The following is a 70,124-nucleotide window of genomic DNA, read 5'->3' as shown; positions in this document are numbered from 1 at the left end:
GTTATTTTGATTTAGGTCAGTGTATTAGCAGGTCTCTTGTGTGCAATGGAGATCAGGACTGTGAGGAAGATGGTGCTGATGAAGATCAATGTGAAGAGAAGAGGACTGTATGTGATAGTGACAAAACACCTCCAAATTCAGACCTTACAGGAACAGGGTAATTTCTGCACATTTTTTAGCTCCTACTCAAAAGTTTGCTAGCTAAATGCCTTAGCCTTAAGTGTRTTTCATGGTTTTCTTCTCGTAGCTTTGATGCCATTACTGGTGAGACTAGGGGAAGAGTGATTCACACAAGAAGCTTTGGAGGACAATGCAGAAAGGTGTTCAGTGGCGACAGGAAAGATTACTACAGGCTGAGTGAGAGTGTTCTTGCTTATACATTCCAAGTACGTTTCCATTAACTCCACCTTTAGAGTCTTGATTAAAACAGGTATAGTGAAGTAACACAGGTAAGGTCTCTTGACAAGGAGGTTACTTGAAACATAGATGAATGAAGCCTATACCTTCCATCCAGTCTGTTCATTCCACTTGCAGCCCTTCCACTATGAACTGAGAGAAGGATCCTAAGCCATTGAAGGTAGCCATCTCCTGAATAAATAGCAAACAAATAACAGCAGCAAAAAGTTTCCGTGCAATGAAGTTTTCATATGCCACCACATGCTAAAGTTGTGTCATTCATGTCCAGAGAAGATGGCATTTTATTATTTTAAAATACTAACTTGTCAGTATGTTGATAAAGAAAGGGAAAAGAATATTAATTTTCCAGATGTCATTTTTACTTCTCTCACAGTAAAAGTGAATACCAAGACCCCCTGCTTAGCTTAAGTTGCAACCTGAATCACCTTAAGACTTTTTTGTGCACAAGGCTTTGGGGTGGTTCATGGAGGCCTTGCAGAGACATGTATTTACTTCTGATTTCAAGTCATACGCCTAAGAGATTTTGTTCTTTCTCCCTTATCAAAAGCATGCTAAATAATCCTTAATGCATCATATTACTTTATAAGCACAAGTATATAGATACTTTATACATATATACATACAAGTAATACTCTTTTCAGACAATTGATTCTTGCAGTGTTCACTTGTTTTAGTGTTTATGTATTATTTCAAATGAATATAGCCTGAAGATGTATCCACATTTTTTTTTCGTATTAGAAAGTAGTGGATCTGCTCTATGTTATTCTTTTTAACATCTTCCACAAAGCTATTTATATAGAATTTTATCTTTAATCTTCTAGGTTAAAATTCAGAATGAATTTAGTTATGAGTTTTTCAACAGTAGCTGGTCTTACATGAAGCACACAGAGAGTTATGAACAATCAAACCATGGACACAGATTTTCACAGAATAAAAATCTTCAAAGCAATCAAAAGGTATGTTTAGACTATCGGTGTTACTTAGTATTTTGTATAAATGTTCCGGTTATGATKTTTTGATTGTACTTTCATAGTAACATGTGAATATTTATTTTATCCAGATATTTTTGGTACAAAGTCCGWAAACAAAAAATCCCATTAAACCTTTACAAATGCATTGCTAGTCTAGCTTAACCGGAATTTGTTGCTATTGTTGCTTTTCCATTTTACATCCTTATTACTAATTTATTTATTTGCTAGCTGCTTTTCCTTATTTGAGAAAGTAAAACATTAACATCTCATAACTGATTTTTTTTTCTTTTTTTTTTTCTAACAGTTTAATGCACTTCTTAAGAATACCTTTGCCAGTATCTTGGAGTTCTATACAATAAAATTAGTTATAATCACAGAATTATTTAATTTCCCCCTAGCAGGATATTAAGAAAGATAGCCAGTTTCTTATGCAGTCAGTAACCAGCAGTGCTTATTATACCTTTGCCTTGGCCTTACTGAAAAATAAGGATTAAAAGCAATTTGAGAATAATGTTCAATTAAGAGGTAAATCCTGTATCTTACAGTAAATAAAAGCAAGTAACAAATGCATGTATTTGGTGTTCTCCAAGCTGGCAGAAGGCAAACTTGTGTTACCACATTAACAATGATGTATATTATGTTTTTTTCATAACAAAGTTCCATAGCAATATTGAGAAATTTAGTGGACCATTCCTGTGCAGGTATTATATACGAGTTAAGATTTCCTCTAAACATACTGAAAATGGCTAAAGCACCATAGCAAAAAAAAAAAAAAAAAAAAAAAAAAAAAAAAAAAANAAAAAAAAAAAAAAAAAGGAAAGAAGTCTCTCTTACAGAAATGAGGGTGCAAAGCAAATTTCTTCATTCTTTAGCACTGCTCTGTTGCCAATGCTGGAAACCACCAGTAGTGATTTCATGATATTAGTGAAGAGTGATGATTTTCACTATTCATTTGAATTAGGCTAGTTTTCTGGCACACAGGAAGAAAAGAAAGATGATGCAGCAGCTACAAATGAAAGCCAAAAATGAAATTCACATCTTCAGAATATTTTTTTCACATTCACTTGGTTGCTTAGACACAACTAATAATATAGATACTGATACTAATACTAATACTGTTGGTCAGTAGCTAATAAAACATATATATCTTCTGACTCGCAGTGAAATGGCTGCATGGCTGATTCAAGGCACTTTTATTTTCCTCCCATCAGAGTCAGCAGCTGATGGTCATTGAGAACAGTGTGGAAGTCGCTCAGTTTATTAACAACCGCCCAGACTTTCTCACTCTTGCGGAACCGTTCTGGAAGGAACTTGCCAACCTCCCTGTGGTCTATGATTACAACACCTACCRAAGATTTATTGAACATTTTGGGACTCATTTTTTGCACTCTGGATCCCTAGGAGGACATTACAAAGTTATTTTTAAAATGGATACAGACAAAATGAAGGCCGAAGGTAGAGCTTTCTAGAGCATTTGTTACAGGAAATAAAGTGGAAAAAAAAGAAAAAAAAAACAAAAAAGATACATATCTCTTTGCATGTTCTCCAAGGTAGTATCTAAAATCAAGTAAGAGTTTGATAGTTGTAGTTCAAGACCCCAATCAGGCTGCACTTGAATTCTAACAYTAGCTTGAATGTCAAATAATATTAAAGTTTAAAATTTATTTGGAGATGGAGGTTAAGTAAAACTGTAAAGAGCAGAATAAATCACAAATGAAGCAAACATCAAAGCGAGACATAGGGATACTCAGTGTTAAACAGTGCTGTAGGATTAGGGATTGCTGAGAAAAGGGGTGAGAGGAAGAGAAACTTTTGCCAGATAGAACTTCGGTCTTGGCCTCCATCCACAGGCTTTGGCCTCATGTGGACCTCCCTCAAAGACCTGCTTTTTTAGCTGCCTCCTAATTCTAGCAGAAAARGTGGTAGTTTTCTTTCAAGTCCCTTTCAAGCCCTTTCAAGTCAATGGGAAACTGAGAGATTGATTTAAAATGTACACTAACTGTCAATATACAATATTATTAATGGATCTGTTTTCTGCAGGTCTGAGCCTTACCGACATGTACAAGTGTACCACATCAGGCTGGAACGCACTCATTGTAAAGAAGAAGAAAACAGAATGTTCTAAACTGGATGAAATACTACAGGCTTCCTCGGGTAAACGTTCAGTGGTATCTTGAACAGTTTCCATRCATCCAGCTTTCACCTCTTCTTAAAGAACTGGCAAAATGAGGAGCAGGTGGTGGTAGCTTTGCTGAACTGTATTTTTACAGGTGAAATCCAGACACTGAGCGACCAGTTTAAAAAGCATTCCAAGACCCAACCAGTGCTAATACTTTCCCAACAGCTAATATTTTGCAGACACTTTACAGCTAGAGATGTTAATACAGTTGATAAAATGGATATTGTTTATGTGCTGTACATGTGGGACTTCTTGATGCAARCAAGCAGGCTTGATTTGTCTAGGACTGTAGAACCCATTTTCATCACTGTACCCGGGGCCTCTTAAACAACAGGGCTGGTCTGCAGGTGTATGTGGAGGTGTATGTTATAAGCAAATTTGGCGTTGAGCTGTTTGTGCAGTTATTTTCTGTGACCGAAAGGAATAAATCTTTGCAGATGTTGCAGAATTTTCAGCTGCATTCCACTCTTTTTGTCTTCTCTGCACTGCATTTTTATCTAAGCCAATATTTTTCTTTTTTTAGGAAATAGCGCTGCAAGATTTGACACAATATTACTACTGAGGACAAAGTAATCTCATAATTGCATTCTGCATTGATGTGTTGTCTCACTACTTGCTAGTATAGTTTTTGCTAGTATAGTTTTTGGTTCTATTCCCATTTGTAAGTATACCAAAGCTCCTATTTTCTGTATTTCTCTTCCTGAACCTACAGGAAGTAGTGGCAATAAGATTAAAGGAAACAATTACATAGAAGGAGGAAGCCCAGGTGCTGTTGCTGGCCTTAGCTATCTAGAGCTGAATAATCCTGCTGGGAACAGTCAAAGATATTCTTTTTGGGCTGGATCAGTGACAAACTATCCGAGGGTAATTAAACAAAAGGTAAGGCTATTTTCTTGAAACAGAGATGAGCAGATGGGATTACTCAAGGGGAGAAGTGATTCAATTATAGATGGTGATTAATCAGGCTGTTGTCGGCAATCATTTGATATTTAGATCATTTAATAAAAGCAAAAAGAATTCACAGGAAGAATAYTCTAGGATGTAGCTGGCTGTATTACAAATCTCACCTCTTACTGATAGATACCTGCAGGTCTAACAAACCTTTGGTGACTTAGTGGAGTACTGCTTAAGAACTGAGGATCAGCTTAGCACTGGAAAGAAGTTAGATTTCAAATAGCCCAATTTTGAATTAAATGTTGATAAGTCCTTGTGTCTTCCACACAGACTGTTGACCTCTATGCAGCCCTTTTGTACCTCTCTCTTTTCTAAGTGTGTGCCAGTTTGTCATAACTGGGTATTCTGGCAGCCAGACATCTGAATGCTGGCACAAGAGCATTTGTCCAAGTCCCCTTTGGGAACTGCTGAGATGTTGAAGYATAGCATAAAGGCAGTAGAGTTCCATCAGGGAGTTTTAAATTAAATGTGAGAACGTAAAATATAAAATCTGCCATAGGAATGAAAAATATTTTTGCTTACTGCTGTCTTTAATCACTGCTTAAWGAAATGACATAATAGCTTATGCAAATGTCTAGCTTTTTAGATTGGAAATAACTTGGTAATGACCRTTTATTGCACATTGGTGGACTGTGTAATAGTACATTTAAAGTTCAGCTGTAACCTGCTGTTATCTCAAATGTGTTTAAACACAGTAAGTTGCCAGTAACTTTAAGAGCTGACTTTGCAGAAAAAAAGCTAATGTTGAAAACTAACTTAAGATTTTAGCTAGCTAGCTAACAAACTAGTTAGGGCATCTTTCAAGATGCATGCTCAGGAATATAATTCACAAATTATATTACATGACAAAATGTGTTGATAAACTGTTCAGTCCTTAATATAGCTTTTAATGTAGATTCTTTTTCTTCTGTGTGTAGCTAATGCCATTGTATGAGCTGGTAAAGGAAGTACCCTGCTCCTCAGTCAAAAAGCATTACCTAAAACAAGCCATTGAAGAATACATGGCTGAAAACGATCCCTGCAAATGTCGTCCTTGCCAGAACGGTGGTGAGCCAGCCGTGGAAGGAACTCAGTGCGTGTGTTACTGCAAGCCTTACACCTTCGGAGCAGCTTGTGAGCTGGGAACTCTTGTGCAAGATCAGCCAGGTCAGCCCTTGTTTAAGCTTGTGAGAGTTTAAAAGTAATAAGTGTACTGTCCTGTTTCCAAAGTCTGTTTATTCTCTGCACAGAACGAATGAGCAGCAGACAGCAGTTGTCTCTGCTTAGCCTGTATACAGAGTACTTYACAAAGAACTGTTTTTATCATTATTAAATATAGTGGATAATACCACTCATAGTGTACCCCACCATAAATAAATGCATACTCTGAAAGAACAGGTATTCTTTAGTTCTCACAAATGATTCTGTCCCGATCTACCCACAAGTAGGGGAATTTAATAATGGGTCAAAATCACTGCTGCCATAGTAGGGTGCAAACACGTTCACAATTAATTCTGAGTGCCGTGGACTTGCTGCACAAGTGTAGCATCAGGCAACATCAGATGCCTGCATCAGTTCAGGAGCAAAGTGAGCCAAGTTTTGAGCTGGGAAATTGCCATAAGGAATTGCAGAAGCCAGAAGATTGAGAAAATGTGCAGATTCTTCAAATACGCAAGTCACACATGACTGGTGTCCCCTTAGACACAAAATTTAGGAAAGGGAATTGATTGGTTGAATTGGGGATCAGCTCAACCCTTAATACTATGACTTATACATGTGTCCAGAAGGTAAAGCCTCACTGAAATCAGAAAGACAAACTTAGAGATGTCTTTGTGAGGTTGGGCAGGATGGGAAAGGGAACAGGGATCATTACAATGTGGAAGTCTTTGTAAGGTCATAGTTTTTGACCTCACTTTGAATAGTACTTTCCTTGTTTAGAAGAAAAATCCTTGAAGTGAAATAGTCTCAAATGTTACATAGGTGTTGTTGATGGACACTGGAGCTGCTGGTCTTCCTGGAGTTCTTGTTCAGGGGGGAGGAAATCAAGGAGTCGAGTTTGCAACAACCCCTCACCACGAGGTGGTGGCAAGGCTTGCATAGGAGAACAGCATGAAAGCAGATCCTGTGAAGATGAGGAGCTGCAACATTTTCGGTAAGCAGAGAAGAAGCTTTTGGATCACTTATTACACAAATAATTTGAAAATTTAATTCAAAGCAGTTCATATATTTTAGCAGAAGAATGTTACTGACTGACCTTCTAGTTTTTATATTTAAGTTCAAATAAAATGCAGCTCAGGAACTGAATCTGACACGACAAGAATATAGGATAAAAGTTGGTAAAATTGACACCATTCTCTTTAAAATCTCTTTTTCAAATATTTTGGTGATGCCAGGTTTTAACGCATTTGTGATGTAAATGGGACATGTAATGGTCCCATGAAAATGAACTTCATTGAGAAATATGCTATTTTGGAAGGAAGAGTGACTAAAATTTAAAATTAGTAGTACTTTTGTTTCTTTTATAGCTTGATTGAACCACACTGCTTTGATATATCTATAAGGCCTACAGAATTCTGTTCACCTCCTCCTCTCTTGGAAAATGGATTTGTTCAAGTAAGTTATTTCTATTCTTTTTTATCTGCCCTAATCCTACCTATAGTGTCGCAGCTTAAGTTAATAGAGAGGGTCACATGAAAATGCGTATTTCTTTTTATATATTTAGTATTGGTAAGTTCAGTATCAAAACYTCTGTATAGCATCTTTCTCAGCATTGTCCTCCTCGCTTAAGTTTACAAGAAGTTAGTCAAGATTTTACACATGAAACATGCACACACTAACAAACTAAAATCTTTGCTTTTCTGCACCACAGGACTTATAACAAATCCTGCCCTGACCTGTACACAGAGTCAAAACATTTCTGTGTCACACATATTACAAACTAAAGTATGGAAAAACAGAGAGAAACAGAGCAGAAAGAGTGAACTGTCCAAGGTCATTCAGCAAATCCATAACAAAATTATAAACAGATTTTAGGACCTTTGACTTTTCATCCTATGACTCACCATTGTAATTTCTTGTTCCCTGGTGGAACTATGACGAGGCAACTTATTTTTCTGACTGTGTTATAAATTGGGTCTATTTAGCAAGGGAGACTAAATTTCTCAAAGTATGGATTATGCCTTCTCTATGCTGTAAGGCTATCTAGAGTTGTCCCAGTCAATAAAATAAATATAAGGATTAGTTAAGAATCCACTAGTTATTTCTGCACAACTGAGCTTGAGACATAATCCAAAATTTTCTCATGACTTTTTTAGTCAATGTCTCTCTCCCATGTTCTGGGCTCCCCAGTGCAAGAGTGATGTGGAGCTGCTGGAGAGAGTCCAGCGCAGGGCTACCAGGATGATCAGAGGCCTGGAACATCTGCCCTATGAGCAAAGGCTGAGGGAGCTGGGTCTGTTCAGCCTGGAGAAGAGGAGGCTGAGGGGGGACCTGATCAGCGTGCATAAATACCTCAAGGGAGGCAGTGAGGAGGAGGGGGGCGGCCTCTTTTCAGTGGTGGGCAGGGATAGGACTAGAGGAAATGGCTTCAAACTGAAGCATCGGAAGTTCCACAGGAACTTAAGGAAGCATTTCTTCACTGTGAGGGTGACAAAGCACTGGAACAGGCTGCCCAGAGAGGTTGTGGAGTCTCCTTCTTTGGAGATCTTTAAAACCTGCTTGGACACAGCCCTGTGCCACGTGCTCTAGCTGACCCTGCGTGAGCAGGGGGGTTGGACTAGATGACCTCTGAGGTCCCTTCCAACCTTYGGCATTCTATGATTCTATGATTCTATGTTGATATACTTAGTTCACAAACTGTGGAATATTTGCAATCTGTGGATTTTCTTCTAGCCTTTGAACAGAGAGGGACATAAAATGAGAACAGGTCTGTGTCTTCAAGGTCAACTCTTCTAAGTAATCCTGTCACATTAACCATGCATAAGCGTAGAGCGTGCCATCCTAAGAATTAGCAAAACTGTATATTCTCCAGTATTACCGCTGGAAATTTGTTCAAGAACTTAATTCCACTAATGTTTAATAACAGCCATATTGGCAGTCAGTTTATATGCTGGCATAACAGCACTGATCTATTTACGCTATACATCACTGTCAAACACCTCATTTGCTCAGTTAGCCAGAATCTTCTATATTCTACGAACTTTTTGGGGGGGCATCTTTTCTATTTCGAACACATTGTCCACTATCTTCCAGACACTCCYGCCAGCTCCTTGTAGAATGACACAAATACTTCACACTAAACAGTCCTAAACTATTGCATCAYAAGATCACGCCCCAAGATCAAAAGGAGTTTAACAATGCTGCTTGTTCCGAGATCATATATTCAATTTCCTCCTATAACTTTTATTTCAGAATGCTGAAAATCTATACCCTGTTGGGAAAAGCATCGTTTACACTTGCAAAGATGGATATTCTCTTGTTGGTGATCCTGCTGCCAAGTGTGGCAGTAATTTACAGTGGCAAGCTGGAGACAGATACTGCCAGAGTATGTCTAACTGATGTAATTATGAAATATAACTTAATTCCTGAATTCTAGTGAGACTTTTCTCCATGTCTGATTTCTAACAATAAGGAGGAAAGAAATACACATCTGTATTTTCCCACTTCCTTAGGCTGAATCAGGTTTAAATTGACTTTATTTTCTTTGAATCAGATATTGTTATGTTGAAAGAGAAAAATTTCCATATCTTCTGGATAGAAAGGATATTAGAAGTGAAACAAAAGCCCAGCATGCCTGGTCAAACCTGTATATTATATGTGAAAGAGTTTTATTATATTTAGAACAAGGTTTGTACCCATTGGCATATAAGCCAAAATCGCAAAGACTGATGATCAGTAAATCCTATAATCTCTGTCAGGGGAGCAGCAATTTTCTCATGTTTACATTAGGACTGAGWTTCTCTGTAGTTCTCCATAATCGTTCTAAATGGTAGCAAATTGCAGCATAAACTGTTCTCATACATTATGTTACCCCTGATTAATACTCCATATAAGAAGCACCTTGTTCAAGACCCTGAACCATACCCTGGGGTGTGGGAGAAATTACATTCTGTGGGAACAAATTTTATTTCACAATTCAGTCTTGTGGCTGTGTCCAGGAGCCCCTGGGATGAGCCTGTGTCCCTTGCTGGCCAAACGGAGTGAAAGGTCCAGAGGCAGCTCTTGGCAGCCACAGAGCTCTCGAACAACATTCTCGTCATAGCAGCTTAACTCCAGGAACAAGTTTTACAGCTTGGATATAAACTTCAATCTTTCCCACTACCCTATTAGTAACCATTAGGGTATTTTCTCCTTCAAGTTTTATTTTTAGAACAACTTTGAGTGCAATCAGCAAGACTTGGGAGTTTTCAGGGCTGTTGTTCAACACCCTGCTTTCCCCCATCCAACCAGAATTTATTGTCAACAAATGCTAGCCCAAACACTGGGACTGTGTATCGGTACACAGTCTTCAGGGTCCTGTACGTACGATCTGTCCTTACTAGGATGCTATTTACCAGCACAAACCCTTAACAGAACCACAGGTTTTAAGAAAATAGAATTTCTGTCAAAGCTATGGCCAGATATGCAAGCAATAGGAGAAGATATTGTCACTCTGTCCTTGGCACTGCACATACACTTGACTGGGGTAATGAGTTAATGTTCTTTGCTAACATGATTGCTATATTTCTAGAGGAAAAACAGCTCATATTTCCATTCTTTTTTTTTTTTTTTTCCATTTGAGGCAAGATAAAATATGTAACTTCTGCAATCCATTGCTTCACCATGACTATTTCAAATGCTTCATTCCTTAGAAACCGCTTGTCTCCTGCCTGTGTTGGAGGGAGGGTTGCAAGGAGAGCCATGGAAATCTCTCTATGAGATTGGTGAGAGAATGACTCTGTCCTGTCCACGTGGCATGCACTTAGAAGGGGCAGGCTCCATTTTGTGCGAGCCCAGTCTCAAGTGGTCTCCTGACCTAGCAACTATCCAGTGCAAGACACCAGGTAAGCCATTGCAGCCCCTTGAATGCTGTTCAGAATTTTCTTTCATGTGCCAATTATGGCTGATATGATATAGCCATATCAATAACACAAAGCACAAAAGACATGAATTTGTGCTTCAGCATAGGYCAAGGAAACCGACCATCTTCTGCAACCTATTCAAACAAGATGCCTTAAGACATTTTTCTTGAGTTTGCCTTCYAGCTTGTTGCTTCGCACTGTCATATTTATATTAAGCATTATCACCAACATTATTTTAAGAGATTGTCTAGGATATATGCTGCCTATTCTACTCCCAAATACACTCCACTTCCTACCCCATGTAGTTTAAAACCACCACCATATGAACTGCACACAGAGACATGACTTCTCCAAAAGTCATCTGGAACCAGTTCAGTGCACCGAGACCTCTTAGGGCAGAGAAGAGCTGGGGCTGGATGACTCCTTTTGCTTATTTGGTAGTAACACTGCAGGAGCTGAAAGACATGGGTTATGGATTGTCCAGCTCATGGTAACAGCTATTTAATTCTGGGTTGATAGCAGCAGGCACTATCAGACAGAGAAGCAGGCTATACCATAAAACAGCTTAGTCTCAATTCATATTTTCCAGCTGTGGAGGGCAGACAAGACTTTCWCTTGTGTATTCTTGCAGTGCTGGCTAGTGATGCACAGCATCCAAGGAGCTTGCTGCTTCCAGGCAGCCACATCCTTACCCAATATCCCAGATGTTCTTATATCTCTTCTCAGAACMGTGATTGGAGAAAACTAACAGCTATTGCTCTTCCCCAGTGAACAGAAGGAATAATACACCTGTAAACAAAAAAAAAAAACCAAAAGGATTAATACACCTGCAAATAAAATGGCTTGTAGTTGCTAGCATACAAAAACAGTAGTCCTACAGAACTACTGTTGCTCGTTGCCTTGCTCCTTAGACTTAGGAACTCATTTTCATCAGTTTTAGTTACACCACGTATTCAAACTATAATATAATGACTAGAAGCAGTCTTGAATGCTTCCATCTTTAGAAACAACTTGTTTCTTGCTGTATGGGAACTAGTACAACAGAAAGAACACAATTAAAAATGATGAGAAATATGAAATAAAAATGAATATATATATATAAACACAGAGACACATTGGCACACATCTATTTGGCCTTACTGTAATATCACCATATTTCAGTGAGATGTGTTTACTTAGTAATAGCGTTGATAACAGGCAGATAACAGTTTCAGAGGAGAGGCACAACCAGCAGCCCTAGACCTGRAGACACTGTGGTGTTTTTTGGTGGAAATTTCCCCTTTGCAGGCAGACAATGATATGCYTGCTGTTTGTATTGCAGAGCTCTGCAGTTCTATTTTTTTCTTTCTCTGTCAATCTCTGCCTGTTGCTTGGCAAGTCTTAATCTGTAAGGGAGATTTATTTTTAAAACATAACAATGTTTGGGGATATTCAATTCCAAGTTAAATAGAATACCAGAGACACCTAATCTAACACAYATCAAGATAAACCTTTCTCAGAAAACACATCTGTATGGATTAAGCAAGGTTTTGCTATTACTTGTTAACAAAAACCTCTAGAGTAATATTTAGCAAAGACCTACTTTATTTCAAAGCTTAAAGTATAATGCAGCAGCCAAATAACAAAATATGTGCAATTGTGAAAATTCCCCAAAAGCATTGTTGCTTTTGTTTTTTAAAGTAGCTTAAAGACTATGTGCTGGAAGTTGCAGTTACCATCAGTGATTATGGACATTAAGATTCACTGTTTCTACACCAGGGCTTTGGGCTCTCAGATTTTCTAGTCTCAGCAGTGAAGCCATTAACTCTGAAACCTATTGATAAAGCTGCTGCCAACATTTGCTAGATATGATTCAGCACTGCTAAGTTTGGCAGACGCAGACAGTCACTGCAGAACTGGAATTGAAGTTTAGTCTTGAACACAGCACCTGTCTCCTTCTGCTTGGCTCTGGGCTCAGGGATCAATTACTGCTCAGTAACTCTGAAAATCTTATTATAGTTTTTTAATACTGCAGCTTCCTTCCATGAAAAAAGATGCTTTTAATGAACTTGTAGGACGTGATTCATGTCACAGTCATATAATCCAGTGCCTTTTAAGATCAACTGATAGGATGAATTCAGGGTAGACCTTTAACAGGCTTTGCTTTTCTGACCATTAATAGTGTTGTCTGCATTCTACTTCAGTTCCCCGAGTGGAACCAGAAGTGACAGAGCCTAAATGTCAGCCATGGGAGAAAGTCCAGCAGTCACAATGTGTGTGCAGGCTGCCCTATGAGTGTGGGTAAGTTCAGACTGAATTTGGCAACGACTTTCTCACTTTATTCAAGACAAATTAAATTTCTTAAGTGTTCAATCCATGACAGATTAGAAGGCTTTACTCATATGAGAAGGAGGCAGAGTGCTTTGTTTGCTTTACAACTCAATCAATGTCCTCGTCGTCGCTTACCTGCCTTGTCAGAGCTGTCAGTGGGTATTAGCAGTGATGGAACTTGGTTAGATGACAGAAGGTGAAGGAATAATTTCAGCTCCACCTGATCTGTGAAACTGATGAAAAAAAGATAAAATAGTATTTTTAAGATTTAGAAGATGGAGGAAGAGTTAGAGCAGAGACCCTTGGGACAGAAGCCATCAAAGCTAAACCAAGGAAGCTAGTGAAATAAAGCAGATTTCTTTTCCCTGCTGAAAAACTGGGGAGATATGAAAGGTAAAATAATATAATCTCTTATTTACACAGCAGTCTATAGAGAGCAATTCTCTTCAAACCACTCGTGTCACCTTTTATCACCTCATAACTTGCAGGGCAGTTTATTGTTTTTTATTTACTTAGTGGTCTAAGCCTACCCTCTGTAATAGGTAAAGCAGGACAAACGTGGCATTGATTCACTCACTAGGTTCTTTGCTAACCTTTGAGGGAAAAAATAATGTTCATAATAAATGAAAGTAACAAGAAGACATCCAAGACCTCTTGGTGCTAATAGCCAGATGGTCCAAAGGGCTCAGCAGTCAAATATCTGGGATAACTTTTATAGGACACTAATATAGTAGATGTGAGCTTTAAACATGAAATCTCACCGGATTTACCACAACAGAAGCTGAAAGGTTTAAAACCTCCAAGGTAACAGACAAGGCTTTTCTTTTCCCACTGTGATAGGAGGAAGAAAATTGAAGTCCTTGCAAATGATTTAGTGGTAGCAGAACTTCGCAGTAGAATACATACATGCATCAGACACATAGTTACTCTGGTGCTAAGCCAAAATTAGCCCACCTTAAACATCTTATAATTAATACTGGTGAGTTTAGTTCAGGTTTTGTAGTTTCACTGGACACTTGCCTAGGATTTGAGGCCATAGTCTTGCATTGCTGGTTTAGGAAGATAAAGGCCAGATTGGTAAAAAACCCTCTAATACTCCCTATAACCTTAAACACCTAAATGTTTTAAGTAAGACTTACTCTGCCTCATTAAAATGAGGCAACAACCTCTCCTTTGTATCATAGTTTCTTTGATGTAAGTGACATAGATGTGGAGGCATCACAATATTAAGGAAGCCTCTAACATTGCGGTACCTTTGGAAGTCAAACACATTGTCGTGCATTTAGACTTCAGCCTGCTACCTGTTTCTATTTTTTAATTACTTTCAAAATGGCAGGAAGATAGAGAACAGTCACTGTTGTTGCCTGATGCCATCTTTTCACTCTGTCTTGAAAAATCATGTCTAATAACAGAAGAATAAATCATCAGCTGGCTTATCCACTAGCCTGTGGAGGTTGTAGGACTGAAGCATGTAACCTGATTTCAGTCCTCCCGCTAAGAGTGGTGGAAGTAACCTGTTTTGCCTTGCTGGGATGGTGACTCTCAACAGCAGCCACAGCTCAGAACAGTTCATAGGGAATGCAGAAATGATACTGGTTTCAGACCCACCATTAGTGTTTCCAGTTTTCAAGAAACAAGCATTAGAAACTTCCAGGGATGGCACAAGAACCCCACAAGAGACTGCTGCAGGGTAATGTGTCCCTCATGACATGAAGCCTTAGGCTTTGTCTTTCCTTGTCAATTAGAGACAGAGAACATTTCTGGGCATTGGCACTGCTCAATTGCTAGAGCATTTCCTAGCAGAGTTTTGGCAAGGGCCAACTCGCACATGTTTTCCAGGCACAGTTCAGGAGTTACTGGGGTCAAGGACTGCAGGCAGTTTGATTGGGTCCCTGTGCTCTGGGGGCAAAGAGAGGTTAGCAGTATGGATTCCAGCAGGTTCCTGTGGAAACTTGCCCTTGTGCAAGTAATAGTTCAGAGAACAGTTAGTATATTAGTATAGACGAACCCTTGGCCTCCAGCCGATAAAGACTATCTCAACAATAAGGAATGAGTTTTAATATCTTTTCAAAACTACTCCCTTTCCTCTGACCGTGTTTAATTAATGTGGCATCTATTTTTTTTAGAGTTTTTTGCCTGTGCTATATTAAAATTTATGGTCCAGGGTATAATCTTAAAAAGTTAAAATCATTTCCATTGTGTTGAATTTCCTGCTTTTTAGCTTCAGTGAAAGTTGCCCACCTGGTATGGTAAGTGAAAGAGAGAAAAGATATCTGCTGACGTACGTGCACTATTTAATTCCTCATATTATGTGCTTTTATAAAGGCTTGTTCTCATTCAAACCTCCTTTTTCAGGTATAAGGAGGTTTATTATTTTTTCACAATCCAGCAGCTCTAAGCTACAGATAGTCTAAAATTTCTGTAAATCCAATTCTTAAGAGGCTTCAGAATCATCTTGCACATAATCATTCCCAGAAGATGGAGCCAGCACTTTTCATGAGTGCCTTATTTATAGATGATACCAAAAAACACTTCTTAACTCTCTCTCAGAGCATTGTTTTGATAAAATTTCTATGAAGATTTTATATTTRTATTTCTAGAAATTTCTATCATGTCTGATGTTACGTCATAATTTTTTATTTGGTAAAATCTGAAACTTTTAAAGGAGAGGAGGGAATAAAGATATAGTCTCCTCTCTTACAATTAATAAGTAATTATAATAAAACACATGCCAATGTGGACATAGCATTATATGTATGTAAAACCATTTGTTATATGCACATATAGATGTATACTATATTAGAGAATAATGGAGGTCTGAACTATTAAGTAATGATATCTAGATCTCATTGTCACTGAGGTCAATAGCAAGATATTCAATAATATCCTTGAGCTTCAAAAGGGAACACAGTCTGGTTCTGCTGAGGTGCTGCRTCCTGTGGGAAAGGAAGAAATCTGATTTATTCATGCATCTAAGTCCTGAGTTCCCTTGCTGCCCTTTTAGGAGGTACTTCAATGAACAGGAAAAGCAGAATGGGACCCTGAACATTTTCCAATTCCCCAGCTCTTTTTAAGAGGTACTAAGAAAAAGCACATTTAAATTGTGCTATTCCTCCTTTTGTTTTCAGACCTTCCATGGATGTCTGTGCTACAGACGAAAGAACCAAGCRAAATGTACTTTTAACTGTGTGCAAGATGCATGCATTGGAGTGCATGGGCAGAAAATACTCTCTTACTAATGCAGAAAACTGCAAAATACCTCAGGCAGATGAAAAATCCTGTGGATCATGTCGTCCATGGGAAAAATGTGATGGTAAGACATTCTTCATAACTGTAAGTAACAAGATGAAATCTTTATCCCTACTTACATGTTGACCATATTTCTGCGCTTACAAAGCAGCTCCTGATCCCCCCAGAAGCATCAGACAAACAAACTACCAAGTTGGTTCAAACCATCATCCCAGTATTTGTGTTTGAAAGCTCCAGTCATGGAAAATAAAACTCTGCAGGTTGTAGCAGAATAAACTGTCTATAGGAAAACCTWATTACTGGTCTCTCTTAGGTGGACTACCATATTTGGTATTTATCTGGCAGTTTGGGGTGAAACCCTTCTCCTGCCCCTTTTTTCTTTTTAACTACCTGTTTTAATTTTTTTTTCCACACAATAAATGCGGAAGCCCTCCCTTCCTACAGCAATATAAAATCCTTTCCTGAATCTTGCTGAGCATCTTCCCTAAGGATATTTTGTGGCACAGGATTAAATACCTTGCTCTATACTGTCTAAAAAAGACACTTTGGTCGGTACTTCATTGTGTATCCCCAGTTTCCTCGTATTATGAGCAATGGTGAATAAATATTCCCTCAGAGTAAACAGTCTCAATCTTTTGCAATCTGTCTTCAATGGAAGTTTTTCTATTCCCTGATCTAATTTCCTGAGCCTCCTCCCATACTTTGCCTTTAATGGAGGGTAGCCAGAAATGGAAAGACAAAGGAGTGAATTATGTTTTCAGATGTGCCCCATTTGGAGGCACAATTATCATATTTTGAAAATAAAAAGATTATTTGATAGGAATTTGTGTAACAGGTTGAATACGTAAAAATAATAGCAAAAGGTCATCAAAATTGGTTGAAACTTCAGCAGAGACAAATTCTGGCAAAAGTTAACATGCAATACTGAAACAAGCACATCGTTATGAAAAACTAATCTCAAATAGGTACTTTATTCTTATCTGATTATTTAGCTGTTCCCATTGATACACCTGTGACTATTTATTCACAGGACTGAGGTATTTGATCTTTGCCAAACTGCCAGTATGTAAATAAAAAGACAAGTTTTAAGTGTTTGCATGATAAGAGTTCGATCAGAGTTTGTTGTACTTCCAAGGACAGACCTCTCACGTGTTATCTGGACTCTGGAGCAATAGATACAATAATTGGTACCAGCAGATCTGAAGCAGTAGCATCAGAGATGTATTCAAGACCTATATCTCAAGCATCTTCAGAGAGCTTTTCCCACAAAAGCAAACAACTTATCAAACTTGGAGAAGCCCTTTTGGCTCTGCTGGATTCCTGTGACACCAAAGTACCACTTGGTTGCACTTCTAGTTTTTCCATTGATCCCAAATACCAGTTAATGTTACTTCTGGCTAGGGAGAGTGCTCTCCACAAATCACTCCACTACTCCTATAGTTTTGCAAGAAATACATTAGCCTGTTTTCCATTAAATGAGTCTATAAATGAGCCTCCTTGTGAACAGATCCCATCCTAAGTGATTTTCCCCCTCTGCTTTTCCTTAGCTCCATCCAAGGGCTGTGTTTGCCGCGAGGACGGGCAGTGCGAGGAGGGAGGCATTCAGGTCTGTGCTGAAGTTAGCGGCTCTCCTGGCCATCAGACCATGACTGAATGCGAGGCTGGGCTCCGCAAGTGCCAGGGGGAGACTGTCACCCTTGTCAGCATAAGGCCCTGTGATGTTCACAGCAAATAAGATATGTTACATTTCATTTTGCTTATTACCATGAGATATGTCAAAATGTGTCAACTGTTGGGCAGAATATACTTCACATTTTGCTCTGTCATGTATAAACTGTCATGAAATCCACCATCGATGATGAGATTATGTTCTCTGGCTCTGAATCAGAGCTTTTCATTAGGCAGAGCTACACTCACCACTACCACTCACAAAAGGGCTCTTAGCCTAGACTCTGACTTAGCATTGACAAGTTTGCATCTCCCTCAGAATTAAAAAACATTCCTGACCTGCAAGCACCAAACTACTATTTACAGTGATACAGTACAGCATCTGACACTTGTAAATATATTTTAGAACCACAAAAATATATATGCACTGATCAGATTTACATTTAAAAAAAGCTTTACAAAACAGTCCATATAATTCTTCTCTTTTTAATAGTGAAAATTCTTCCTACTKTATCTTACTCACTTGAGCAAAAAGCATGCACAGCATTGAACCTGTCACTGTGCCTGAAGACTTTAAAGGTCAAAAAGTGCATTAACAGTAAAGTCAGCTCAAAATAATGAAAATAATTCTTAAGTTCATGGCTTCTTATATAGAGAGCTGTGTCATGAAAACCTGTCATTTTATATTTTCATAGCCATCACCTAGAGCTAAACTTGTAAGCAAGGACAGTTCAGTTGCATTTGTCACATGCATTTGTGCTYAAGTCCAAGCACTACTCTGCTTACAGATCATTGTACATGGAAGTCTTCAACCATAAAAAAAACTTTCTAAAAGTGAGTTATTAGGGAAAGTATGTCCCCACAGAAATGGAGGATCTCTGCATACTAACCCCTGGAGATACTGTTGGACAATCTCCTAAGAATGCTCCTAAATAAAGGGGGGGGTCTCTTGTACCCCTTTCCTTACATAGCTAAGCATGATACTATCCAGCAYAGCCAGTGACATCTTTGTTCACACATGTGTATCTTACAAGTCAGTTCAGGTACCTGGTTTGGAAATCTGCTCTTCTCCTGACTATATTCAAATGCCAGCAAGGAAAAACAGCTGGATATCAATCAACAGGGTGGATGGTAAAGGAAATACAGTACAATCACCAAGAAGCTTATATAAATATTGTTATCAATAAATATCTACCAGATAAAAATCTGTTAGTTTCCATGTTTGTACCTGTGGTTTCCTCACATAAATAAATCCTACCTTCAGCATGATAGGCTTTGTTTGCTGTCGCACTGGAAGGAGAACTAAGCCAGAATTACAGTCTGTTTTCCATTGGCAATCACCCAGCTCTGGAGGCAGCTCTGCTGGTGGGAGAGAGATTGCCACCACCACCCTTGACTATCACCGCTCCACACACGCCCAGGAGCACCCGTGCTGACAGGACGAGATCGGACAACACTGTGATGGGCCTGTTTCAAGCAGGGAGGGTGGGCTGGTACAGTTGAATCCTAGACCAAAACTGAGAAAACATAAGAGGTCAAGAACCCTTCCTCTTGCCTCAAAGAGCTTTCATAGTAACAGAGGAAAAGCTTTATACTCAATAACTTAAACAGGCTACATGAAGAGTAAATAGAGAATCGGGCAATGGAGATTAAGCAGCCAATTCTTGTGCAACAGTGTTATGAAATATCAGCTGCTAAGGTTATAGCCATATAAAATGAAAATAAATAAGAACGGGGAGACAAAGAATAAAGATTACTTCAGACACCCCTGAGAAGCAAATGTTAAAGCACAATAGTAACCTATCTCACAAAATTTTCAAAAAGGGCATCATTTGTTACTTCTTAATGCAAGATATCCTAGCCTACAGAAATAATTGCATATCATTATAGCACTTTGCAAAATAATTTAAAATTATGCTTAGTGACTAAATGGTACTGAAGCTATTTTTTTTTTCAAATCTTTTAGTCATGGAAAGCCCTGACTCATCTCTATCTTGTTCCTCCAATAATTTTTATTTTTCTAACAAGCATTGCAAAGTGACTTAACTGTCTGTGAATTACTCAGAAAAACCAAGCCTCTTGTACTTGTCCCATTTTTTTAAAATAGCTATCATATGCCTATGTGACCTATATCATAATTCACTAAGTATCATATTTAGGTTTACTAAAAGAGATAGATTTGATATTGAGAGGTGTCCAGTATTCACCTCTGTTGACATAAGTTGTTTGAAGGATGCACTTCTTCTAACTAACTTCTTGTCTACCTACAGAGTCCCACCTAACAAACACAAACTGTGTTGTCCAAGCTGTAGTTCTCTCTGCTTGTTCAGGGAGACGTTTCCCTTGTTCTGTCATTTAACTTTGGTCATCAGTGCATCTCCTCCCTAGATCAATGCTGTTAGAACTTGTTTTGTTGGCCAGCAATGATGTCTCTGGTTTGCGCCTTCCAGTAAAAATTGACCAGATACTGCAATTCTTTGCCCTGTTAAATAGTACRTACTGATATGAAAAAAGATCCCAAAGATTGATTTATGTGGTTAGAAAACACATTAAAACACATTAAAAACACATTAAAAATGTGAACTAGTTTTTGGTTACTTTAACTTCTTGATTACTTTAAAATTTTGGTCTGTGATTATCAGAGGTGACTCCATAGGTTCCTTTTGGTTTCAATAGCTACTAATTCAATTTTCCAGTTACAGCGTGCTGGCCAGACTGAGCTAATAACAATTATCATGAATAGTAACAGTCCTGGAGTTTTGTATTAGGACACTTTCATCCCTTGTACAGAGGCTGCCAGAGGAATATTGACTTGCAACCCAATAGCAAAACACAGAAACTTCTGTAGAATAAGACAACCCTCAAAGGGTCAATACAGTGCATTATTTTGGCGGACTGTGTGAATAAGCTATAAACCTGTGTTCATTCAACTTTGGTGCACCATTGTGCCTTGGTTTTGAGAGTTTCAGAGGAAAAATCTGTCAAAAGAGAATTTCTGGAAATGCCAATGCCCACTGTCTTTTCGTCCTTCAGAATAAACCAGGACATATGGCTTTTCTTGTGTGGAAATATTTTGGGTTTCTCCTTAACACTTTCAAGCACATTTACCCTGAACATATCCAATTCTGTGCCTGCTGTCAGCAAACATTACAGTTATAGAGTGACCATGGCAATCACTCCTGGAAAAGGGAAACTCAGTGTCAGAGAGAATGAGTTGAAAGGAAATTAATCACTCACTGCTCTTGTCCACACTGGAAAGCTAACGAGTGCACTGATCACAGCTATGTTCCCCCAACCCAGATCTGGGCACAATGATTCAGCTCAACCTGAACTTCAGGTTCAAAATAGCAAATTTACGGACACGGCTAGCACAGGTACCCTTTATCCACTATTCTCACTAGATTTTATATAAAATCAGATGTAACAGCAAGTCCCCAGAGCTTCAGCATGAGCTTTGCTTTGGYTCCCTCAGCCTTTACCCTAGAAATATTGTTCTTATTCCTGATGTAGAGATAATCATTAAAAAAATTCTTTGATATAGTAGAATGAGATTTGTAAAAAAATATTCTTTCTTTATTATATATTTTAAAAAGTTGTCTGGAGTAGTTGCTGGAGCTAATCTCCCTTCACTACATCCCAGGGAAGGCATAACAAAGTGTAATGAGATACTGTGTGGCACACAGAAGCCTGTGTAATGGGACATGACAACTGCTTAGCCACTCGCAGRCACACAGCACAAACTTGGGATAAGAAAGGAAGAATTTAATATTGATAGAAATAGGGTCAGAGTAATTCAGTTTTCAGAATTAATTTAGCCAAGTTTGAATTAGGGTATGTTGTTCTAATGATAACTTACTTTTACCAGCAACATCACTCAATCATGTACTGCATATCAGGCTGCTTGGTCAAGAACTCTCTTTTCAGTTTCTAAGTGAATATGTTATTTCCTGGGAATAGTAATGAACCAAGGGCTCCATCCCAGATCAAGGCCCTTCTGAGCTCAGAGCTGCATGGATGCATAGTGAAAGAGAAGCCTGGAGAGTTAATAGTTTAAATGCAGAACAAGAGTAAGAAATGCAAGAAAAGGATGGCTTTTATCCTAATTTCACAAGCAACAGCTAAAGGAGTGGAGGTTTATGATTTGCACAGTTAGAAATCAGTCTGTGCAATAGACAGGAAAACCCTTTTCTGAACTCAACCGTTAGATATCAGAGCATCCTTATTTCTTTCTGACAAGACTATCCATAGACTCAGTGACTTTTAAGTATATCAATTGAAATATTAACAAAGATGAATTCTGAACTAATAAATGAAAGGATTTTTACTAGCAACCTGACTGTAAGCACTATGAGACTTATTTTCTATGGAACCTACCCGCGCTTTTTGCTTTTGAGAAAACTTCAAATTTTCACAGGCTGCTTACAAACAAGAAAAAGAAGAATAAAAGAACTAATAATTAAATTTGTTATTTGCTCCAAAGTATTTGCTCAGGAGCAACATTTTTGACAGGCTGCTAAACATTTGCCCCCTCAGCTTGCTTGCCTGCAGTTTTYAGCCGTTCCCTGAGAGCTGCTGACATGATCTGCAAGCTGACAATGATCCCTCTGGGTAGCAACACTGTACTGAAGGCAAGATAAATCATGTGGATTTTTTCTGATAAATAACAGAGAAATAATGATGACTCCATGATTCATGCCTTCAAACATARGGAAATGTAGAAAACCACCAGAGGACCTCAAGAAATCCTGACAATTCCTGCTYAAGAAACCACCAAGGTTAGCAGATAATCTCCTCAATACAGCAGCAAATACAAATCTCCAGGTCCATAAAATAAATTAGTCCAAGACAAGACAGACAAAACATTCATGAAGGCTGMATTTCAAATATTTCATCTAATCCCTTGGATCTCTGTTTACCTGACACATCTAAATCTTCTCAGGGCACCTTTATTGCTGGTTTTTCTTTCTAATTACCCAATCCACCTTTCTCTCCCTCCTTCCCTCCCTCTCCTCACGCCACCTTTCCCTGCCTGCCACTCTAATTCAGCACAGGTCTCTGTAAGCAACAGTTTATACTGTGACTCCTCACTCCTTCTCCCACTGAACTTTTCCCACATTTTCAGTCTTATATTTGCTCAGATCAAAAAATATTTCAGTTCTACCATCCTTTATGAAACTCTGAGGACATTTTACAGCATTTCAGAAGTAACTATTAGGGCGCTTAAAAAAAATGTCTAAAGCCATTAAACAGAAAAGTATGGTGGGTAGGTAGAAGCTTAATTTGAAGCTATATGACTACCTAATGAAAGAGAAATAAGTTAATTTAGGAGCAGTGACTGGGAGGACAAGCTATCCAGTCATTCCTGTATCCCTACAGCATGCTCATCTGCTGATRGCGCTTGTGCCCATGAGTTCAGAAGTTCAGAACCACTGCTAAGGCTGATCGCTGCACATCCCCTCACCCTACTGCTACGTTAAACTCATGAGTGACTCATGAGAACATTATCCTTCAGTGAGAAAGCAAAATGAGATAATTCAGCTTCAGGGAAAAAAAAAAAAAAGGAGAGAAAGGAAAATAAATAAGAGGCTGCAGTTTCACCGAGACAACCAATTTTACAAAACTGCCTGGCAGGGACTGGCACAGTCTTCTGTTGGACATGGACTAAATGACCACATGCTTCTTGGCACATGTTTGCCCTGTCATGCATGCCGGGGCACAGGGGAGAAGTCGGATATAGCGTCCTCAGAGCTCTGGGCAACTGAACTCCTACACAACATATGCGGCTAGACAGTGGTGCCAAGAGCTCTAAATCCTGCTACACCTTTGCACCAAGAGCCTAGCCAAAATTCAGGGCCTGCCAAGGCCAGGAGAAGCCAGTCACAGGAGCCAGATGGAGTCACAGTGTGGGCTTGCTGTTTACATAGCAGACACACAAAGTCCTTTCCCTAAAACATGGGGGAAAGAGAGCAGCAGGTTACTTAAGGGACAAGCAGCAGGAACTGGGATCTTTCAGACTACTGAGAGCATCTGTCTTCGCCTTTACTTTCACATTTTTCAGTCTATAAGGCCAGATCCCCTAAGCCCTGTAGTGCATCAGTGTTTTAAGAGGAAACATCTTAATGCTAATGCTCCTGCAGTATAATAAATATCTACTCCTGCTATTACTGAAATGAGATACTCCAGGAATGTATAAAGAGACCAACAGTTTCATATACTGTGTGAAAAATATCAGGAGAAAATGACAGTAAGCTGGTAAATTTTTGTAGATGACATTCCACTAGAGCTAAAAGCAAAACAAAACAAAGCCAAAAATTGTTATAAGAAGTTGCTGGGAGACAGAAACCTAGTGGGAAATTGAGTGATGCTGCAGCAGATGAAATTTAACTCATATTGAGACATGGTAAACTCGTTACCCATACTGATGAGCTAGGCTCAGGATCATCTGAGGCCAGTGCCTTAGACAGTATCTCCACAAGCTGCTCAATAAAAAGGATTACCTGATGCAGAGCAGCAGGTGCAGAGACAGTATGCAGGGTCTTTAACATAAAAAAAAAAAAGAAATACCACAGTGCTGAAAAATTCCTCCTAGTTAAAACTATTTAAAAACCAGTACCTACATGAGGTTCAACTGTGGTTGCAACTTGAATTTAATTTTCTAGGGATTTACTTCTCTGTGTAGGTGCTGTGATGATTGTCTACATGCAGCAGTGATGTCCGCTCTGTATCTTTCTGCTCTGAGAAGAGAAAAAAACAAAAGATCTCCTTCCTCTACATGGTTAGCTATTTTCACAAAAGATATTGAAGAACTGGTGCCTTTTGAGATCTCCAGCTTTCAGTTTACATGCATTGAAAAATTGGCCAGCAGGTTCAAACACTATTGACCTAAACAAGCATGTAATTAATGTGCTAAATTAACAACTGTAACACTGATCATGTGAGCTACCATTTGCACATAACTTATTGTACCTCTTCAACAGCCACGACTATGTCAGTGCTTCTGACAAGTCCTGACTTCAGTCTTCACCTGCAGCTCTCCTCTGCCTCTCAGGGAGAGAGGCTACCTGAGCACCAGGCTGTGCTTCCCGGAGCACCAGGCAGGAATTACTCCAGCAAATCCAGGTTGGTGACAATGGATCAAGCAATCTAGTGCTCTGCCTATAGCAAAACATCACTACCCAAACGAAAGTATCACAAGGGAAAACAGAACTTGCAAACACTAAAATAGTAAGTGCAAATTACATTTGCAAGRTACATTTTGCCTCTGAGAAGTCCCTCTTTTCCAGATTTCTTCCCACATTGCCCTTTATTTTTCTCTCCTATTCTGTTAATGTCTGAGATATCTGTGGTCAAGCAAGCTTCCCATAAATCACCCCTTTGCTCATAGGGCTCAGTTTTTTGTTGTTTTTGGATGCTCATAATCTGGTGAAGCAAGCTAGTGACTTCCTTGGAGACAAACCTTTAAATAGGATAATTTTGCCCACTGTTCTCCAACCTAGAAAGCTGCTGCACAGTTTCTTTCTCCAGGCCCAGTGGAAGTGCAATGAAAAGTCACCTGTTCTGGTCCAGTCACAATTTAAAACTGTTGCATTACCATATTCATAATGTTATTACATATCAGCTCCACTTCCATCACCTTGTGGCTCCACTGCATTACACACTGTGATGAGCCATGAGCCTAAGCAATAGCAGAGCCATTACCACATAGGAGAGGAGGCCTGGGAACATAAACTCCAGTCAATCTCTTTCTCTACCACAGGACAAAAAGGTTTCCTCTGAAGAGTGTAAGGAGGGTGCTGGCACCACAAGGATCCAGAAGCTCTTCTAGCCCAGCTCTGGAGACATCAGGTGCCCTGGGACTTCCCGTGCAGCTCTGCTGCGTGTGCTCCTCAGGTGACCATCCTCACCTCCTGTGGTCAGGGTCTGGTGGGCAGAGCCCAAGGCAGGCAGGCGAGAGATATCAGCTCACTTTAGCATTACTGCAAATGAACTCTGAACAGTATTAAATATGAATATACAGAATAAATTTCAGCAAGAGGGAAGCTGTCACAGACAGCTGCAAATATAGCTGTGCAAATACAGCTGCTTTTGAATAGGTAACTTAACCTGGCTAGATCACATGTTTTTGGCAAAGTTATTATTTTATATTTTATTGTTGGCAGTTATTACACTAACACTACACATGAGACTAGTTTTAGATCCATGAATGTCACATATCCACAAGATGGGTGACACACTGACCTTGCTTATGTTATAGCCTCTGTTGTTGGAGAGGCAACTAATGTGCCTGCTTCTGTAAACACAAGAAATATTCTTGAATTTTGAGAACTGTTACTCAGGTGATCAAATATTATATTGAGAAGGGATATATGATTAACCTCACAGATTATACTACCAGTTCAACTAGTCCAGGCATGCATAACAGTTTTGGCAAAATCTGCTGCAAATCCTCTGCAAATTTCATGAGTGTAATTTTCTAAGATCAAGACTGGAGTTTCTTGACCAGAATGAGTTAATTTTGATCACCTCCCTGAATGCAGGATTGCTGTCTTAATTTTAACACATGCTGTTGCTCCTAGGGTACTGGATATTGTCTTTCTGCATAAAGCTTCCATTAAGAAACTGTAAGACTGATTTGAAACCTTTGGACACTAGCTGCACAAAAGGAAGCAGCATTTTGGTTCTGCATGGAAGAATCTGGGGGGATTATCTAAGAACAATAGGAGTTTATTGCCCCCTTTCTCTCCTATTTTTAAATTGGATTCTATGGCAGCTCATCAMTAAAATACCTTTCTAAAAAGGACAAATCCCCCAAAGATAGCCTCAGGTTTTCTGTATCCGTTCTCCTGCTCTTCTGAGCACAAGATAGCCTGATCTGGGGACCTTATAGCTGTGCTGGGGTAATGCAGTGTCTGAGTTAATAAGCCCTGGGCGGATCAGGAAGGATTAGCCAGAGCACAGAGCAGTGCTTTGAGACCAGAGACCACATTTAGACAGAACAGGAGCAGCACGAAGCAAAGCCATGGCCAGCACTGACAGCCACGAGTTCATCTGGCAGAGGACTGGTTCCCCATAGCCATTATAGCCACAAGCCTTGCTGATTTTAGAAACAGGGGACAAATACCAAAAGGCTAAAAGATAAGCTAAAGTCTTTGGTAGAACCTCAGTTGTGCAAACCCACAAACGCAGCCTAGCTGCAGCCCAAATGGCATCTTCAATAGCCACATCTATATCAGTAATGAGAGCACACAGCGGTGCTGGAGAGCGTTAAAGCACTTTCAGTCCCTCCAGCAAATGTTTTTTTTGCACAAATGTGTGGACACACACAGGCACATGTCCATGCCATTAAGGAATGCAGCTGCTACCCAGCTTTTTCTTGGAAGAGCTCTGTGCACAGTGTCAGCCAAGAAAAATTTCACATTTACAGGAAAACCCACGGCTGTTCTCGCCCCGTTATGCAGTAAATCAGTGTTGCACAATGAATGTTGACACAATAATTCTCAGAGGGATTTCACAGACAAAACAACCATGTATTCATGCCTGCTAACAAAATAAGCCTTGTTTTTTGCATATATTTACTCAGAAATGATTTCCTAACAAACTAAACCAAAGATATGAGTATCACAGATCATCTTATATCATCATATATTGTACATAGCAGATTTAACTTGGAAGATCTGAAAGAAAATTTTATTGCTTGGGTTTCAGCCAATATTTAAGAGAGATCTTAGTTGCTCAAAACTGGCCAATCCACCAAGGTCCCAGATGACTGAAATGTTGCTGTTAAGTTTAATTTATAATTCAAAATCAGTCTGTCCCCAGAGCATACTGAAGGGTTTCAGAACAGATATGGGTACATAAAAAAATGTTTGAGCTAGGAAACCCTGGGAAAGAGTATATAACCAATGTTTATAGCAATTTGTTTTCCTTAGATAGCTGTTGAATTTTGCCCAGATGTTGCCTGGGGAAGAACTAGCTGGCACAGACCAAAACCCATGTTATTAAATTCAACAGGAGGGAAAATTACATGGCCTTTCCTCAAGGCCACCCGTACTGACAGATGCAGTGAAGTTGCAGAGCAGCTCCTTTGCTGCACAGTATCTGAACACTTTTCCTAGGCAGACATAAGGGGGATTTATTTCTTCTTCAACCTACCTAAATCAGTTTTCATCCCCACAAGTGGTTTCTAACAACTCGACCACAATTTGGTCGGGGATGGAGGTCACTAGACTGGTACTTGCCAGGTCACACTAGCTTGTCAGAGGCCCCAGACACCCAGCTGGCACACAGGTATCTACAAAACTTGGTGCAACAGCTTTCCTRGTTGATTTGTCCAAAAAACAAAGATATGACCATGGGAAAACAAAAACTCTCTTATCAGTTGTGCACTTTCCATGATGCTCAGGACAGGATCTGGCAAGGGCAGTGAGAGGCAACAAGCATCACTCTTCTAGAGAATCCCGTCTGGTGAGGAAGTCCCTGATAACCACATTTTGTTCTGAACAAATGCAATATTACATGTCTGCACATGGCTGTCCTAACCAGCCCTTTACCTTGTTGTCAGGATGCCTCATGTGGCTCAGTGGCTCCTGGGGTTGGTGTCAGGGCCCATGGGGCAGAGATCGGCCTGTCCTCCTCCATGAAGGCACCAGGGTGGCCCCAGCATCAGACACAGAGCAGGGATGGGGTCAGGGGGAGCCTATGGCCAAGCCATGGCAGGGGTGAAGCAGAAGAAAAAACGCAACCAGGATTCACCTAAAGAACAAGTTAATCAAGTTAATATTTTTTTTCCTGCTCTGCTTATTCTGTTATCAGAAGTCCTTGACCAGCTGGACCACAACCCTGGTAGGTAACATTCACCACAGCTCTCCAGCTGCTCTCAGGTGCTTTGCCCAGTASGATAAAATGCACTAAAATAACCCTATCTGCAGCTTGACAGTAGCTGACTATATATCAAATAAAGATATATTCATTTTATTCCACCCACAGATGATTAATGCTCTCCTAATATCAACAGTTTCTGATTCATAGGGCATACAGCTTAAAAGCAACACAGGCACCTCATTTAGCACTCAACACCACTTTGGGGACCAGACCTCCTGCATTGTGTTGCTGCAGCTTATCACAGCTTTAGATCTTTGGGGATCTAGCACAAAACACTTCCAAATATTCCTGAAAAGGATCRATTTCCTATGGACATATGAAGGATATGTTCTAAACTAAAAGAMAAAATATCCAGTGCTGGAAAATAAACAGATACACATTAGGAACATATACATATGTGTGCATGTTTATATACACATATTCATTCAGTTTTAAACAAAAGGAAGGTTTTATTTCACCAAACTGTAGACATCTATAGCATAGCTATTTATATCTGGCCTAACCACTCCAAGCTCCCTTCACAGTCAACAGATAAGACAGGCATCTTTATGGCATGACTCATCTGACCTGATTTTAGATATCTAACTAAAAAAAAAAAAAAAAAAAAAAAAAAAAAAAAAAAAAAAAAAGTCACATCCCCAAAGGGTTGTTTCTCTCCCCTGATTAAAGGGTAGGCAAAATGATTAGCTTGGGCACAGACCGACCYTTTTTAGTGAATCTCGCTCCTAAAAAATGATATCACTGTATCCAAACTCCTTCACATCAGGAATGCTCACATTTATCCCAAAGACTTTCTTCCATAACCATACACAGAAGCTAAGAGCATTGAGGGAGCCAGCTGAAGAAMCCCTTTATAGCCAAAATGACTCCTCTGACCAGAGACCTGCAAAATCTAGTCTCATTTAGATGCAGAAGCATCATTTTTACAGCCTTCACCCATGTAACTCTGCAAGCAGAGCTGGACCATCTTTGCTGCACATATTTGAAGCACGGTAACTCACAGAAACCTGTTTCCCTGTGATCTCCTGGTGAGCATGAATTATTGTGGACATCTTCAAGAAGAAAACCAGAAGAAAACCAGAAGAAAACCAGAAGAAAACCAGAAGAAAACCAGAAGAAAACCAGAAGAAAACCAGAAGAAAAAAGAATACATCCCATATACCTCCCTTCCTACCTCCCATATAACAATTGAAGTAAAAAGACTTGAATGTTTAACACAAGATGCTCTTTTGTAGCTGGAACAAGAAAACAGCAACTGCAATAATTATGCAATGGTCTGTTGATAAATATTTGGCTTTTGAACCCTATCCTTCCTTCCATACTGTCAAGGGGACACTGGACTTCCACTTTATGAGGTCTCATAAAGATAAATATTTCAATAGATACTGTATCTATATTCTGTTCTTTCTATATTTGGTCAAATATTTCATTTTACTTTATGGTTGCGATAATTATTTATAGAGAAGCCTAGAATGCTGCTAATTGTCTGGAAGTTGTTTCATGCCTCAGCTGGCAGGTTGGGGTAAATGTACTCTATGGACACTCCATATATTGTCAAAACAGGGAAAAATTTAGAAATGCTGGAATGCTGCACTGAGTTGGCTTGCATCACTAAAAAGGCTTGTTATATTCATTTTCGGTAATGCTTCTTCTCTCTGACATTAAAAATAAACAGCAGCATTTTTTCTGTGCACTGGAGAAGCTACATTACTGAGAAAACCATCTTTTGAGAATCAGTACAGTCTTTGTGACTCTGGCCACCCTGACAGATTTGGTTCAGGTGTTCCTTCATCTTCCCCAATTACAATTTATGACTGTAGGCAATGATCCATCAAATCAGACCTTACTTGAAGCTTACATTAGCAAAGGCAAGCAGGCGTTTCCTGACACCAATGAGCAGAAAAACTATCATTATCTAATATAAATTATCACACTAGAAAAGGAGAGTTTATTCGAGAAGAAAAAAAATATGCTGCAGAAAATAAAAAGTCCATATTTTTCAGAAAACAGTTAGAGACTCCTGTGATACAGGCACAGGAACAAATCCTACATCACTGCAAGTTCAGTCTCGATTCTCCTGAAACTTCTACCAATTTAAGCAAGCAGAAGATGTCACCTGAATTCAGTTCATTGCTGAACCACCACCATTCTTGTTAGTGATAAGTGACATGTCCTCTCTGCCCCTTAATGCTCAGCTACAAAAATGAAAATTTCAGGAGCTTCTCTTCATCAGGAAAAAGAGAGCACCACAAGTCTTGAATGCCCATAAAGCACACAACCACTTCGAAAAAGGAGGTATTACAGAAATGGGGCAGCAAGTGAATTCTTAGCTTCTTAAGAAAAATCTTCACAATAAAAATTGCTAGACACTAACACCACATTCCAGTCCCATAATGAAAAGCTAGTATTAAGGAGGGAAGATCACAAATCTTCACTGCTTGCTGAGGGTGCAGAAGGCAGGTGCACCCTCTCTGAACGATTACTCCCCTTGAAAACGTGATCAGCAAGAGAAAAAAAGAAGTATTAAGAAACAGAAGCTGGGGATAATCAAATCTACAAACCTTTCCCAGACAATTACCAGTGTATTAATATGAATCTTCAGTTGGAGGAAAGAAACAGAGACTTAGAAACTCAGTTGTTTATTTCAGTCATTTTGCTATAAACTTTAAGCAGGAAAATGCAATGCTTTGGTCTGTTTAGCAGCAGTATTCACCACTTTTTGCTTGAGCTCCATTCAGTTGATGCTGGCTGTACCTGATCTGTGGAGCATGGCAACACCCTCAGTGCAGGGTTCTAACACCTTCTTGGAGGTGAAATTACCCTTCCAGCTCAGGCTGCACCCTGTTCCTGAACGACTCCGCTCAGCCCATGGCCAGGTGTGATGATTATACATAGAATGAGTTATTCACAGACATATTTGTCATGATTTCCCCTCCTCCCCCAGCTAATTTTCTTTTTTTTTTTTTCTTTTTTTTTTTTTTTCTGGTAATATAAGAAAGTGACCTTTAGATTTCTTCCTCTCATGTAAAGGCAAATTTCTAATCCTCAGTTTCGCAAACCCTGAGCCTAAGTAGCCTAAGACTCAAAATCAACAGACAAGCCCAAAATGCAGATAATTTACTCCTTCAGATGATCTGATTAAAAATCTCGTGGTTTTGAAGGCCTCACTCACTGTGACAATGTACGTGCAGTTGGTCACTGTGCACCACTACCTGAACTTGTTCTCCAAGTGCCACGCAGGTACTTCATGATCATGTTGCAAATCAAATTGTTTTCATAATCACTTGCCAAAACTTCCTACCTGGCTGCTACACCTGGCAGAAGTGAAGGGATGGAGCCATAAACGGCTGAGGAAAGAAAAAGYGTCAGTCAACTCAAGGAGAAACCAGAGGCAAAACTCCCTTTCCTCCCCATTCCTTCCTCTGCCCATGCTCATGCAYTACCGCCAGGTGGAGCAATCCCCATAACCCACATTTGAGCTCATTTTCAGACCTAAAATGAACAAAACAAAAAATAAACAACCTAGTTCCCACCCTTCTCCCAGAAATCCAGTAAGTGAGGCTCAGTTTCTTTCCATCCTCTCTTTTCAATGCATTTACGCTTTCAGTGATTTTTTGACAGCGTTGGTCAGCCCATGCAGGGTGGGAAAATCAGGACGGCTGCCACACAAGATGCCCGTGGTTATGCCAGGCAGCTCTCCAGGTTCAGCACCTCTATCTTCACTCCAGCACACTTCATAGCTGCTAGCATGCAAGTACTGACTGCCTTCCTCCTCCCGCTCGACACCATGGAGATGCAGTGGSTCTGGCTGTTCTCTTTGGGGCACTGGTAAGGCAGCAGGCAGGTGCACTGGGTCTCTGTCAAAGAACATGTTGGCATTTTAGCTGCAAACACATTTGTTTACAATTTGACAACATTTCAAAATCAGCAGGGAAAAATGACATTGCAGCTTTATGAAAAATAAGTTTGAAAGCCTATTGTGCACACAAAGACATTGAGCTATTAGAAACAGAGACATAAAGCTTTAAATTTCAGTTTTTACAGTGCTGGCCCATACAGCAGCAGAAATGAAATTCCTAACAATTTTTATCCAGTAGTTTTCCCTGACCTTTCTTCTAAACAAGAAGTTGACTTTCTGTTCCCAACTACCCTTACACACAAAGCTGTTGTGAAACGGAGTCCCAAGGTCAGTATTGTGTCAGGTTCTATTTCATCAAATCTCTTTTTAAGAATGCTAAGCTATTTGCTGTTGGCCTTACTAAAGCTTGATAGTGCCTGTTATTTCATTATCCCTTTCTTATCTAATCAGATTCTAAATTTTTAGCTACTTAACCAGAATTTACCTAGGCAGGAAACTAAGTTTCTGACTTCCTTTTCTTAAAACATGTGAAAAGTGTGTTTTTTCACCAGTTTAGCTGTTTTTACATGGTACTGCAGTGTATTCTGCTGGAGTTAACASCAGCTACTCACACTCAGGAATGCAAAAAACTTCTACATGCTGAAGGTTTGTATTTCCTTGTGGGAAAGACGATTTTTGTGAAAGTCAGTAAAAGTTCAATTCAAACCTCCTGAATACCACAATGAAATCTCATTTTATTTAAATATAACTTGTACTCCTGTTTTTGCTTGCAGAACAGGACTCCTGTCAGCCTTTTGGAGAACAGCTGGCACAGGATACAACTTCAAGTTATCTCCATAGTGGGAAAATACCTCAACTGTTTAAGGTCTCTGGAGTAAATAAGCCCACGGCCTCTCTAAATTATAATCACCTTCTGAAGGCTCCTGCACACTGCATTGCCCAAGGCGCAAACTTGATCCTGGGACCAAGCCTCACACAGGAACACCACCTCATGTGGCAGCTTTACAGCCAYCTACCTCAAACTCTATACTGTCATCTTTGCAAAATCAAGTTTTACAATTACTGCACATCACTATTGCCTTTTTATTTGTCATAAGATATGATAAGGATCATCTTCATCTCTGGAAGCAAGTACAGGAATGAGTAGAGCTGCCACTCAGCCTTTTCCTGGCAAACATATTATGGATGCCAAACCAGCACCTCATGCACTTACAGAAAAATGCACAGCTCTTATCAGCCATTTACACTGCAAATAGTCAAGTTGCACAACAGTGTTTCTAATATAATCCTCTTAGAGATTTCACCACACAGCTTAGTTCATTAAAACTCTTAATGAACACAGTTTTCACATATGGGTATTTGCAAGATTAAAATCCCATTAAGTTTGATGGCCCCTGTCTTGTTTTCTAAGTAGTACCATGATTTAATTTCATAATTCAATTATATGCTATTGAGGGTGTGAGCCAGATTAACTCCTGGAGTACAAACTAGTATTTATAGTACCCTCACAAGGAATGGGACATAACATTGTGGAGGAGGTCTTTGTGGTTGAAGAYTTAAATACTAGTTCTCCTAACACCATAAGTTCCCTTAACCTTCAAGTTCCTATCATGCCTTAACTACTAATGAGCAGCAGCACTTCTGCCAAGGGGAAGGCAGATATGAATGTGCAACACATGGTAGGTGCAATGAAGGAGTGGCTACACTTTCGTACCCTTCTCAACACAGATTGCTCAGAGAATGCAAACCACAATGTCTGTACATCTCATCCTTAGAGCAATGAAGCAACCAACATGCTTTATTTTCACTGTCTAAATACTGGATAAATCACACCATTCAGAAGTCATACCTGCACACTCTTCCCAGTCATAGCAGGTGTCATAGCCACATGGCACTTTCTTCAGGCTATTTGCAGAGAGCTTTGCCCTTTCAATAGCCCAGTCTTGGTTGGTATCGCTACGACAGGGGCCAACATGCAAGAAATGAAATGACTGCTCTTGGAGGCAATTTTCAGCTAAATACTCGCAGCTGGGCTTTGTCATGGTCTGTTCTGAAGCAGCATGCAGCACACAGATGTCTTCTGAGTAGTGGCTGCCCCAGGGGAAAAAAAAATTAGTAGACTACGGAACAAGTCTATTCTTCTAAGTACTCTGCTGGTGTAGGATGAAGAGCTACAGGAAAACCATGGCCAGACTGTGTGTATATAAATATATACACACACACACATACATATATATTAAGATGGTCTCAGCAACAGTAGCATCTGGACTTTAGGAGGCCCCCAATACCTCAGKCTAGCCCATTCAAGACAAGGGAGCTTTATTTCCATTCAATACATGAGAAATGAAGGGTACATCCAACCGACAAAAATGGAAGGAGAGCTCCATGCATGCTGTTATCTTCACACATCATAAAAAGGCACAGTAAACTAGCACAGGCCCTGGGGGTAATTTGGCTGAATTAATGCAGCACTGGCACCATGGGTGCAAGTTTGCCTCTGAGGTCTAATTAGTTCGGGACCAGTGGCAGGCAAACACAGCTATCCTGCTTATAAGTCCTTTTTGCATTGCTCATGGTTCCCAAGTGAATTAATTCCCTGCCTGTTTAGACAATCCCAAATAGTATCACATAGTGGAGTTCAATCATTTTCTAGAAAGAGGGAGCAATACTAGTTCACCTAGGGTAGGCTTCTAGGGGTTAAGTCTTCAAAAACCTTAGTTATCATAGGACTCAATCAATCTATTTGTGAGAAAACCCTTCAAATGTGTTGTCTCTCTGCTCGGTGCTCTTGTGGCAGCACAGATGCCTGGTTATTTGGGGAAYGATATAAGTAAGACGAGCCCCATGGCAAGGGATTGCCCACGGACACACAAGAGCTCTGTGGTGGGATGTAGTTGGTCTCGACTCTAGAACAATCCAGTCAGTATTTGGTCTGTGCTGATCTTTCCCACCCCAAACACCTGAACAACTTTTGAATTGCATCACATCTCCACCTCTACAACAATTTTGCTAAAAATCCTCCAGGAACAGAGGAATGCTCTATTTGCTGGAAGGCTAAAAGACCAATTCATGTTCTACGAAGAGACAAAATGACCAAGTCTTGTGTTCTTTTATGTACTCTGGAGACACAGACACACACATGTTTTTATGCAGCATATTCATCTGAAAAAAAGGGTAGCTTCAAACACATGGTTGTGCAAATTTAAGATAATAGCAAAGATTAAGAAACTGGGGGAAAAAACACRAACAAAACCAAAACAAAACAAAAAACAAGAAAAGGAAAAGCAGACATTTCCAGTAGCAATGAAGGTGTAGAGTAGAAAGATCTGTTTKGATGCGTTGTTTAGTCAATGTCATTGTTTATAGACTATACATGGGACTAATTTTATTGTAGCAGCATAGCTGGCTAGTATATGAACATATGTCAATAATTCTGACATTATTGTCACTTCTGTTACTTTTCCTGTTTTATGCTCACAATGCACTAACTATCCACCACAGGAGAAACTACAATTTCTCTTTTTTATAGTKAAAGTATTTATCTTACCTGCAGTCCTCTCCTGGAGAGGCACAAACACACTGAGATCCAACCTGTTTTTGTCCTGGCTTGCAAACATTTCTCATCATAGTTTGCTTATCTGAAACAAAAAAGTAAGAGTTGTTATAATGAGTAAGGAATTGACCATAATTATCTTAGTAAATAAAACCTAAAATAGATTATTTTCAATTTGTTCCAATTTTCTGTCTTCAAAAGCCCCCATGGATTCCACAAGGATGTGGTAGTCTCTGCAAGACACTGGAAAAGCCTGTACAAGATGAAGCTTCTACCACATCTCCTACTTTGTTTTCATAAAGCCTTGTTAATACAACTTCTTTAAAAATATATTCACAACTGTGCAGCCAGCATATCGTACCATACAACAGGTCCCAAAAACATGAACTTAATGCAAAAGTTGGTGGTTGAYTTTATATGGCACTGTGGTAAGTGTAAAGTAAAATCAAAATTAATGATCAGCTGATCTGTCTTAAAATCAGTCATTTGCTTCCCAGCTCTACCTAGGTAAAGTAAATGCAACATGATCATGTTGTGAATCCCATCAGTAGAGCAAAAATAGCAGGAATTAGTTAACAGGAATACTAACCTTTTTCACATGTAATAGATCTTGAAATAGACGGTGACCAGGACAGATCTTCTCCACAAGTATACTCGGTTTGACCAGTGATTATATACCCAGATTGGCAGCTTAACTTAATAGTTTCACCAATATTGTACTGTTGTTTGAATGGGGAAATCAGGACATTGTAAGAGGCTAGTGGCCTTAGGCATACTGAAGCTGCAATAAATAAGAAAAAAAAAACCACATTGTTTTCATGGTGCACGAATATTTACAGCAAGTTGTAATGCTTGTTGAAGAGCAAAATAGTCATGATAATACTGAACACCACTGACTGACATTTAAAACTAATAAATATTTATCATAATTAAGTCTAGAAATTTTCAATGTACTGTCATATAAATGATAACATTCTATCAATAATTAAATAATTACTTGTTTTTAATGTATGCTACTATGAGTAATTTTAAAGTATGTTAAATTAATGACAGGCAATCACAGTATATTTTTAAGCGGTTTTGTAATGAAGCAATTAACAAAGCAATTAAAGTGAATGGCAACAGAAACCTCAAACATGTTCAAGCAATTTACGATAAAATTAATATTCACATGGAGTTCTAGCAAACTATTGGAGCCTCTCCTATGTGAAAACCCATGTCAATTCTGATCCTTGATTTTAATTGGACTATAAATACATCAGGATATTAATCTGTTGTGTAAATTTTCAAAGCAATCTAGATAGGTTGGAGATATGTCTTCCACCTAATATAGAAAAGTGAGAGCCAGACCTCTCTAAGAACAATTTCTTCAGAATAACTGTCATGCACTTAGAGATCACCTTGATAAGTTTGGAAACAAAATATGATTCCTTTTGAAGGAGGAGAACTAAACTGGGAGATTAGATTAAATCCATCTCAGTTTTCTACAGCATTGAACATGGCAATGTCCTTACAGTATGTGTAATAACTTCACTCCTGGAAGGGGAAACTGAACTAAAAGAAAAGTATTAGGCCCATATTTTATTCTACTTTACTATTTTTATTCCTTTTTTGGTTTACTGCTGAACCAAACTGTTTTTCTACTTCTTACGTTCACATTCAATATGTTGCTGTGTCCACGTTTGATCTGGCAGGCACCTAAGGAACTGATAACCAGTGAGGACATGACCACTCATGCAGGCAATTTCAGCTTCCTCCCCCACGTCATACTGGTTCTTTTCATTCTACAGAAAATAAAAATAAATAAACCTGTGGTAAGAGTACATCACATTCAGAATGATTTTAAAGGAGAAAATGATTGAATATAATGAAAAATAAAATTTCAATCAATGYAGTGAAAAATTTAATACAATAATATCTTAGATTTAGAGACATTTTTACTGAATATTAACAYGAAACATGGGTTTCTACTTATCTAAAAAGACATTTCCACTTAGTAGATGGAAATGATACATCTAGAATAGACCTAAAATTTCCATCTCTTCAACTCTCCTACACACTTTTCTTCCATATCACTCACCCATTTTTGATGCTCACCCTGATAAAGCCATTTTCTGGTGGGTCTGGTCTGATGCATCCAGACTTAGGTTCACCAATCAAGATTTCATCTTCTCTCCTTGCTTCATCATCATTTATACAAGGAGCCCCTCTGAAAAGCAGGCGTTTTCTCTTAAGAATATACATTACACTTCGACAAGAGTAGAGATTTAGAAGCTTAGTATAGTAAGCTAAGCTATTTCCATGTGTAACATGCTCTAGGTGTGTGTGTTTAAGCAAGGGGGTTGGACTAGATGATCTCTAGAGGTCCCTTCCAACCTCAAACATTCTATGATTCTGTAAAGATGAGAATTTTCTGTCAACTTCAAAAAATAGCTAAGACACACACACACAAAAAATCTTAAAAATATTAAATTCTATTAAGGAAGATGGAAAAGGTCAGAAGTAGCAAGTGTTGGTATGAGACTGAAAAAAAGTGATAGAAAAAGTGATAGCTAGAAAAATTATGTAGAGCCACAATTTTCTTGACACGCCTTATGAAGAATTTTCACATTAGTTTAGGAAAAGAAAAGGTTATGAAGAACTTCAAATAGAGGGATCGTCTAAGCAGTGGCAGTGCCCAAGTGCTTTTATCAGTACTGAGGGTCCGCAATTTTGTCTGGATTTTAAGGAACATAGTCAAAATCCTACTGTTGCTGTCAAGCAATGGTTAAAGGTGGCCAATTTCTATGAATGAGAAACTGTAGAGCCTGTGACAATCAAGAAAGAAGGACCACAGACTCCACTGTTGTTCAGACACTCCTGAAATCAATCTCCACTGGACATTATAGCAGAGATGATGAAAAATCTGTCTCACCAACTTCTGTTCTCAGTTTTAACAGAAAAACTTAACCTGTATAAAGATGTGCTCTCAAAAACACAAGAAACAAAGACCAATTTGAAGTTGGAGTTGTGATTTCAAGCTGAAAACATAAGACTTTGGTACAAATCTATTCAAAGCAGGAATATGAAAGGCTGGATAGTTTCTGTGAAATTCTCTGAGGCTTTCAATTCAAACCAAAATCTTAAAGAGGGCAGGATATTAAATTCTGTAACTTAAGAAAAAATAGGGGGGGGGGGGATTGTGAAATCCCATGAAGTGCAAGAGTTTTTTAGGATGTGGAGTGTAATATCCATAGACATACATCAGAACAGAATTATGTATTTTCTAGGAATAAACTTGAACTAACTTGGCAAAGATTTTCAAAAACTTCCTTCTCTCAGTCCCATGACAAAGGTTCAGACAGGAGACTTCTCTCTGTCTTCTCCTTCATGGTCACAAAGTCTCTAGAGAGCATTTTGACTCTATCCCATAGTCATGGAGATCTTGGCATCTACTGTCTCCTTACCTSTCTGCGAACACAGAGATGTAACAGTCCTCCTCCTCTTCCTGTTCACCCTCGCAGGGCTTCCCTCCGTTCATAGGGGCAGGGTTATTGCACTTTCGGGTCCTTCTTTTCTTGAAGGAAGCACCACATGAACTCCACTCAGACCAGCACCCCCAGCGGCCATCCACAGCAACTGGAAGTAACATAAGAAACTCCTTTTTTCAGTAAATCTGCACTTCTCATTGTAATTTTCTTGTTCCACATACACGTGGAGCAGGTGGGAAATAAACAACAACAGCTTACAGGGATTTTGAAGAAATGCAACTGTTAAGGGAGTAGAATGAATCCAGAGTGTTAAGTTTTTCAAAGAGATGGTCAGACAAATTCAAATTGCTTTAGCAGGGCCCAAATATGCCTTTCTTTTCAGTTTCAGCTGTAAGCTACATTGAGACCCAGAAGCAGCCTATTTTCTACTTCTGTTGCAGGCATGATGTTCTCAATTTTCACTATGCTGTCAGGCATTTTTGATAACTTACAAAGCACTGTGCTATCAAATTAAATCTCGGAGCTCTAGCACCAAGTCTAAAACCCAAATCTACTTCCCATGCAAACTAAATTAAAATACAACTGTCTTTCTCATCCCTGAGGTCCTTTTTCTGTGATACCAGGAAGCATTATATAAGAATTTATATTTTTACACACTATTTCTTCTTTTCAGGCAATGCAGTTTTTGCACTCTACTTTTGTATCTTCAGTTATTTATTTCAAAATATTTTTTTTAATCRGACAGAAAATGTGGCTTTTATTTTCCAAAATCATTTTCCCTTCCTTCTCCTTTTGATCTGCTGTTTTCCATAGGTAGGTATTATTGTGAATTTCATTTGAAAACTGCAGTTGCAATTGCAAGTGTTCTTTAAATTATTCAGAACACTGATTATATGCCTAAGACATACTAAACYAAGTTTTCCTTCCACCTCATGATCAACAATTCTATAGCCATTAACTATTTTGTATTGCCATAATAATTCATAGTGAAAAAACAAGACATGACAACCTCAATTATCTTTGATCTCAGATCCATCCTCATTGATTTCTTTCTTTTTAACTAATGAAACTTTTATCGTATCTTATAAATCCTTTTTACAAGTTAACACTATTTCTGCCTTTATCCCTATGCTTTCTGACTAACACCTTTGGACAAGAGGTGACACATTTTTCCTAAGGGTAGAACAGAGTTATCTTTGATCGCCGAAATTGCTGGGGGATATTCAGTAGAAGATATGACATGGATATAACATATCTTGTGTGCTTTGGAAGTCATTATAGGAACACAAAAATGCCATGTTAAGTTAGATAAATAGTAGATCCATTCTGCTGTCAAAGGTGGTAACTATAAGGATACCTAGGGAGGATTATAAGAACAAGTAGGYCATGCAGCAAGGTTTCCAGAGAGAGCCAGAGCCTCCAAGAGCCAGAGACCTCCTGGGCCTTACATAGTGACCTTGTTTTTAGTAGCCCTTGACAAACTTCTCTGTTGATGTGTCCATTTGATCTGTGAGACCACACACACCTTAAATGTGCACAATATTCTGTAGAGAGGAATTTCACAGTGTAACGACACTGCGTGAAAAACTCTGTCATCTCATTTGTTTTGAACTTGCCATCTTTGTATTCTTGAAAGCTTTGTATTCTTACACTGAGAGATGCTGAAAAATAAGTCCCTATTTGCCAATCATAATTTTAAACAGTTTCACCRTGCCTTACCTCTGTGTTTTTTTCTTTTAAAAAAAACACAAGTCAGAAGAGTTCAAGTTTAAATATAGTGCTGCAAAACTAGTTTTGTTATGCAAAAGAAGATTAGGATTAGTAAAAATAATGATGAAGGTGTTCATTAAAGGGAAGATTAAAACTGACTGTGTCGAAAGGAATTCACTGAGGTGTGGGTGGGTTATTAATCAGCACCACAGAGATTAAGAAAAAAATAAATTTACCTAGTAAGATACATGAAAAATGGAAAAGTATTATATTGCCCAAGTTGAAAGCTGATCAATTCCTTTTGCTCTATCAAACCAAGGCTATAGCTTCTCCTAGAACTCCGTGGAGCTGTGACCTTCTGTATGTGCCCTAGGCTGCACCACCCCAGGGGCTTGAGTCTYTGCTCTGTCCACAAAGCTGAGGCAGATCCCAAGGAAACAGCGAAGCTGTGAGAAAGAGCTGTGAGGAAGCCAGTAGAGTAGAAAGGCCTACAGGGGCAGATAACATTACAGAAAAAGTAGGTTTGCTGAAACAGGTTTGTTAGCAGCTTGAGGGTTGGGGAGGAAGAGGGGAGGAGAAAAACAAACAAACAAACAAACACAGACAACCAAAACAAAGGCATAAAATCYTGACAGAAAAAAAGAAATAGGGAGTTAGAATTTGTTAAGACAGCACCACTATCAAGAGCTTGTACCCAGAAGCAGCTGAAGCCAGCCCTTCCCCTCAGGCCTGCCTGATGCTGCCTGGCCAGCAAAGGCTTCCTGGGGGGTTTGAGAGGAAAGAGGAGAGAAGAAGAAAAAAAAAAAAAAAAAAAAAAAAAAAAAAGAGGCACGCACAAACTATTGCTTATTTTAATATCTGGTTGGACTGGATAACTCCCAATCATCCAATCAATAACAGTTTGAGTTTTGCTTATTCTACCAGTCTGTGCACAATGAAAGGTGCATGATCAAAGTGACACAAGAGCAGCAGCAAGAGGCTGTGTTTTAGTACCAACCCTTTGTTTAACATTATCAGGAGGTCTGAGCTCCAGAAATAAGAGTTTGGTATTAAAGCCTACCAATGACTCAGAGTTTGCAAAATCAGGGATACCACTGTAGAATATCCAGTGAAACAGAGACCTGGTGTAATAGAAAGGATTGAAACTCAATAGTTCAAAACGCAGTACTAAGTGCTGCTACATTGAGAATATTATTTTTTGACACATCTTGGAAATTTATGTTTTGGAAATAACAAGGCAGAGAAAGGCTCATGTATTGGTTAATTACAGAAAACAATTGTATAAAGGGAAACAGAATGATTATGACCTACATTTGAGACATTTGTTCTAAAGAAAAACAGATAATTTAGTTTTCAAACACTCTAGAAAAGCAATACTTGTGAGCTTCTCCGCAGCAGCCGACTTCAGGCACAGCCCACCACCCGCTCTGCATCAGAAGCGCCCTATTTACATGGTGACAGTGCTCCCCAAGCACCTGAGCTGTAGTCCGGGGTTCTCATCTCGCAGTTTTTGCCGTAGGTGCCGGCAGGGCACAGGCAGAGGCACTCGGTCCCCGAGAGCACGGGCCGCCCGTTGTTGGGGCACGGGGCGCAGCGGCAGGGGTCGAACCTGCCCGCGTATTCCTGCAGGGCTCTCCGGAGGTTGCGGCGTCTGGTCACTGCACAGGGCACGTTCTTCACCAAATCCACGATGGGCGACAGCTGCAAGAGAAGCACCCGGTAAAGTTACTCACGTAGCAGCAGTCTGCCATGGAGGGCCACGAGACTCCAGTTAGGCCAGTTTTAAAGGCACTAGAACACACACGTAAGTTGTATCGTAAATAAGTCAGGAAAATTGCCATGTGGAAAGTCAGATATGCTTTAAAGGAGCTCGACATCTGTCTATGTCTAGATTGTTCTATTTATACAATTTCTTTTGCTTAGAATTCTGCAAGCTAGGGGCAAAACTCAACAAGGGAATATTGCACCTAAAAATCTGGGACATCAAGCAGGGCATGCTTACACCCCATCACATATGCTTATACCCCATTTGTGAGGACACGCTGCACTGCCTCATCTACATCAGCAGCTGCAGAGGAGGGGGATCACAGCATGTCGCTGTGGGGCAGGTTTTTGCCGTTTGCTCTTTGCTGCTGTCACTGAGCTCCTGCAGAGTCAGCCCGGGGCYGGGCAGCCGAGAGCATTCGCGTCAGCGCTGGCACATACTGCAATAAACATTCAGGGAGCAACGCTATAGATTTGCARTTTCATTTCAGTTAGATTTGTGCCAAACCTTGTAAAGTAGGCTTGACAAGGGAAGTGTTCAGAAAAACAAMAAAAAAAAACCCCACAACACACACACGTTCTTGTTTTCTGTGCAATTTTTTACTGCAAAGTAGTCAGCCCTCGCCCATACCTGAGCTCCTGTTTTAATAGAGCCAGAATAGTTCACTTACATTGATGCAAACTTGGTGTGAGCTGAGATACATAAAATGTAATTATAATAACTATTTTGCATGCTGTTTTATATTGTGCATGCATATTTGTAATTCATATTATCAGATTCAGCACCATCCTGATTCAAAAGACAGAAAACATCCAAATAGTTCACTAGAAAGCAGCTGTTGAGTGCTCTACTATCTCAATATTTTTTGCTATTCTCTTACCTCAAAGTCAACTACCACAGGATTGTCCTTTGTTGATTCCAGCCAGTTTGAGAAGACAGTGTGGTCTGGAAAAGCACCCTTTTTCTCCCAGGCAAGAGCYGCAGCATATTCTGATCTTCCTCCTTTTACCAGAGACATCGATCGCTCAGCTGACTCCAGAATGGAGCCTGAAAAAGGATTTCATTGAAGAATTGCCAAACAGAGAAAGGCCTCCAACACACACACTGAATTTCACAATGAATCTAAAAAAATATGAAAATTTAAAGGATATATTAAGCTTAATTCCATAAAATTAAATAAAATAAAATCTGGAGCACAAGAAGTTCCGTCTCCAGGTGAGGAGGAACTTCTTTACTGTTAGGGTGACAGAGCAGTGGAACAGGCTGCCCAGGGAGGTTGTGGAGTCTCCTACTCTGGAGGTCTTCAAAACCCACCTGGATGCCACCCTGTGCCACATGCTCTAGGTGTGCCTGCTTGAGCAGGAAGGTTGGACTAGATGATCTCTAGAGGTCCCTTCCAAACTTAAATATTCTGTGATTCTGTGAAAATTAACTTCTGAAGAACAGAGCCTAAAATCAATTTAGCAGTCTGTCACAGTCTTCCTCAGAGGAAGGCACAACACCTCAGCCACAGCAATACTCAGTTCTACACTTGGAACATCTGAAAGACGCAAGGCATGTAACAGACTCCATCAGAAGGATGCTCCACAAGACAGGAATTTTGGCCCCATCTTAAACACCTGGGTAACTGGGATTGATCATAAAATGAGTGTTAAACATAGGTGATCAAATCCCTGTTTCTGTTGATTTACAATATATGATTTGTGCCATCCTTGACGAAAAATAGCCTCCTGCAGCTCATGAGACCCATTTTTAGTCATTGCCACGGAGTCTGTTGCACCCGGGCTCCTGCTTGGCTCAGGGAAGGAGGCAGGGGACAAGCAGGGCTGGCTTACCAATGCCAGACCCTGTCCATCCCTGCACCATCCTTGGCGAGCAGCGGGGCTCGGTTGCGTCGCTTGCTGCAGGCTGTGCCCATCTCCCTCCTCCAGCGTGGGCTGCCCCGGAGCAGAGGCCCGGGGAGGCAATGGACAGTTCGAGGTGCCGTTGGACACAGCAACACTGTGGATCCCCTCAGACCTGAGGCTTTCCATCCACAAGCAGAGGGGGGATCTCCAGAGCAGAGGAAAAGTACTCCCAGAGTGTAATTTCTTTTGCAAGGGGGAAGATGTTTCTGATGCTTATATGGAGAGAAATACTAAAATAGTGCCTCTCTGCCCCAAAATCGATGGAAGATGCACCTTTACTTTATCAAAAGGAGAATTTTACCCCAGGCACCTAGCTGAGGGAAAGGTATCTCTCAGAGACCCACAACCGAGAGTGGGTCTCATTCTTGCCACGGTCACCTTCGTGTTTCACAGTCATCCTGTTTGTAGTGCATCTCGTACTGACTTTCTTTCTCTTTACGAACAGGATACGCTTTGTGGTTTCTGTTCGGACACACTCTGTTGATTCATCCACTGTCAAACCTAGAAATACCACAAAGCAACAGCTGAATCACTATAAACTTGTTATGAGATGGCACCAAGCCCTCAGGCTCCCCGCAGCAACACAAGCCATTGCAAATCTCACTGCACCTTTATTTTCTTTCTGACCTCTGCAACGAGTTAATACCAAACTGTGCCTTGCCTTGCAGCAAGGGACTTGGGAAAAGGCTGCTCCACCCTCCCAGATGGTAAAGATGGATCTTAGCATATCAACTTTCAAAAAAGAAAAAAGAAGCAATATAAAGTAATATGTATAGTAGATATGTTGTGTATATAAAGATACATAAAAATTCCAGAAATATTGATATATTTATATACTAAATGCTCTCTCTATATGCATATATATACAGATATATGCATATAAAAAAGACCTGATATAAACATACACACTTTTAATGTCAGAATCATTCCTGCAGCATCGACACCAACTGGTCTAAGAAAAGACTTCACTGCTGCAGGCTTCCACTTTCTTAGGTGTAAACAGCATTAGACAGCCCTGATCACCAACCCCTTCATGCACCCTCTCAGACCCAAACAACTGACAGTGACAGCATTAAGAACCACTGCATTTAACCTCAGATTTCCACTTTTGCAGTATTTGCCCTTCATTTTTGACAGTCTGGCTGTCATGGATTTCGTCTCAGAGTCATTTCTAACCATGCCAACAGCTTTAATGACTGTAGCCCAGAAGGCACCACTTAAACCTCTTATCAGGCTTCAGTCCTGCTGTGGCATTTGTTTGACTGGAATATCTTCATTTAGTCTTAGTCTGAAGATATTAAGAAGTCTCCCTAAATATTTTCCACTAGAGTACATTTGCTTCCCAACCTTGGCATTTCCCTTGATCTCCCAGCATCATCCAGCCACTGACCAGGAGCTCTGCCTGGCTCTCCTGAGCCCCAGCAGCATCYACACTGAATTTCCAGTGCTATCCTACCCTTCTTAGGCAGCAGGACACAGACCTCTAGTCTGGTTATACTTGTTCTTCTGTGCCACTTTCCCCACCTCTCCACCAAGGCAGTAACACATCTCACAAGAACTCCACACCAGCACCATAATCCTCCAGTTTGCCACTATTCACCAAGGACACTCCAGGACTTTTGAAAATAAAACAGCTTGGTACAAAAATTTATTCTTGGTAGCTTTGGGAAGTGGAGTAATTTTTTTTTTTTTTTTTTTTTTAAAGTTTGGAGAACTTACTGCATGTTATGAGGCCTGGAAATAGATGGATTTTGTCTTAATAAAAGTCTAGGGAAAGGCACTAAGTGAACCTCTTACTGAAGGTTACATACCTGAGTTTTTGAGCTCCTCTGAGCTGTACTGGTAAAGAATGTCGTAGGAACCACCTATTCTCCCCGAGGTGTAATAATGAGTGCCAAAGTCATCAAATATTCTGCTGTATAAAGCATAGTTGTACTCCAGGGGCAGGTGATTAAGTGCTTTTAGGAAGACATCTGAAAGTTGCAGGTTTGACTGTTTCATTGTGAAGTTTGCAACAGAAATAACTTTATGGACTCGAATAAAGTTGGAATTCTGGAGATTTAAAAAAAAAAAAAAGCAATTGGGGGAGCATTTTCATAGGTAGTTAACTGCAGAAAGAAGAGGGTCTGAGAGTAGGATCTGAGCCAAACTGTAAGAACTAGTAACCTCGTACACTGCTTTAGCCATGAGTCAACTAGCACAAACTAGGCCTTGAGTGAACAAGAGCCCTGTTAGTTTTTATAGGATAATGCTCCATTACCTTGCAGGAGAATGTAAGATTGAGACAAAAATTAAGACTTCATAAACACTGAACAGAGAGTAAAATAAATTCTTGCTGCAAGAAATGCAGTAGCAATAAGACAAAAAGCCAGGAGAAAGGGGTTCAGCATAGAAGTGTAGTCATCAGTGGGCTGTTYGCCAGGAGCCAGGAGTTTGACTGCTAGCTCACTGTCATCAAGTCTCACAACTTAGCAATATGCTAAAATTAAAACTGCAGGAAAGATTTTATTCAGTTTACATATCAGGCCTTTTCAGGACATTTCAGGAGAGAGAGGAAATGGAAAAAGTCTAGGAGTAAGGTTCAGATTGGGTCACCAGGCTGCTATGTTTTTGGCTATTTACAGAGCGCATCCGGGATTTCATGAGAACAATGCTCAAAACACACATAAATCCATACATATTTCTTGTGATGTGATCATCAGTATCAAGAGCAGCGTTCTCTGAAATGAGCAGATGGAAACTGAAAAGCAAAAATTGGAGGTAACATTTAATTACCTTTTCATATGAGGCTTCAATGGCTTTCTTGAAGSAGGAAGTTGATGTGACTTTAATACGTTTCTTTTTTGAGTATAAAATCGGAATTCCAGAAGTTATTTTGCCATGATAAGTAGATGAAGAACTTCTAGCATCACTATCACTCAGAGGAGTTAAATCATTGTAGAATTCTGATGCTACATCATCCTCTTCATCTATTACCTGCAGATTCGAGAAAACAAAGTGTGTTTGCCCAAATAATCCAAATCACACCCATCTGTCTTGATTTTTTTTTTCCTAGGAGACACCTGCCTGAAAAGTTGAGACATGACATGTTTGGAACATATGCTAAGAAGTCATTCTTAATGCAAAAGATGAATTTTTGACACGCTAAAGTGTTCCAGTCCCACAGCTTCTATATTGTGTGGCATGAAGCTTGGAGTTTTCTCTTCTTTCTTACCAATTCCCCTGTTAAAGGGATGAAAAGGTTTTATCCAGAGTGGAGTCTTAAGCCATGCTTGCATTGTGAGYACACATACTGCATGAAGAACTAGAGATAGGTGGAGAAAAAGAGGGAGTCAGTAAGCCAGCCTGATACCCTTGGTAAGCCTCAGTGCAAAAGTGGTTGCACACTTCATGAGCATCCGGACAACTCCACCATCAACTCAGAATTAACTCAATTTGGGCAAATTCCCACTAAAGAAATACCAGAGAAGACAACTTTATATTTTAAATGATAGAGTTAAGTTCCTAAAAGTATCTGAGACACAAACTTTTCTGCAGACTAAAATCAAGAACCTAAACATCACAGCTTTGGAGAGACTAAGGCAAACTGAAGTATTTCTGACATTAAATATTTCTGAGGATGGTAATTTTTGAATCTCAGATACAGCTTTGGAGAGACTAAGGCAAATTGAAGTATTTCTGACATTAAATATTTCTGAGGATGGTAATTTTTGAATCTCAGATACCAAACCTACAGGTTACAAACAAATCAATTCATATGTTCTCTGGGAACTACAATGTGCCCTTCTGTTGCTCTTTCTAAATTCATACTAAATAGGTCACAGAGACACAGGGCAGCAGCAGAGATGCCCACATCCRCTGCCTTGATTCCAGTATATTTGCAGTGAGTAAATATGAACGGGGAAGATATAAATAGAGTCACCAAGTCCAGTTCAATTTGCCCCATTTCTAGATACTATTGGAAATATATTCAGGTCTCACAAGGTTGAGAAGTCTTGTCCTAAAACACTTATCATTGCTTAAGAGTTGTGCACATAACTTGGACTGAATATGACAAGAGGTTTCCAGCTAAAAGTCCTCACTTGAAAGTACCTGAAAGCTGACAGCCTCCAAATTTGCAGGCACACGATACAATATCCTTGTGTCATTGCGCTTCACTGTTGTGCATTGTCCTCCATTGAATGAGTTGCCAAGAACTTCCCCTCGAMTCTCTCCTGCCAGAACGTGAAATCTAAGAGAAAAGGAACATTCAGAGACCAAAAGATACCAGAAAGAAATACAGACTTGGATTATTTAAGTGCTGTGTTACTGCATTAGAGATACAGCAAGTTTGAGTCAACGAAGTATTCAAGTATTAAGGCAAAGCTCTCCATTTGAAAACATCTACTCTATGAAATCCTCTAATCCATTTGCCAAAAACAAACAAAACAAAACAAAAAAAATCACCAAAAACACCCCCACATATCCCAGCTGTAGTAGTAAAATCTGTTTACTWCCATCACTAGCATTCAGACAGCATAAGATTCTCTATTCATTTTATTTAAGCAGAGACATGTGAAAAGTGGCTTGGGAAAGAGTGGCTCTTCAGATCATGAATTATGTGTTCAGAGTGCAATGAAGCCATTCAAAAACATGCAAGACCACATAGAGCTGACATCGTATGTTAAACTGCTTAAAGTAGCATTCTGGAAGAGATGGTAGTTGATATTAAGATGTTTAAAAAAAAAATCACAGATCATGCACAGTTTAGCATCTTTAGATGAGCATCAACCACATTTTTGAAGGTCTTGGACTTAACTGAACCAACAGTTGCTGATATGTGAGGTACTGGGTGCTGTGAGGGCAGTAAAGGTGCTCTGCACACAAGCTGCAGCAGCTCTCCAACATTTCTAGTTTTTGTATCTAGTACAGCAAGCAGTATAGAAAGGAGGCCGAGTCTGAAGGTGGAGTGGGCAAGTTCTAGCCTGATTGTGTTCTTATAATCTCTTGTTAATTCTAATTTGAGAGATTATCCATTTTAATGGGATAATCCYCATGTAAGTATGGGAAAGTATGTTATTTATGCAAGTTAGTAAGATAAAATTTCATGATATCTATGAAAAAATGCAAACAGAGCTGACTTACCCACTGCCTATTAAATGCACGCTTGGAATGCTCTGATAATTTCTGTTGCAAACGGTCTTTTTCTTCCCACAATTTCTTTCATCTGAATTGTCCCCACAGTCATTTTCTCCATTACATACCAGCTTTTTTGCAATGCAACGACCTGCAGAGAAACAGCAGCAAGGAGCTTTATGGAAAAACTCACTGWCTGAATAAAGGGGAAAAAAAAGTCAGTCTCTTCTTCTAGTAAAGGTGAATTTGTCTGAGTAAACAGGAAAGCAAAATCCTGCCTTGACTGTTCTAATAGGAAAGAGTTTTGTCATGTCTACTTATTTGCCCTGCCTTGAAGCTGTAATGACTTCAGACTTTATCAAACAGGTAAGGCTATTTTTCAATTAATSAAGAGTATTTAATTAAGGACAAAGAAGGATTTCCCCTAAGAAGGCTTACAAATTTAACAGAAACAGTGCCAGTTTAAACTTAGACTGAAATCCAAGCCCAAGAAACTTTCTCTCTGCCCCTTTCTCTCAGGATTAGGCATGAGATATACAAGATCCAGATAACTTGAGCCTCAATGAACAAACACTATCTTTAATCTTTTGATTAACTAATAATGCAGAAATTATGTATTAAAGATTCGCATTACCGCTTTCACACTGGAATTTATTCTTGCAATTGACTTCCACTATGTTGCAGAGTTTAGTTGGGAAGCACGGCCGGGAATCCACCAGTGGCTCTGTGCAGGCCTGACCCCCAAACTGTGATGGGTGAAGGAGTGACCGGACACGAAACTGAGCGGGAGGAGAAAACAGGGTTACGTGTGTGTATTTTGTAGCTAGGAAGTCTTAGTGGTGCCTGAGGCAAAGTCGTAATGCTTCAGTGCTGCTGAAGAGATGTTGCAACCATAGACCTGATGKAAGTCATCACTTATTTGTGTCCTTAAGCCCTATCATGCCTCCATCCCAGGTAGAGGAAGGCAGGGAACSAAAAATATAACCTCTACATCTTCTTCTTAAAGCACAGAGTAGGAAATATTTGAACAGACTATGTTAAATTTTTCTTAATCACCACTAGCAAAATAGAAATATTATGACAAGTAACATGTATTTCCATATCTAATTCAGCTGGCCTGGCTCCCACTGCTTCACTGGCTCCCCATCCATGTGGAGTCCTCATTTGAGGGGCACTAGGTGATGGGACAAGGCCAAAAAAAAAAAAAAAAAATCTGAAAAAATTTGTCTTTAAAAATCTGGGAGCAAAATCTGGAACTCTCTCCTCCTTCTGTCCCAGTCTCAGGACCCTTCAAAGAATAAAATGAAGTTGAAGACTGCTGCACAACACACCTCAGAATTTTCGCCCTAGTTCAAGGTCTTACCAGTGAAATCTGTCTTCATGAAGCTGAACTGCTCCTTCTCTAAGGAGAATTTTTTCTCCACATAACAGTTTCCCTGCAGATGGACCCTAAATAAAAAAATCAAAGTGTGGACTCTGAGTAGCAATTAAGTGTAGGTCAAGGAGAAACACAAGACCATCTGTGAACTCTTGGACTCTAGACTGCATCTCCTTGTACTCCATTTGAGCTCCTTGTCACATATAATACATAATCTGCGCAGAGCTTCATCTCCTGCCATTCATGAGGAGCTCGCTTACAGTGATCTTCAAGTTTTTCTTGGATGTCCTCTGTTCTCATGACTGTTAGTATTTACAAGGATCACAAGCAACAGTTTGGAGGGAAAATGGACTGCAAGATACACAAACACTTCCTTTGCTTGAAAAAACAAACACACTGCATCAATATTTAAAACTAATAAAATGGAAAAATGTCTTATATACAAATGACCAGATAAAAAAAGGTCTCTCAAATGAGCAGCTATTAAGTACAAAGAATTCAGCTCAGATAAGCCCTTTTCAGCTCTTGTAGTTTACTTACAATCTTCTGCTGTCTTTCTCCACTCTGCTCTTATYGTGTTCTCCATCCCATTTGTAGAACAGGAGCCTACAGAGCAGTTAACATATCTTACATCTAGAACTAACTGCTTGTTCATGGACTTCTACACTGTGCTGCATAGGCAGAATCACAAAGAAAGAAGTCTATCATAAGTCTAAAGATATGATACTTAACAGGTAATCACGCATGGATTTATGAAGCTGTATGGATATTCAAAGAGCGCCATAGGCTGTGCCTTCACAGACAGCAGAAGATGATCTCATCAGGCTCACACTAAGACCATACAGGCATGTAACCACTATAGACAACCTGCATTCCGGTAGCCTGCAATCTCCTATCTGCCAGCTATTCATTTCATTAGGTGGAACCAACTTGCAACTGCTCTTTCAGCTCTCTGCCAGATACAGTATCCAGGTGGTAAAGGCATTATGCACCAAAAGTGCCATCAACAGACCCCCTAGCCATTCCCACAATAACTCTACTGTCAAGCAGTAGACACAAGCCCAGAAGGAGAAAGCATCATCCAAAAACTATATCTCAAAAGAATTTTATTCCACACATATTAAGTACGTCCACTTGGCTTTTGGGTAGGACACAAAGGATAGGGAAATGGTGTCCTGGATTTCTTCACAGCAGTCTGAAACTGATCCTGAAAATCACGGTAAAATGTAGCCTGAACACTCCTAGCCAGTGCCAATTAAGATTTGCCATTAACTCTTTTCAATGGATGATTTGATCCTATTACTTTTCCTGTCTTCAGGACATATAAAAATGCTACTGATTAGTCATAAAGGTTCTGTGACTTTCTTCTACTTAAACAGACATCCAAACTCTATAGCTTAATTTATCCTCTATGTGGAAAACTCATTTATAATAATGACAGTGTCTCTTTTGAAGTAAGATCTCATAAATGGGTTTACGTTGCTAAATTGCTCTTTTCTGTTCTGATCTCCTTATTTTAACTTGTTCCCTCCAGCTCCTACTGTTATGATAATTTATAACCAATTTCTCTTGTTAACTTAAACTGTCATTTTGCAGATCAATTTCCATAAAGCTGAATGTCTGTAATGGAGGTAACTCTTTAGCATCATTTCTTGCACTCATATAACAAATTTTCAACCTACTTGCTTTTTAACACATGGGTCACATTCTGACCAAGGGCCAAAGTCTCCAAGCCGACAGTTGATAGGACATGTTTGCTGATTACATGCACGAGATTCCTCCTTTGTGCATAGCTGATCACAGAAGTTTTGCATGTAATATTCATCCGTTCTTATTTGCCTAAAATGATAATTGAAAAAGTTATCCTAGAATAGGAGCATAGACCGATTGTAGATAGATGTTCTCTAACTATGAGTAAAGGCTAAAGATAATGATTTGAAACCAATCAAAAAAATCTTACAGTAATAATAGACAGCTATGGAATGCTGACTGAAAGAAAAAGTCCATGGATAGGAAACTTTTTGATCCATCTCACTTTGAATAGCCCAAAGATGGCCACAGAAGGAGAGCCAAGACAGAAGGAGGGAAATTCTGGCCRCTTAGAATATACCAGTGAGTTGCATTTAGTTTGGTGAAGTTAAACATTCTGTAATTGTTGAAAATTAATCCTACAGGGAGGAGGTTTCTGTGAGCTTGCTGTGCCAAGGCTTMCCCTTCCCATGACATTGCTCTGCATTGGACAGACCTCCTAGAAAGCGACTCTGACACCCAGCCCAACCCCACCACCATTTGCTCACGTGGATTAACTGCTGGTAAGGCCAAATTGAGATGAGGTTGTTCTCCCCTCACTAKGTACACTGAAATAGATTCATCTGGAGACACAGCAATATACTACACACATACCCTTGAAATTTTAAGTCTTACCATTAAAAAGAAAAAAATCTATTCACCTGTTAAACATATGGATATGGCAATTTTCTAATTTTCTTTTTCAATATATTGTGGAAACAATTGCTTTAGAGACAGTTGCTCTTCCCCAAAAGTGATATTTTCTCAGAAGACAATTATAAATATCAAAACAAAAATAGAGAGCTAATTTGGCCCTACCTGTGCCTTGTCTGTGTACCATAATTGCAGGTTTGTGAACAGCTGGACCATGGCCCCCATGGATAATGCTCACAGTAGCATCCCTGGCTGCTCTCAATCACCATGCCCAGCAGGATGAAGTGCATTAAAATAGTCTTGTCTATACTGAAGATTTTCATCTAYAGCAAATGGACAGGTAATACAAAAGCACTCAGAACTGGAGCACTAACAATTGTGCCAATGTTAAAGCAATACAACTTTTTTGATTTTGAAACTGTGTAAATCTGATTCACCAGGTCAATCAATAGGAGATTCACTAATCAATCAATATATAATCAACACCAATGGTATAATCAGCACCAAAAGACTGGTAAACAATGCAGATAAATGAACTACCTTACCAATGAATCAAGAAGAGAAGACATATTATATCTTCTTTCTTACCTCAAGTTCCTGGTTGCAACAATGCCCACTGAGAAAATAAACCTTAMAGAATTCTTCCTCTTAGTTTAATTCCTTCATTGAACATAAAMAAAAAAATTCATTTGTTGGCATATCTTCAACCAATGAGTACCTGAAGTACATTGCACTAAAAATGCTTCTCAAAAAAATTCAACTCATAATAGATATGAATTGGACCTTTCAAAGAAAAAAGTATATCACACACTTGATATCTGTACGACTTGAAGACAAGAATAAAAAAGTGCCTTAGCAGCTTACTGTAAAACAGTTGATTACAAAGTCAAGTTGGTAGACTGGTGTGATCTCGGTGCAGTTTGTAGCAGCCTCTTAAAAGTCTGGCAGGTTTTATTCGATTTGGTTATCCATTAATGAAAGGCAGACCTGGTCTGATAAAAGAAATGTTCAGGAATACAACCAGAGAGATCTTCAGGCACAGACCTTTTCTAGCTAATCGTGCTAGAATGTCTCTCCAAAAAAATGCAGACATGGAAATACGCCATTCCTCCAACATGAGGAGGCAGAAAAAATACATATATATCTGCACTGCTGTAGGTGACCTTGCACTACCCAATGGAGCTGCAGATTCACTCTGTTCTTAGCGTGAAGGCAGAAGGGTGAAGCTGCATTGAGATGGAGCATTTTCAAAAGCTTTGTAAAGATTCCTAGGAAATAGCACAGGAGACAGTGTTAAAGCCTGGGTAAAATATCTGTCCATGTTGTATCCTCTTTTAGGAGAGAAATTGAGAAACCCAAATACATTTGATGTTATTTAAAGCTTTGCTTTTCATCTCATTAGCATCAGCTCTGGTTCCCAGGGAAGCTCAGCCTGCAGTGGCATTAGGCCTGCAATGAGAACTGCAGCAAGCCTGTGCCTTGCAATAAGGACATCACCCGACAGCAGAGGGGCAGAGACAAAAGTTAAATGGAAGGTGTGAGAATACACCCATGCAGAGCAGACACAGAAATGAAAAGCAGAAAATTCCCTTAGAAATAATCACAATATYGAGCAGAACTCGAACACCCCAAATACCGTTCTCCTGTCCAGTGTGTCCCATCCAGAGGGCAACAGTGCATCAATCCCCCTCTGCTTCACTCCAGCAAACTGACAGGAACACATCAAGTCCTTGAAACATACTTTCCAATTTGTGGGGACCGAAGGTCATGTACCTCCCTCCTTAAGGAGAAAAACAACTCGGAGCTTCCCAAAGCTCAGTTTTATTTTTCGATTGTCTTTGCAGCCTCTTTTATTCTCGGTGAAAGTGTTGTTGCACAACTTGAGGCCACAATTAGCAAACTGATGCTCTGCCAGCTCCTTATTACACCGTGTACATTTGTCATAAGACATCAAAATAATTGTCACTCTGGCTCTATTGTTACTGCTGGATGGGATTTGTGAAGTTGCATGAAAATTATCTCCTACCTCTCAAAGAGCATCTCCTAGCTCTCAGTGCTTCCTGTTTATTACTGACATCTCCTATAGCACAATGGTCACCCCCTTCCCAGTCCAGCTTCTCCCAATCTTGTTGAAATAAACCCAAGCCATGAATTGCAGGTCAGTGGTTGCTGCAGTCAATTGCTGATAGYTAAACTCTGCCCATTGAGAAACCTTTTTTACACTCTTTCTTAACAGGAAAACAAAGTGCCACTCAAAAAGCTCATAAGTTTTAGAATAATTACCAGAAAATGCGATTTCATAGTCTAAAAGTAGCCTACATGATTCTTCAGTGCAGAACAAGCTGTTAGACAACTGCCATGGTGAGCACTAATAAAAGCATTAGATGGYGACTGATACTAGCAGATTTCAAACCAAAGTTAGGGCTTTAAGAGAGCATGGGTTGCACGTTGCAGCCTTAAATGCAGGTTTATACGAACTTCAGTTCACTCATTTGTCTGAAGCTGATGGGTCACAGCAGCAAATAGCACAGCTTGGGCTAACTTTTAAGCAAAGCTTTAGCACAATGCCAAYATGCACTAAGGAAGTGGCCAGTTCATTAGACAGGCTCAGCAGGGTAATGAAGGGTCTGGATCACAACCCACTGTTGTAGCTTGTAGCAGAAAATATTAGTGAAGAAGAGATTCTCTCAAGCATCACACTCACCTCATGCTGCTGCAGGACTGTTCTCARCAATGTCTTTTTCAATTGCTTGTAAGCTCTGTCTAAAGGATGTGCTTAAAGCAATCTCACCCTCTTCTCATAGAATCATAGAATGGTTAAGGTTGGAAGGGACCTCAGAGGTCATCTAGTCCAACCCCCCTGCTCACGCAGGGTCACCTAGAGCAYGTGGCACAGGGCTGCATCCAAGCGGGTTTTAAAGATCTCCAAAGAAGGAGACTCCACAACCTCTCTGGGCAGCCTGTTCCAGCCTCTTCTGCCCCGGCTAAAGATCTGTGCCTGCAAATCCAAGTACATTCCTTAAGGTAAGATGTGTTAAGGCATCCAAACGGTGATCGATACCCTGATGTTAACAATTCACTTCCCGCTCACTTTCTGGCCTTACAGCAAGGCACTCACAAGGCGTCTTYGTGGCTTCTTCAAAGTATGAGAAATTAAATACATGTAAGATCTGTTTGGAGAAACATACACTTAAAAGTATAAAATAGGTGGTGGTTCGCATGAACAAAGCAACCTTCTGGGACCAAATTTCACATGGAAAAGCATTAACATTAAAAGATATTTCACTGTTGCACTGCAGTCCTGCCTGTTTTCACCCACACGTGACTCTGCCTTACAAAGCCTCTGGTCTGCAGCATTGGTCCASCATTCCCAAGAGGGTGTAGCACTTTCATTGGATTCTAATCATGGGCAACCCTGMAAAGCCTGTGTGTATCATTTTAAAACACATCATTTTACAGCAGTTTTTAAAATTCAGGAGCAGGTGTAACAGTCTATGCACATATCCATCATCTTGGCTTAATTACTTCTATAAGAATCACCTCTATAWGAATCACCTCAGAACAAATGTAACTTTCCTCCATCTCTGCTGCAGTGTCTTAATAAAAGACCCCTTGTGACAGAAAGGGGAAATATTATCTCATAGGATGCCAACAAGTCCAGGGAGTATTTTGCCTGAGCTCATGGTATTTCTGAGTGGGTTTCACAAGATCATGCCTGAATCTCACCTCATCTGTTTCAGATATCTAATCGGCCCAATGTGAAAAGACATATTATCCTCCCATGACAATTTCTCATCCTCACAGAGAGCAGTTCCTACCTCATGCCTATACGTGGGGAAAAATCTTTATACTGTAAGGTCAAAAGAGTGGAAGGAAAGGAACAAATTCCAAAGCATCTTTGGGGAGGTAGCAAGAGAAAAGTCAAATTCAGCTTTAACTTAATTACACCCACTAATGCCCTCCAAATTCTCTAGCCTCTAAGACAGGAAGACCTGATAGAAAGCTTCATCTGTCTTATAATTCTCACAGTCTTTTCTAATTTAGCTAATAGCTACTACATACATCCAATTCTTTGCATGATGAATAGCAACAGTTTATTGAACAACTGCCCAGTCATTTCACATAGATTGTACGCACCTATCTTGAACTCTCTGCTTTCTCATTCATTGTAGAGAAAGTTCAGAGTTTTAAGAGCATAAACTGACACTATTCACTAGACATTTATCCCCTCAAAATCTTCCTGAAAATAAACAAAAGACATCTATCATCCCTACATAGCAGCTTAAAATTTAATATCAGTCTGGACTGGAGGGAAATAGACTGCACACTTCATTCAATAATTCAATGAGCTTTTTTTCCTCTTTAAATTTTTATTACCCCACGTGCACCCCATGAGGACAGATATCGAAACAAATAAACACAAAAATGAAGACACCTACAAGCATGAAGGGCCAGCACAGCATCTTCAGTATTGAACTGTTTTGACATATCCTCTGGCAACAAAAAAAGTGAACCATAAAATATGTTATTTCCCTTATCCATCACAAGGTGCCCCCACAACAAGGGTGACATTATCCCCTGGCGCTGTGACAGTCTGTGTTGCCTGCAGTGGGACCAGTCACTTATGGTTTCCCTCACTTGAAAACCTGCCCCACTCTTTCCTCCCTCGAGTCCCTAGTCCTGCTGCAACTCTCAAAGAGGTCTCAGGTCTAAGAGCAGATGCAGAGAGGGGTGGAGGAAGCTCCATCCCAGTGCAGCACACTGCAAGGCACAACCTTTGAAGAGAGAGACAGTTTTTCTTCAAGGATCAAAAGCACTAAATTTTAATTACCATCTTGAGCAACTTTGTTGGGTTGAATAGTCAGGCCGTCTCTCTCCTAGGAGGGCCTGGGGCTTCTTCTTCTTCTTAATTAAGAAGCCCTAAGTATTTGACACATCTGTTAGTAGTCACTGGAATAACATTCCCGCAGATTTGCCATTACACAACTTTGTTTAACCTGTGAAATTCACCTGCAAGCCAGTAAATTCTCTATTCCAAAGATAAATCCCCATGTGTCCACAAATAGAACAGTTTTGCACCAAATCTTTCTGTGTCTCTGAGTTTTGATCTCGAGGGAAAAAAAMCAAAAACCCACTATCCTTTCTGCCCACACCAGCTGGAAGAAGTGTTCCAATAAAAAAATCTCCTAGTGCTTGGGGCTGGAGTACTGTAGAGCTCCTTGGTCTCTGATGGGATCAAAAAATGGGCAGCACTGCCGAAGCAAATGGCATTGAATAGGTGCTCATATAACTGGCCTTCAGACTCTCCATGTTGTTCAACATGTTGTTTGAAGCYGTTTCTGGGGGCCAAAATGATCCTCACTAAGAGCAGAAGCGCTTTTTATTGGTACCTACTGCCTCTGACACAGAAAGGTGTTACAAGTGGTACATGCTATGAGTTAGAGACTTGTTTTTCCACTTCCCTACAGGTAGGAGAGGGTTGCTGGGCCTTTAGAGTAGCACAGCTATTTAAATAACCTCTTAAAAAGGAGCTGAAAAGAAGCTACAGTTCCTGACCTATGAAACAATTTTAACTTCTACAGAGAAATGAAGACTCTTGGTGGTTAACTGGTGTGAGCAAGATGAGAGAAGTGCCCTGACCTTGGAATTTCCCCAGCAGAGAAGCTGGGTGAACTGACAGTGAAGCAGATGCCCAGAGGTTGCAAAACTGATCTCCTCCTGGGAAGATGATGTGCTTTCAGACAGCTTTGAAGTGCCTACCTTCAGGAAGATTCACTGGTTTCACAGGCAGCCAGGGAGAAGAGAAAAGGAAGATTTTCCAGCTTAGAGTCTTCCTTTATTTTTACACTTTCAGACCCCTATTTTATCATTTCCTCATTCCACAAATGAACTAGAGTTTATATCACAGCCTTTCATCTTTAGAACCATAGCTTGATTTTAATTGCAGTAATGCTGAGGGACTGCTTTACAAACTGCAGAGTGGACACAGGATCACTTAGGTACAACTCCAGCCCAGCAAGGGTCCCCGGGAGCAGCAAAAACCTCACCGCCTCTATCAGAGGCTGGAGTGCTTAGAAATGGATATTACATTCTATGCAGTTCAGAGAAATTAAAATCCCAGKTTTTCTGAATTTGTAGGACATTCTACCAACAGAGAAGTGAACAGGGAACCAATCAGAAATATTGTACACTTACAGTCAGTCAGTACACAGTTTCCTCACCCGCTATCTGTGGATGGATAAAAAGCCCTCCACTGTTTGCATAACTCCAAACCTTTCACCAMGGAAGACAGATCTGCCATGTGGATGAAGAGGATCTGAGCCCACCGCTGGAGAGCTTTGCACATCCTACACTGCAGGAGATGAAAGCACTCAGGAACCCCCTGGCACAGTAGCAAAAAAAATGCTCTAGAAAGGACTGTGAGACTTATGGGAGAGGAAGGAGGTGAGAAAGCACCTAAAGCTGGTTAGTGATAAGGGTACACAGCTGGGAGCACTATGTATGAGCTGAGGCTCAAGACCCACTACCTGTATTAGATCAGSAGTGGATTTCTCCCAAAATTCTTAGATGAACAGGATTTTACCTTGTAATGGTTCCCAGGATAAACAAAACTGACCACTAAGCAGTGATAGGTGAAGCAAGTGATTTATTTAATTACATATTTTCCTGGTTAACATTTCAATATAATGATAAGTAACAAGAAAACAGAATTATCAGTAGCCAGCAAAACATGCTGCAGTCATTACTTTCATAAAAGAGCAATTGAAATATTTGTCAAAATTTTAATGGAAATTGCTTTTTTAACAAGTACATTTTTTAATAGAAAAAAAGCAACCTTTCTGCTAAATAGAACTGATCTGTAATGTATCCAGAAATATCCAAATCATACACATCCATCTCTAAAATTCTTCAAGTGCTTTAATCAAGAGGATTAAGCTTGACAAGAACAGATCAAGGGACAGGATTTCCTTCATTTGCTACAGATATTGCTCAGTTTTTCATGCATCCAAATCAAATCAGACTCATTAAATCAAAGGTGCAAGAATTTGAGAAAGAATTACATCCTAAAAGATGCACCAGAACAGATATCCAGCCCTGTCTATTCTTGCCTGAATGGGACTGGAAATCCAACCRAACTGGGAAAGCTGAAACTCATCAGAGCCTTTGGACCATATGCATGTGCTCATTGTCTGTACTGATCAAAGTGGCTGGCTGCAGGGGATGCTGCTTTTCCAACTGCTTTTCCAACTGCAGAAACATTTCTGACTGCAGAAAATCTGCAGAAATCTGTCCTTTCACCTCCTCCTTGGTGAGGAGTCTTGAACTGCAGTGGAGCCCTACTGTATTAGCAAAGCCTGACAGTATTCCTGCTGCAACTTCATGGTGTAGGCCTCTTTTGACCAGATAAAATCCTGTTTAAGCAATGTGAAAAATCCTTTCATATAGGATTGGGGTTCTCTAGACTAACATGTTTTCATATTGGAGTCACAGGCTGCTCTCCCACCATGGCTGTAGGACCAACCGTGCCCATAGCTGGTACTGGCAATAGCAGGAGGAAAGGAAGCAGCTGGAAATGCGTGATTTAATTAACTTATATAAAGTATTTCAGATGAAAGAAGATGGAGAAAAGCCTTTTTTTTTTAATGACTAATCTGTCAACAGCAGAAAAATAGACAAACTGGAAGTAACTTTGTGTGCTTAAGTATAATTAAACATATCATCAGTATGCTTGAGTCTAATTAAAATCAATAAAATGTGTTATTCTTTGTGGCATCACAGTACAGMATCTGTGAATAAACTTATGTTCCAGAAGTCTCTTCCCCAGTGAAGCCAATCAGACTGTTTACAGTCTGATTCACAATGCTGTTCCTCTACCTTTCCTTTACTACCTTTACTACTCATGTTATTTTACTACCACTAGCTCTCCTCTAAACTTTAAGTGCTGTGTTCATATGGCACAAACTCCCTTAAAATAAATATGCTTGTAAATACTATATCAACATCTGCAAAATATTTCTAGATATAGTGTCCCCTTCCTTGATCCAAAATATGGAATTCTGAGAGAATTGGTACAGAGAGAATTCTGATTAAAAGCTTTCRGAAGTGACTTAAAAGCTCCGTGAGAACTGTCCTGTTTAACAAAAGCAGCTAAGTCTTCTTCAAGTATTTCTTCATCCTCATCTGTAATTAAAGACGAGCAAATGCAAAGCACAGACAAAGCTTCCACTTGTCTTCAGAAATTCAATAGACCTTCTCTTGTGTGACCATCCCTTTAGCTTCCTTCCTCCAGCAGTGTTTTCACAGAAGCTGCCAGGGAGCATCTTCCATCACTAGACTTCCTTCCAGAGCAGAAGGGCTCTGGAACAAGAGAGCTGCTACTGTGACAGACCAGGAGGACACTTGGTGTGAGGCTTTCCTCCCTCAGGCACCAGCTTTTCTTTCTTCTCTGCTGCTCTCTGACTCAATTGGTTAGAAAAATACTTTGCAGAATATGTGAAATATGGAGACGCTTTCCTTCAGATGTGGTGCCCTCAATGAGAATGCCAGTCCAAAAGAGGGTCTTCAGAGACTGACAGGCATCTCACAATTAATGATGTTGACGAGAGGTTGATATATGCTTTCCTTGTAAATACTCTAAAATTGCAGAATGCATTTGAAATCCAGACCATTCACAAGTCAAGTTTTGATTTAATTTTAGTTGACGTCCTGTATAATGAAGATTCAATAATAAATGTTTTTAGGTGGAGACTTACGAGAAAGGTAGCATCTCCATCCAGTACAGGGCAGCAGTATCAAAAAGTCTAAATGTAATGTCATTACACTGGCAGAGATATTTGTGTGCTTCTTTCAAAAATTAATAGAGTAGAAATATGTTTCCATGCTTATTCATAACTTGGGCTTTACTTTTAATGAGACAAATGGAGGAAAATCAAGTGCTGCCCCTCCAATTCCCAGTAACATCAGCCTGAACAGGAAACGTGAAGTCCTTATGAGAAAAAAACAATTTGCTCTGAAAAGCTGCAAAAGGCACAATAGTGGAGAGACCATACTGGTGAAATTATATTAAACTGTATTATATATTACTCGGTCATCATATGGATAATTGAAAGTGCTTCTTATGAATCTTCCTCTGATAAATCTCTAATTCTGCCAAGCGTTCCTGAGTGGGACTGTTATCTGATATCACATTTCATATAATCTTTTTGAGGTAATCTGCCTTTTCTGGGACAGACTCGGAGCTGATGCATCCATATCAGATCAGAGCATAAGTTCTGGAATTATTAGAGGCTTTATTTGCCTTAAGACAGGCAATGTCTAAAGAGGGTCTGTACAGCACAGAAATTTGCTCTTGTATTGCCCACACCAGAGCAGCAGAAACACTGTCATGCTAAGAGGTAGCTTTTTATTCTGGTCCTGTCTGAACAACAAGAAAATTGTACTCTGAACAGCCACATTATCTTTGTAAGGCAAGTATGTCTGCCTAATRTCTGTCTCAGAGTGAGATAGATAATTTGCTAAATCAGTGTATGCTCCACAATAGCGCAGTGATGTTACTGGAAAGTCTAATGTTCATTTTTAGATAAATGAAGTAATTGCAGCAAAAAACAATATTTGTCCTAAGAGGTTGAGAAATACTATGCAAACCAGCTTAAATGAAGCTTTGCTGATGTACTTTGCTCAGACACAAGGCAGCTCCTGACCAGGCCAGTAGAACTCAAACTTCTAAGCCACTCTGGGAGAGAGGGCTTTGTTCTAATGGATCAGTTTTTTAAGACAGAGGGGTGTTATTAACCTTTCCATAACAGAATCTAACAAACCCCAGCCCATACTATTGYACTGGGTTTGAGTATCTGTAAAAGGTATATATAGGTTTTATAGAATCATAGAACTGCTATGGTTGGCAAAGACCTTCAAGATCAGAGTCCGGTCATAAACCCTTCAACTACCCTGGGCAGCCTGTTCCAATGTTTAACCACTTCTCCCATGTAGAAATTTCTCCTAATATCTAACCTGAAGCTCCCCTGGCACAGCTACAGGCCATTTCCACTTGTCCTATCAGTAGTTATTCTGGAGAAGAGAGCAAGCCCTGCATCATTACAATCTCCTTTCAGGTAGCTGTAGAGAGCAATAAGGTCTCCCCTGAGCCTCCTTGTCTCCAGACGAAATAATCCCACCTCCCTCAGCCATTCCTCATAAGGTCTATGCTCCAGTCTCTTCACTAGCTTCATTGCCCTTCTTGGGACACGTTTTATTTGTTTATATAAATACCTACACATATTTATAAGATGCCAAATCTTGATTTACAGTTTCTACCAACTTCTCCTTTTTTCCTTTTATTTGGCTGAATAGCTATAAAACCACACTGTGTGCTATGGAAACCTATTGGCTTTATGGACTTTAGGCTGGAGAAGATGCAYGTGATGTAGCTTTACCAGTGCAAAGGCAGTCAGTGTCAGTAGGGATTTGCACATTTGTGGGAGCAATTCCTGCACCACAGCTATCAGTGCAACAACACCAAAGCATTGGATGAGGAGAGAATGGACTTCTTTTTTTGGTTCAACTTGTTCACCCGCAGTGAGGTTGTGCTCCTGTTGCATGTGCTCTCTCTGCACTAGGGAGAGGTGCTGCTTGGCTGGCGTGCAGTGATTTTATACAGAACTCTTATGGCTGTAGGATTTCTTCTGCTCTCAAAAATTCCTCAGTTCGGTAAAGCTCAGCCCGAGGGAGAGATTGGATTCAATCTAAAGTCCTTTTTGGTTTATCCTTTTTCCTTGAACTGAGAGCATTTATGGGAAGGGAGTCACTGGCCGCAGCATGTTTGCAGTGCCCTGCTGGCAGCCTCATAGCTCTGTGCAGAAAGCAGATCGGAGGAGAGAGCGTTAAGAACAGAAATATTCCCCGTGTCAGTGCCTGTCTTGCTGACCAATACAGGGTGAGAAAAGAAATGAGCACCTCAAATTTCATCTTCTTTAGAAAGGTTTAAGTATCAGGTTAGTACTAAAGAGAAAAATGAACAAAACCTTGGAAAGGAAAAGGATTCTCTTTGTTGGCATGTACCTTTTCCACATCATAAAGGTAAGGAATTTAGGTACTACCTATATTCTCAGTCCTCCAATCACTGATGTGAARGAATGGCTCTATGTCCCAAAACAGGTCCTTTGAGGGTCTAGAAATTATTTCATTTGAAATTGTACAACCATTAGCAAAACTTTTGTAGTACCACTACAGGAAAGCTTCACCACTAGGGAGCACCAGCAGACAAAGTATATTAGAGATTTCCTGTGTTGAAATCAAGATACAAATATGAAAGAATAGTATAGAAGCCATTTAATACTGACATAATAAATACTTAGAGCTGTATTTTTTTTTAAACTGCTGCTTAGAAAGTAGATGAGTCAGGAGTAATAGGRCAAGGGGTTTTAATTTACTTGATCAATAATCAAGATCTGTAAATTGATACCAATAAAGAGCTGGGCTGAATTACCTCTGCAGCTAGTGGCTATTCCTTTTCCAGTTTCCATAGGATTTCTATGTTTATCACAATCCAAAAAGACAATTACCAGGCASTGAGGGAGTCTTTTTCCACTGTATATGAACTATACAGATCAAATCTGAAGTACATTACAAAGCTGAGAGAACAAACACCTTTTTTTTATTTGTTTTTCTTTTTCAGTGACAGATCAGGATTAGAAGTTCCTGACAGTGTTTAAAATTGCCTCGGAGTGAAATGGAAAAAAAAATCAGAGCTATAGGTCAAATCCCAGGCTACAATGCCAAGCTGACTGGCCAGGGCTAGTAGCTAACAGTTCACCTTCACACCTTCATTCATCCTTCTTTTATCAGCAGCACAGCTACAGATTCTCTTACTCCCTCTTTCCACCTGAACTGGACATGAAGCATGAACATTTCTATCATATCTATGCACAATAAGGTGCCATTAAGGACAATGTCAGACTCAGCTGTGAAACTTTTGTGACAGTTCAGTTGTAGTCACACATGCCCCCATYGGTCTGGTCTCACAAGGGCATTCAGGATCCTTAAGGCACGAATACCAGGAATATCAGGCTCAAGTTGATACAATCTCAACTCCTAAATGGCTTTGTGCATACACACCAAAGTATACAGAAAACTGATCCTTAATGCAAGATTTAATATCTTGTGTTCAGCTTTTAATCCTAGAAAATATTATTAGTCTTGATAATTCAGTGGCTCAGAACCCACTCAGGTTACAGTTCTTCCCATTCTTTATTTTCTCCACCATATGACAGCTGTAATGTCATCCTTTGGGAAGGAGCCTCTTGCATGACCCATTCTGGTTCCCACAGGATAGAGAAGGCTGATTGCAGAGCAGTTTACTGCTACAGGGGCTTTACTGGGCTTTTCTTCTGCAGCTGAATCCCTGATTGCAAGCAAATTCTCCAGGCTAACATAAAYATGCAGTAGCTGTCAAAAGACACAAGTTGTAAAACATCTACAGAACTGATTAAGTGGATGATGGTATATTGAGCAGCATGCTGACATGAAGATTAGCACTTGCTCTCTTGCAATTCTAACGGGCACCAGGGCAACAGGCTRCTGCAATGATGCTCTTGGCAGAGCATCTGCATGAGCATCCTCAGTGTACAGCACTGTGTGCAAGTTGGGGAAAAAACACTGGTGATCTCGCAGTGGGAATGGCAGGTAAACACTGCTGGATGTGGAGTTTGCCTTAAGGTGTACAGACCCGAAGAGAATAACAGTGAAGGTCAACCTGGCCTTCTTTTTAAATGACGAGCAGAATTCATGCTTGTCAATTTATGAAAACCATTTTGGTTATTATATGGAAACTAAATAGCATTCATCTAGCTCAGCATGGTAGCCCGGTTCAAGCTGGATTAAGATTCCCCCACAGTGGCAGACTATTTCACATCTTGTTCTTCCCTGTAGTTCCAAGACTGTGATAAATGTGCTCTTCATATCAAGAAAAAGGATAAAGGAACTCRGGAAGAAAGGTCCTGCTCACTTGTGGATTGCAATGAATATTAAGGAGATCCTTGCAGAGGGGTTGTTTGTGCATTGCAGTATTGTAAGGCTGTGCAGACACTCCAGTCCCCTTGCTGGGAACTGCTCAGCTCACTSTGCCATTGTGTTTTGGAGGAAAATGGGAAAGGGAGCAAGAAGTGAAACAGCCGAGAAATTGAGACCTGAGAAGATGAGACCAGGCAGGAGTCTAGTGAAGTAGGTTTGTACCTCTGCAAAGCTAGATAGGAGGACGCAGGCAGCTAAGATCTTGAGGGTTGCTGACCATTGTATATGTGCTCAAAACTGTAGCACATAAATAATACTCACTGAATATAGAAACCACTTCAAGAGAGGACAGTGAAAAGCAAGGTGCGTGCACAGGCAAGCTCATGAACTCTCATCCTGAAATAACCACGTAGGTGTTAACCTTCCACTGCCACCAGTTGGCAGTGAAGACAAGCATCAGCTACCAGCATCCAAAAACAGTAGGCCTGCTCTAAAGAAAGGCTTGAATTAATTTTCCTGGATCTTTCTGGGAGCATGGACTCCCCTTCCCTGCCCTTCCACTTTTCAGGCTCAGCGTTCTCCCTTCTTCAGGGCACCCTCCRCCTTGGTCCCAGCAGTAGGAGCTATTCTGGATGGAGGTAGCACTCAGGGACATTCTTGGTGGGAGGGAACCAGCAAGACAGAGTGACATTTGCATGAGTGCCCTTCACCTCTTACCCTGCAGAAGTCCCAGCACTGCTGAACCTGCAGTTCAGGAAAGATGTGAGAGAACATCAGGCAGCCTTAACTTGGTGCTAATGAATTTGGTCACGACTGTATCACGGTAAAATGGTTTTAACACCATTCAACATAGTTGACATTTTCTGATTCATGCTGGTATGAGTGGGAAATCTTTAACTTAAATGTGTTTGCAGAGATTGACACGCTCATGGAGTTATCTTAATATATCCTACTATCTACCTCAGACACCTGTTAATAACCAGTTTGCAGAAGTCAGCTCTTGTTCAGAGGTTTAATGAGTTCAGTGATCATCTCAGTAGGCCAATGCCCATTTTACAAATATAAACYCAGAGGACAGTCAGTCAATTAAGGTAGGCTTCTGCCCCTTAAGCTGCTCCCACTTTAGACAAAAGATGATTTATTCTGTACCTGTTTACAGATAAATAGGAGACTTGAGGTGCTTCTATAATTACTAACGTTCCCTTCTTTGGAAGCAGTGGCTATTTTCATACCGCAGCCCTTTAAAGGAAATGCAAGAGGCATCTGTGCTTTGTTTATAGCTCCATTAGCCTTTCTTGAACTGAAAATTACTTGGCAGCTGCTAAGAAAAATAGGGAAAAGCAAGTCTGAATGCCAAAAGAAAAGTCTGAACTTCCTAGCCAACTCATGTCTTTCAGAATCCACAACCTAAAGCCATAGTTCTTTGAATAGTTAGTCCTTATAATTATAAAACTCATTAGTGGAAGTAAACATGTTTACTAAATGTTTAATTGTAGCAGTGTGCATAGTGAAATATTAGGAGTGCTTTAGAAGATTTTAGCTATGAATATTTTCCATGGCAGTCTTTACCAACAGTCCACCTTGTCCCTTTCCCATTCTTCATCAATTTTTAACCAAAAAAAAGGAAGATAAAAATGAGTTCAGAGTCTGTCTAGGACACTTGAAATTTTCTGAGGATAAGAGGAGCTAAGAACAATAAATGCATTTCCTCCCACTTCCAGCCACCTGGCTTATGCACAATGACAGCATTAGGAAGAAAACATAAAGGAGCTAGCCTGTAAGGTGCAGTGGCAAGAAGCACAGTGCCATAATAGCTCTGGAGCATTACAAGTAGCATAGATGTGAGTAATTGCATTAATTCCCTTTAATTACAAGCTGTGACCTGAAACAGGCTGCTTCCAAGAAACACGACACATCAGCAATCAAGACAGATTTAGAAAGTAGCAAGTATATGGTTAGATCTTTATAATTACAGCCACAGGTGGAATGACAGAGGTGTAAAAAAATGTTTGTCCTTGTTCTACAAGTCACACACAGTTGAAGTAGTGGGACAGGTAGTAGGTCCTTTATCACCATGGGAGCCCTATAGAAAGCATTCCCAGAAGAAAGGTGAGTATAGAAATAGTACTTCATTCTCCTTCCCCTGAATGACTAAACATCATCTCCATCTTCTGAAATTAATGTTTTTGCTCTTATGGAAAGGCTTTAGAGACTGTAGGTTACACCATAGTGTCTGCTGGGTTGCAGAAAGGCAGAACCATTTTCACCATGGTTAGGATAAGGATGGTACCTGGGAGGCATTCAAACATTAGAATACACCTAAATGCCCCAAACAGCGTCCTTATGGCCCTGTCCTGGCAGCTGGCTGTGCATTTTTGAAATTGTGCTGTCCAGGTGAACACATGTCCCCGTTGAAGGCAGGCAGACTCCTGAGATGACTCTGTTGCAGAACTGAGATGACTGTGTCTCTGCCATTCCCCTCCATTCCCGCTCCACAGAGAGGAGGAGTTTGCAGYGTTGCTGTACCGTTTGTACATAGCTCACCTGCAGTTATGGGAACTCCGTGACTCAGAATGTTTTATTCATAATCCATCTACAGTAAAACACAGCACAGGGAACTCTGATATTGCTGAAGCTCTGACGCATGCCGAAAGCTAGTTTTTTAGCTGTAACTTTCTAATTCTTGTGCCTTGCACCAATGTTTGTGCATCTGAATGAGAGCTGCATGACTTATCCAGCAAGTCCATCTATCGCATAACTCCGCATTTTTCCAGTGTTGTTTTAAAAGTATCCTCGAAAGCATACGTGAATGTTTATCTGTCAAGGAATTGAATGGACACAGGTAATGACCAATAAGAAACCAATTAACATCTCTACTGGGGCCCACATAGTTCTTATGATCTCCTTATTTGCAGGCAGATGGAGAGCAGAACTTACAATTCCCTAAGACATCATTTACAAATAATTGAGGCCTTGGTTTTTTTCTAGAGTATAAAGACAATTAAGTCTCTCTGAAAACCAACAGTGAGTTTCTAACTCCCTCAACTGTCCTTTAAAATCCCAGCCTAAAGTCTTGCTCCTGTTCCCACTGCAGTAATTAAATTAATTAAATTCAGAATAGGGCATCAGGGGGAAGTGTAGTCCGGACAACTAAACACAAGGTTATGAAAAAAGAAATTCCTTCCTTCCTTCCTTCCTTCCTTCCTTCCTTCCTTCCTTCCTTCCTTCCTTCCTTCCTTCCTTCCTTCCT

General features: G+C 39.9%; 2 protein-coding genes across 2 annotated transcripts in view; one reads left to right on the top strand and one right to left on the bottom strand.

The window, feature by feature from the left end:
• C7 (complement C7) overlaps positions 1-18,184 on the top strand; it is a 21,425-nt gene extending 3,241 nt beyond the window's left edge. Inside the window, exons 5-18 of the mRNA XM_026038787.1 lie at positions 16-157; positions 248-386; positions 1,239-1,373; positions 2,600-2,843; positions 3,429-3,542; positions 4,280-4,446; positions 5,439-5,667; positions 6,481-6,652; positions 7,026-7,113; positions 8,911-9,043; positions 10,350-10,541; positions 12,743-12,839; positions 15,998-16,182; positions 17,666-18,184. Of these exons, the coding sequence (XP_025894572.1) occupies positions 16-157; positions 248-386; positions 1,239-1,373; positions 2,600-2,843; positions 3,429-3,542; positions 4,280-4,446; positions 5,439-5,667; positions 6,481-6,652; positions 7,026-7,113; positions 8,911-9,043; positions 10,350-10,541; positions 12,743-12,839; positions 15,998-16,182; positions 17,666-17,853 (2,225 nt within the window). The 3' untranslated portion in view covers positions 17,854-18,184. The remainder of the gene's footprint in view (positions 1-15; positions 158-247; positions 387-1,238; positions 1,374-2,599; positions 2,844-3,428; positions 3,543-4,279; positions 4,447-5,438; positions 5,668-6,480; positions 6,653-7,025; positions 7,114-8,910; positions 9,044-10,349; positions 10,542-12,742; positions 12,840-15,997; positions 16,183-17,665) is intronic.
• Positions 18,185-31,338: 13,154 nt separating this feature from the next.
• C6 (complement C6) lies at positions 31,339-54,622 on the bottom strand. The gene is made up of 18 exons (XM_026037750.1): positions 54,455-54,622; positions 54,032-54,189; positions 53,107-53,263; positions 50,681-50,825; positions 50,056-50,197; positions 49,024-49,162; positions 47,707-47,907; positions 46,743-46,983; positions 45,310-45,432; positions 43,905-44,071; positions 42,735-42,960; positions 39,526-39,697; positions 38,177-38,288; positions 37,731-37,863; positions 36,669-36,860; positions 36,074-36,164; positions 34,376-34,617; positions 31,339-32,524 (listed from the first exon to the last, which is right to left on the bottom strand). The coding sequence occupies exons 2-18, from the start codon at positions 54,187-54,189 to the stop codon at positions 32,349-32,351; spliced, it is 2,817 nt and encodes a 938-aa protein (XP_025893535.1). The 5' UTR covers positions 54,455-54,622; the 3' UTR covers positions 31,339-32,348.
• Between the last annotated feature and the right edge of the window lie 15,502 nt (positions 54,623-70,124).

The sequence above is a fragment of the Nothoprocta perdicaria genome, unplaced genomic scaffold (assembly GCF_003342845.1).
Source record: "Nothoprocta perdicaria isolate Ctin4 unplaced genomic scaffold, notPer1 scaffold_1, whole genome shotgun sequence".
Lineage (NCBI taxonomy): Eukaryota > Metazoa > Chordata > Aves > Tinamiformes > Tinamidae > Nothoprocta > Nothoprocta perdicaria.
The sequence above is the reverse complement of the archived record's forward strand: the minus strand, read 5'-3'. Positions and strand labels throughout refer to the sequence as shown.